This window comes from Zosterops lateralis (genome assembly GCF_965231275.1).
Source record: "Zosterops lateralis genome assembly, chromosome: 3".
Lineage (NCBI taxonomy): Eukaryota > Metazoa > Chordata > Aves > Passeriformes > Zosteropidae > Zosterops > Zosterops lateralis.
Window position 1 is genome coordinate 28,635,722 of NC_139764.1, and position 71,678 is coordinate 28,707,399.

Below are 71,678 nucleotides of genomic sequence, written 5' to 3' on the forward strand. Positions count from 1 at the left end.
GGTGTGAAAGCTCAGGTTAGATGGTGGTATTGCAGCTGCTCCATGCACCACCTTTGAGAAGCGAGGTCTCTTTTCAGCACCTGGAGGCAGGAAAATAGTTCAGAGAGATCCACAGTGCCTGATTCTGCTGGCCAAACACCTTTCACTCTCCCAGCTGATAGCAATGCTATATACGAGAGAGGGGAGAGACTTGTGGTTATTTATTGTTTTAAAATGAACTAGGCATATTGATTGTTTTTCTCCTTTTCTTTCTGAAAACACGATTAAGTTGGTATAACAAACAGCTCCACTAATGGACTGTGTCAGTAACTGATGGCCATCTTTGGCTGAAGTTAAATAAATCCTTCTCTACTTGTTTCACTCCAGTGTTCCTTGCCCCAGCAGTGGTCCCGCTGAAATCCTTGCAGACCCACCACGCACAGTTGTCCTCTTGAAGTGAGGACAACAACCTCATTTTTTTTCTAGGGGGCCAGGGTGCATGAAATGAGCAGATGTAGTTCCTTAATCTGGCCCTGACTCCTTATCCCATCTAAACAACACAGGGCAGCCACCTCCAGCCAGGAGCTCAAGAGAGGGGAGGGCTTCATGCCCTTTCAGAAGTTGTCTGCTGGGGAAGCACAGGAAGGCCACAGCCCTAGACTGCCACCTCTCCCACTCCCACACAGAAAACATGACAGAAGTGGGAGATGCTGCTCACAAAGGTAAAGTGGAAAGAGGATAACTGAGGGCATCCTGTCATGAAGACAGTGCCTCAGCCACTGGCTCTCTGGGACCTGTCCTAGAAAAAAGTCCCTTGGTTCAGAGAGGAGCCTATATAGAGTGAGGATGTCCCAGCAAGGCTCCTGCAGGCAAGGAGTGCCACTCTTTTTTGTGCTGTCAGATCCTTCCAGGACCATGTCCCAGGTTTCTATCACCAAAGCATCACAGTGCCATGACTTTGAGCCCACCTTGGGGGTAGGAGTTGTCAGGCTTCTGCCTGGCCTCAAGATCCCCTCTGCACTTCCAACAATGCTAGAACAGCATTTGTTGTTGGACTGGCTTTGTACAGGCTCAGGCACCACCTCTGCCTGAAGGTCTTTTGTTGGTCCGTAATTCAGGTTTTGGTAGAATCAGCCACATCTGTGAACTGAGCCACAAGTTGGTGGGGCTCTTGCACACCCTAGATTTGGCACAGGATTCAAAGCACCACTGAATCAAGAGTCTGTTAGACATGGGGAGGGCCCCAGCTGAAAGTACTCACCCTGTGCTGTTTCAGGGGAATGAAAGAACCTTGTGCAGAGGGCTGAGGGCATCAGTCATCTCTCAGAAAGGATGGCAGAGAGCAACCTTGCATATAAATAACTGAAACACACAACCCAGGACTTTCTGTCTCTGTCAGACAACCCTTGATAGACAGTTGTGAGAAATACAGCAGCCACGTGGAAATAAAAAACAGGCTTACATTTGTCGCCTCATTGAATCCAGGTATAAAATATGATACACCTTTCTCCAGCAGACAAGGTCTTCTGTATCATCTGCAGGCCAGGTTCAGCTCCCCCGAGGCTCCTGAAGGAAGGTACAGATTACATGCACATGTGTGTACAAGGGAACTTCCATGAGCACCTAACATGGTGAATTGACCACCTTCCTGTAGGGGAAACTCCTGCACAGAGGATTAAATAGCCACCACTTCTGCCTATTTCTTTATACTGCTTCCATGGTGAGAACCGTGAAGGTATACTCAAAGGCAGAGGTTGGCTTGTAAGTCTTCACCTGAAGTGTCTAATAAAGCAAAACCCCTATATTTTCAGACAAGCTGACTGACATGCTTCACTTCTCATCACAGTGACACCTCAGATACTTGCAGAGTACTGGTGTGAAAAAAACTACACTTGTACACAGTGACTGTGCATGGACAGGATACTGCCAGGGAACTTGCAACTGTTGGCAATGCTGAATGTAATGCTGTGCTTTTCTACCAAAAATTTTTCTACCAAATTCTGTGGCAAGTGGGGAAGTTCTTCCAGAACTGCAGCAGGACTGCAGAGCCACAAGAGCATGACTCAATACCCCTACACCATCCACCACTGTCGCTGCCCAAGGAAAACCCTAAAAATGCAAATATTTTCCACAGTATTGGTCCTAAATTCACAAATTATTCTGAAAGCCTAGAAAACATAGATACTTTCCCCAGCTCACCAGAAGAACCTTTCTCCTGCTGTCCTGGAGTCTGCCAGCACTGGGAGTGGCTGCAGTCATGCTTCCTGGGTTGAGTTGCATGGCTAGTTGAACTTCTTTACATCAGTGTGGTGTGTCTCCCTCAGATCATCTCTGGATTATGCTTGAGAACCTCCCCCGTGTGTCTAAAGTTGCTCTCATACAAGTAATGCTTCATTCTGCTACCTCAGTCTGATGGTACCATTCCTCTCAAAAAATACAATGGAGATGTGAAAGTGGTTTGCAGGTGACTGGGCTTCACAGCCCACCTTGCAGGTGGGTACCAGGGCTTCAAAACCTTCAGGTGAACTCTCCATTTGGCAAAACAACTGTTATAGTATGGAAATGGGAGTTTTCTCTTTTTCTGTTTCCTTGTTTCAAAGGCAAAAAGAAGATGGAGAGAAAAGCAACCTAATAAACAACCCACTTCCACTCACAGTCAGGGACAAGTCCTCCACATACTCCCAGCTTGAATGAAACCAAAGCTTATCACTTTCACTTTCATCACATTTTCACAGAAAATATTTTTAATTCATTGACAGTCTATTTTAACCATGTAGTTGCAAATGTAACTACAGAGAATAGATGAAATGACAAGACAGGACTTAAAACCCTCTTTAAATAAAAATCCAAGGCTGTCCAAGAGTGCCTTGAGAATGATAGATTCCATTGCATTCAACATACATTCCCCACACTACCAGGACCCTGAAAGCTCCCTGTGCTGCCAAGTCCTGTGATGGGACATATGAGTTCTGTACCTGAGCCAGGCATCCCCCAAAGGCTCTGCTGGGGAAGGAGAGAAAAGCAGTGCTCTGGGGAAGAGGGGAACCAGCACAGGTCAAGGCCAGGAAGTCAGGTAGTGCCAGGCAAGTATTCCTAGAAATTTTTCTGAAAGTCCAGCTTTCCATTTGAGCAAATATTTGTGTTGGTACTAATCGTAGTTGCCTTTCTCAAGTTCTCCCTGGTAATGCCTTCATTCATATTCCTGTGTAAAATTCTGTTTGTAGTTAAGAGTCTCCACAGACTCCTCTGCACGTACCACTGAAATGGGGTTACTTCATGCTCCGGCAGATAGATGGGATTGTACTGTGTATATTTACATTTTTAAAAAAAGATATTGCTAATGCATTTCAGTAATGATAATTAAAAAAAGTCTTTCTAGCCATTACGGTAATGGCTTTGAGCTAATTGCTTGCATTTGCACTCAAATATGGTTCTCCCCTTTCTGACTCATTTCCATTTTTATGGAAATCAGCTTGGTTGCTACACTTTTAGCTCACAGCTCTTGAGGACCAGCTGTTGCCTGACTTCCTCACTCAGGTAGGAACCTACTGCACTGATTGCAGGAGCACCACTTGTGGAGGAAGATGCTACTTAGCACAGGTAAAATTCCCAGGACCTGACTTACAGTCTGCAGGATGTGCTGGGAGATGCTGTGTGCTTTTTGTACTTGATAAGTTACACCCTGAGGGGTACAGGCAGGCAGAGCCATCTCCCCTCAGAATTAGCTTTCTTGCAGTTCTGCCTGTTGCCTGAAATAGAAATTTAGAAAATAAATAAGGAAGTTCTTGGTGACTCTTTCATGTCATGGGCTGAACAAGCAGCTGCTCCAGAAAGACTTTACACTGTGGCAGTCCCTGTCCCCTCAGCTCCTTTGCTGATCACTGGTACAATCATTTCCATGTTAACAGGTGACAGTTCTCCACAAGGGTTTACGCTGTACTTGGCATCAATCAAAAGGAGGACCAAGGTTTCTTTAAGTTCCTTTGAACTTCCTGTTTGACATGTTATTGGACCCACAGGGAAAGAGAAAGACAACGAGGCTGGAAATTTGCTTTGCCCAGCCTGGAGATAAGAAAACCCATTCCACAGTGTACAAGCTGAGGCCACAGTCCAACAGGATGCACAGTGGCTGAGAATCTTGCTCCAGCTACTACAGGATGGCTTCTCTTGACCACAAGACAAGAGAAATGTGACTTAGATATTCATTTGGAGTCACCTTCAAGCATTTACTGAAGAACACAGTGACTGACTCTGGTCAAGGATTGTTGCACATTTCACAGGAGAGCACAAAACCACCAAAAAATAAAATTTAAATAAATTGTCTGCTTCCTAAATGCTGCTAAACTCTCTCTGCTTGGAGCACACCCAGGCTTGAAACTGAAAACCGTGAGCAACAGCCCTGAACTGATGGGAAGATAACTCCAGCTCTGAAACATGTGTTGGACACTGACTTGCAGACAAAAGGAAGATATTCCACTGCCTTCCTGATGTTCACATGGTCTCTTACCACATGTAATCTGTCCATGCAGAATCAGAGGGTAGGAAGGGAGAGGTGCCAAGAGAGGGATGTGTGCTCTGACAGGGTCCTTTTTATCCAGGGCATCTGAGAGAATCATTAACACTTGCTGAGCACCTTCATTCCATCTTAGCTCAGCACTATGAAATCTTCGTATCCACTGTGGGGAGGACAGCTCTTCTTAAAATACCTGTTTGTGTTGCTGACAGACTCAAGTTTGGGCTTGAATTTCCAGATCTAGATGTACTCAGGTACTGTACTGTACCCAGGTGCAATCCTCCCAAGCCTTTGGTCATGTTAGGGGAATTTGCCCAGGCACCTGTCAGAAGTGTAGGTTCTGGTCATCTTCCCTTTCCATTCAGCAACCCAGCTATTCAGAGGTCCCACAATTTATTCCCTTGATGCCAAAAGCTTTAGCTGTCATGTTTTTCAGATTTTGTGCTGCCTAGGGGTGTAGTTCTGAGCCTCATATCAACTGCTAGTAAGCTCTCTTCACAGAGCAGGTAAACAAAAATCCTTTCCTGATGAAGACCAAGGACAACCATTAAAAGTTTTCAGGCCCAAAAGCATAAACAACAGAGAACTGAAGAGAGAAAACAAGAAGGATGGGACTTCATAATCTGAAGCTGAAATTGGACAATTAAACCCCAACATGCAAATGGACCAAAACTTATAAAAGTGTGAGACCTCATGACTGGTCATCCATTTTGTGACTATTTTAAGTCCACCTTGGGTGTAGTCCTGGCCAGGCTCCTGTCCTGCCCAAGGTGTATCCTTAAAGGCCTTTCAGTAAGTACCTACTTTATTCTCTAGCTCTGTCCAGTGTCTGTTTCACATCAGCCTCCCCAAGGTATCACCCTCATCCCACTTTGCACAGATCCATGTACTCAATGTTTTCCTCATCTCTTTTCATGCTATTTATCTGTTATTTTCTCCTTTTCACTCAAGACTTAAAAAAACCAATCCAGTCTTTCCTCAGGAAAAGGCATCCAAAGGTGTTCCCAGGAACTTTGTCCAAAGAGTGTTCTGTTCACTTCAGTGCTGGACCTAAATTATGCAACTGAACCCCTGAAAACTGCATGAAGTTACTTTATTATTTTGTCCTACTGCATACATGTGGCTCTTTTTCTTCAATCATGAACCAGCTGAGGGAAAAATTAAATGAGTATCTTATAGATTTACATTCCCAACACAGAATTTGTTGCTTTATGTCCCTAAAATCTATCTGTCAGTTTCTATTGCACATTAAGACCCTTGCTGGAACAACGGCTCCACCATTCTTAAATTAGTTTTCCTTGTTGATGTTTAAATGAAAAGAGACATCCAATTTGAGACTGAAAATGTTTGTCACTTCTTAGGGGGATCCAGACACACAAAACACAATTAACATCTCTGAAGAACACTGCATAGAGGTTCAGCAGCAGCTGACAGGGAAAATGAAAACAAATAAAATCAGTTGTTCTAATACCATAACTCGAGTGGCAAGTGTAATCTTCTCCCTTTATCTGAGGTCGGAATTGCTTTCCTGCAACAGCTTTCATTATGAAAATGCGGCACTTCTCAGCACCAGAATATTAAGACAACACATGCCCACGGGGGCCCAGATCATTTTGACGAGGAACAAACAATCCAGAATACAGCTTTTATGGGGTTTTTCTGAGCTAACACCTGCTTTGCAGCAAATGAGCAATGGTAATGGTAAGCACAACAACTCACACATATCTGGGCTGAGATGTGCGTCATCGGCATCTTTTTCTTCTCACCACCTAAAGAAGGGCCCAGTGGCTTTTGGGACTGCCAGAACCTTTGGCCTCTGGCTTGGGACAAGCTCTGTGATTCCTGGAGCTGTTGATCTTATGGGATGGCCCTGACCTGCTCAGGAAACTGTGAGATCAGTCAGGCTACTGAAGGTCTCCCAGTCTATTGAGAAATTTATTGAGGAGTGGATGGAACTTTACTCCTATTTTACTACTGTGGCTCAGGACTCTCAAGACATTTGCTTACAGAGTGAATAAATGACCCAGGCAGAATATAAACAGAAAGTCAGAACCCTGCTTTGTGGCACCTCCCACAAGGGTCCCCAGCTATGCATTTTTTAGATGTCAGGTTGGGTTGGGAGTAGGAAGAGATGGACAAACCAGGAAGCTGCTTACCAGCCTGTAGTTTTCTACAAGTAATTATATCAGATACCTTTCTTAAGGCCTGACATCACCATCCAGAAAAACAAACAAACAAACAAAAAAAAGCCTGTAAGTGTACTAATTCTTAAATCCTGTTTTATTTATTCTCTAAATGAACAGGTATCAGCTGGGTCTGTGAAATTTATGTGCCAGAACACCTACCCAGACCAGACTTGATATCCTGGAGATAAACTCTGCCAAAGTTTACATAGTGGCATATTTCCCACCTTACTGGGAAGATCCTGTGTTTTCTGCCACTGACTCTGACTCTCTGAGAGCAGCTGCCCCAGCTGAGAGAGCTGTTCTAGCTGGTGAAGGCAGGGTGATGCCTGGCTGGCACAGGCAGCCCTGGAGCCAGTGCAGTGCAGCCCTCTGAGTGAGATAAGCCACCTGTCTGGAAGTGACCCATGGGCTAATCAAGGCTATGAGTAGAGCCACTCCATTCTGTGAAATAATTTCAGAATGGTGAAATGTAACCTTGAGATTGAGATCCAAGTGATACAATGGCTAGTGAAAACATTATTAAAAATTATTTTAAAATATCTTTAATTCAGATAGGAAGTTCCAAATAATAGATCTTGGAACTGAGTGCAAAAACGAAAAGTATTAGCTTTGAGAATAATATGACCTGCTTTCAGTTATTTGCCACTGTTGTTTCTCCAAAACTGTTCTATACATCTTGTCCTTGACTTGCTTTATCCATTTTTTTCACTACAGATTGGTTGATGGAAGAGAGATTATGGTTACTAAATTTGCTAGCACTAAGCTGCACGGGGCTGCACGTACAGTGGAGGACAAGGTCAGGACTCAGCATGACCTTAACAGGCTGTAGAAATGGTCTGGGGAAGGAAAGCATTAGAGAAGGGGTATGCATGAGATTTTACACACCTGAATAACCACCAGCACAAACAGGATTTAAAGGCATGGATTAGGTAGGAGTTTTATAGGAAATCAACAACACACCCTACAGTACCCTAACCTGCAGCAGGCTGCTCATTAGAAACACATTTAAAAAGTAATGGAAGCAGCTTGGTCATGTACCAAGACTCTGTGGAGTCTCCCATCACTTGAGGTCTTCAAAGAGAGACATGGACAAATGTCATTCATTAATCATTTCTGTACCAGTGATCCTGAATAAGACAATGGACTACAGGGCCACCTCTTCCACCTCTGTATTTCCAATGAACTCTGAGGCAGACCTGTTGCAAGACAGCTCTGTTTCTGCACAGGGGATTCTGGATGGGGCACAGGAGAATGACTACCCAGTCCATCCAAGAGCTTGACATCAGGAGCACCATTACCCTTGTAACCATGACAGAATCCTTAATGTAGAACAAGCCTGGTAAATTTGCCAGGAACATCTGCAGAGAATCTAAGAGTAACTTGACTTAGGGATTATTCTTCCTCAGGCTTAGGACTGAATCACATTTTCTGGTATGGCCAGTAAGATACTGTTATCACTTAGGGAGTGACTTGCACAGGATTTGCAATGCTGTAAAGCTGAGACACTTGGAAAGTGCTCATTTCCAGAGCAAACTCATGTAACTGAGCAGCCAGCTGTGGCCTAGCTCTGCCTTCCCAGTCCCTAGAGCTTACAGGTGCCATACAGACCTCTTGCCTCAGCTCAGGTTATAAAAGGGGTCATGCTTTTAAGTTCTGGAAGTTCCCCAGTTTGGTCCCTGGTGTTAGCCAGCATAGCAGTCATCCACTCACACACTGCTGTTGCTTTATTTTTGCTCTGTGGATGAAAAGAGGATTAAAGTCTTCAGAGCTGCCAATCCAGATTCTTTTTGTTGCAATCCGCTCATTTATGCAAACAAAACCTGCAAAGCTGGAAGGAGACTGACACATAAGACTTAGAGTGGAGTGTGGAATAGTGATGCCACATTTTGCCAGATAGAAAATCTATGTGCATCTCACTGGGAAACCAAACAAAAACCTTAAAGAAGATGGAGGGGAGCAGAGAGGATGCCACAATTCACCCACACACAATGAAAGTAAAAGGACAAGACCCTCAAGGCCTAGAACTGACAAGATAAAGGGAGAATATAAATAGCTTTGAATGACAACTTGCTTCGAAAACATATGAAAATACTTCTGCACCTTCTGATTACCTCTATTTCCCTTAGGGATTCCACTGTAGTAGGTAGGATGGCAATGAAAGTGACAGAGGACAGAGCACTGTTTTTCTGTTGGCAGAATTTTGGCTTTCCTCCTTCACTTTCCTTGGAACAAAATCATGGTTCTTCCATTCTCCGCAGCCCACTCCATTTCTCCTTTCTCAAATTAAGATTTTCTGGTTATATAAAATAAATAATGGAACCCAATACAGATGCAGGAGTTACAGATGTCAGCTCTGCCACTCCCTTTCTCTTGTTTTCACTAATAGGAGAAGCTCATCACTCCTTTTGGAAAAGGATAAAAAAAAATTCTTTGCAAGACAAAGAATACATTTATACTAGTCCTCAAAGAATTACTGTACAAAACTTATGATCTATTCAGGATTACACACTGAACATCTACACGTAGAGCAGAATTTCCAGGACAATTCAGGATTTCTCTGAAGGGTTCTGAAAGCAAAATTTTAGTTAAAAGATCGACTCTTGCATAAGCTTCATTCAGCCTGCCAAAAAATTGTTAGCTTTGTCTAATCCATCATAAGATATGACACATCAAAAAGCATGACTCAGCTTAAATGAAGGGTGGTATTTTGTAAAAGTATCTGACCTCATGCCAACACCCATCTGCATTCCCACTCTGCTCACGTCCCCGTTTTGTCTCTCTTGTTTACCAGGAGCTGGAGCCTGCCCAGCGCACTCAGCTGCACACACACGGGCATCCACTAGCAGAAAAATATGATGGAAAGCAAACATTTACCAGTGGCTAGCATGCTTTAACTTCTGTGTGGGCAAACTCAGTCCTGACAGAAAATGGTGAGAGTGATAGCCCTGGCTTTTGAAAGCCCCTCTGTAGCGAGACCAGGGAGCATAATGTGAAAGCAGAGGTTGTTATATATTCACAGGCTGTCCCAGTGCTACTCTGTGGGGAAACAGGCCTTTAGCTCCCATTCAGGCTTATCAAGCTCCTCTGAGGGTACAGCCAGGGAGCCAATTAGCACTAACGATGGCAGAGGTGATTTAGTGATATGGACATTTGTGTATAAGAAAACCATGGGTGTTGTCAGATCAGTGGAATAAAATATCATTCCTGGAGGAGCCCAGTCATGCCAGTTAGCTAGAGGCATCAGGTGTCCAAAGAAATGAACTGCAGATCCTGACCTAAATATAGCCTGGTGAGCAGTTTTAGTTGTTTTTTTGTTTCTTTTTTTACTTTTTAATTTTGCTCATTACCCTACTGCACTGCCCTTATTCAGCAAAGCATTGAGGTATAGGCATAATTCAAAGCACATCCACACTCTGTTCTTCATGCACTTAAAATCACAGACGTGCTTATCTGAATTGCTAGATGAAAGACTGGGAGCACTATGTGGTTTTCTCAAGCACCCAAAACTCCTCTGGTCACACATCCCACAAGATGATGACAGAAGTGGCACAGGAACTACTCATAATCCTTGGGAACTGTAAATTATATGATGGCAACATACATATATGGTACAGCCATATATATAACTGCTCTGTGTATCTCTGCTTTAATCAATTCATATGCAAATACCAACTAGTTCAGTATATCCTAAATACATGCCTACGTATATTGCCCTCTCTATCTCTTCAGCTTTCCCTATGCCAGCCTGAATCACCAACATCTCGTGGATGCAAAGGATTCCAGGCAGAGGGAGAAGAAGGAATCAAGACCCGCAATTTTTAACTTTTGCAGTTCCTAGAACAATTTGTTTCATCTTTCTCTCTTTTCTGCCTTTCCTTTCACTTTTAAATCCTTCACTCCTCTATGAATTTTCAGTAGATGCTCCAAGAGCTCATGCTTTCTCCCCATGAGGAGGCTGCACACAGATTTTCTGCACAGACTGTCACTTTCTCTTGTATCCGCCACCCCAAAAAGAAACCAGTTCTTTCACAGTCCCACACTGGCGCTCACAGGTACATCAACTTGCAGCATGACTCTGCAAAATTACCTCTGTACCTCATTAAAATCACTTAGAAACTCCCACAAAGAGCACTGAAGTCTGCATCTGTAGTTTCTGAACCTGAGCTTACAACTGTGGAAGATGTCAGATGCATGAAGAATTTATAAAACAGAAAATGCAGTATCTCTGCAAAAGGGTCTATGGCCAGCCCACAATCTCCTTTCTAGCCCACAATTTCAAGATCAGATATCATTCATTCACACTTGCTTCAGGACCCATCAATCAGTTACTACATTTTCTAGGATGATTCTGTATAATTAAACACCTTACGTGATAGGGATCTCAGAGGGTATCTTATTCAATGCTCTATAGTGAGAACTACATTCATTCATTACAGAAATATGTTTTCCACTCAACCCAAGAAGAACATAATTTATCAAAACTGAGCATGCAAACAGACTGACAAAACACAAAGAACAACAGAAATCACTGCTAAGAGCTGTAGAGCTCTGCTGATCTTTTTGTGAAATGCTGATTTTTTTAAAGACTAGAAATGAGTGTAGGAGGGTCTCTGAGCTTTGGGCTAGAGGAGATGAATACATGCAGGACAGTGTCTCTTCTGTTATTTAATTTCTCTGCTTCTTTTGAAGTCATTGTGAAAGATGTAGTTATACTGAGATGTAGCTGGTTTGCTCACTGTTTCCCACAGAGAAGTCCATTCAGTAGACAAAGAATCGTATTTTATTTTATCCTACTTGCCTGTTTAAAAAGACACTATATTATAGAGCATCTATAGTTAATAGGGCTGTGACATCTCAGCCATATCAGACAAATTTAATTCAGATATCACAATATAAATGCAACTGATTTGCTTTCAATGTGACCATCAAAGAAGCTGGGAAGCAGAGGTGTGGTTTTGTTTCTTTAGGGTACAAGAGGAGGACTCAGATGGTTTTTATATACTAAAGATTTTTAGATTAGAATTGGTTCAGTTAATTTTCTTTAAACATTCAGAGTTATCAGCAATTGGCTTCCTTGTTTCCTTTCTTCACTAGAGAAATCCAGGACTGCTGTACAATAGAAGAGTTTGTATCCACTCAAAAAAAAAAAAAAAAAAAAAAAGGTAAAATTATGGTATTACAAGAGTCAAGAGACTGCCAAAAGGGAAGGATGGAGGGTGTCAAACTGGTCTGGTCACATTCACGTAAGTCTATTCACTACTGGACATTGCAGATGAAAAAGGCTGGTTTTGCTAAACATTCAGTCAGCATCATTGTCTTTGAAGGAGCTGCTGCAGCAGTACCAATGTTACATTCACCAAGCACACTAAAGTTCCTCCAGCAAAATCAGGAACACCAAAACAAACATTGTGGCTGCTCTGTGACTGGAAAATGTAATGAAAGTGGAAAAAGAAAAAAAAAAAGAAAAAGAAAAAAGAGAAGAAAAAGTAATGAAAGTGGAAAAAGAAAAAAAAAAAGAAAAAGAAAAAAGAGAAGAAAAAGTAATGAAAGTGGAAAAAGAAAAAAAAAAAAGAAAAAGAAAAAGGAGAAGAAAAAGGAGAAGAAAAAGAAAAAGAAAAAGAAAAAAAAAAAAGAGAAAAGCCTAGCAACAAGGGAAAAATAGGGTCTTTTGTATTAGTATTGGCAAATCCTATCATTTTCCCAGCCATTCTCCAAATACTCGGAAATTGATACCCAAAAAGACTAAGAAACTGTAGCTCACAAAATCTTTCATGGGGTTACCTTTTAATAAATGCCACTTTTGGCACAGCAGGGTAGCACAGACCCCAGAGCATGTGCCATGCTCAGTCCTGGCTGCAGCAGAGCCCGCTGCTCCATCCTCCTGCTGTACAAATTCTGCCTGCCCCCAACTTCAGCCTGGAAACATCAGGGATGGAGGAGTTTATGCCAAAGCTGGAATCCAGCACACCCCCCTTGCTGGTCAGTTTGTCCAGCAGCAACAAGATGGAATAAGCATCCATGATGAGAAGAGCCATCAGGTTTTACAATTGTTATGTTTACAGCAAGTTCCAACTTCCTTTCCTCCACCAAGAGAAAGAAAAAATTGCCTAAAACTCAGATAAATTATCTTAACAGGTTTTTCACTCAGGGAAAAAAAAGTTGCTTCCTAAGCGTGTTTGCAACTCAAGGTGGGCTTACAATTGCCACAAGAAGCTGGGCAGTGAGGGCTTGGAAATGCTGTCAAGAGGAGAATGAGCAAGGAAGGTCGGGAGGGATGAGACAAACCTGTGTGACAAGGATGAGCAGAGGCTGCAGGACACTTGCATGGGCACAACGCTGACAGTAAGGCACACCTGCAAGGACAGTTTGGGCTCAGATCTGGCAGCCCAGATTGGAGGGTAAAACAAAGTATGGCAGGGCCCTGACAGGCACCAGAAGCAAAGACCCCTCACAACACCCAAGCCTTTCACCCAGCTCACTGCTGCTGCCTATTGCAATGGCAGCCTGCACACACAAAGCAAGGGCACCTGCTGGCCAGGCTCACAAGTGATGCTGCCACGACTTTTGAGCCGATTCCCAAGAGAAAGGGCTGGTCCAGGAGCAGCGGCTGTTTCTGGCCTGATAAGCCCGAAGGGAAAGACCGACAAGCTCTGCAGATCACTGAGGATCCCCGCAAAAGCGGCGACGCCCCTGCCCCAAATCCCGCAGCCCCATTCTCCCCTCCACTGCCGAGCCCGCCCGTCAGGACTTTCCATCCCAACTCATTATGAGGTCGACTTCTCTCACGCAGCGTTTCCATAGCAATAAAGAGGAGATTCTAATCTCCAGTATAAAAGGCGCGGCGAAAATGACACGGTTTGGATTTGGGGGTTTTTAGGGGAGGGGAGGGCAGAGGCTGCAGCCCCCGGCCCCCGCAGCGGCAGCGCCACCCCGCGGCCACCACGGGGAAAAGCCCCTCTGCTGTCCAGGCTCCCGGCACAGCCACCCCGGGATGCTGCAGCAGAGCAATGGGAAAGGGGGAATTGCTCCACCTCCAGGTCGTGGCAGGTGCTGGGAAAGATGGGACAGGAAAGGTTTGTGGATATGATTGCCAGGCAAGAAATGCTGGAGATGTAAAACCTGTGAGGGAAATAGAAATTGAGGCCAGCTTTGAGATGTGATCATGGCAGGCAGGAAGATGGTGATTAGCTGGAGATGGGTAGAAAGACAGAAAACAAAAGGACCCAAGAATGCAGCCCCTCTCCACCCTGCCAAGGTATCAGGGAAAAAGTAGATAAGAAGAGTAGTCTTTAGAGTTTAGAATATAGGATGATATGGTCATATAGTAGTTCTCATAGGCTGCATGCAAAGTTTGTAGGTTTTGTATCTCACGCCGGTTGGTCACTGTAAATTAGAATATTCAACACAAAAGGAGATATAATGTATTGTAACAAGGTGCTCGCTCTCTCTCTTACCCCTCTTACCGCTCTGACCCCTGCTATCTCCCTTACCTCATACCCTCTCTTTCCCTCTCTCTGTGGGACTTTCCTCCAGCCCAGGCTGGTGGCTGAAGGCGAAGCCCTTTTTACCCACGACCCTTGCAATAAAACCACTAGTTCTAGAATGTCTCAGGTCTGCAGAGTTCCTTGTCCCCTCCGTCCACGGATGCCCCTACAGGCAGGGAAGGGGAAAGAACAGCCCCGGACTGGGGACTGGGAAATCAATTCAGCTGTAAAGGCTTGGAAGAACGAGCAGTGTGGGTGGACTGTGCTCAAGCACAAGCCTGATGGGAAGCAAACACTATTCCCTCTCCCCCGGCAAGCGGCACAGGCCAATATCCTAATTCAGGGTGTGCTATTCGCAATTGCTAAGCAGGGCTAGCAAACATCAAACCTTCCTCAGCCTCACACCATGACAGACAGAGCAGAGGGGAAAGCACACTGTGCTTCATTCACTGCAGTCTAAAGTAGTTCCTCAGTTAAAAAAAAAAAAAAAAAAAAAGCACAGAATGTAAAATAGGTAGACCAGCACATAAAACAGCAAAGCACACGGCTTGGAGCAGGGCTTCTAGGTAGTCTGTTAATATAAGTAGTAGCAGTAGATAGAAGTAGTTGCCCCAGAAACAGCACTTGCTTATGCTCTATGAATACCAATAGTAGCACTGTGGCTCTAATATCACTTCAGGGGCTCACTACCACTGGCACCTGTGCAAAATAAGACTTCAATTTTCCGTGGCCACATCCTTGAATAACATTTCTTGTCTTCCTGGCTGTGACATTAACACTGGTATATCATCCCAGTACCTTATTCAAGGTACCTGCAAAAGGTCTCCTCCAGACCCCACATAAGGGTAAACAGAACCCCAAGACCAACTTTTGTGTTCACAGCATCATTCTCCAAAACATACCAACAACACCTTTAGAATTTTTATTTCTGAATAGTTTTATTTATTTTATTTTCTTAAAAATTACAAAGCAACTCTCTCCAGGAGAGCAAGGGAAAAAACCCAACCCTGAAATATTTCCAAGTAATTTTGTTCCATATAAACACAAAGCAAAGTTACATATTTCTTTCACATGCATGTACAAAAACATTTTAAGTAAAACATCCTTCACACATAACATGTGCATTAGTCTCAGAACTGAGCACATAATCAGATTGGCCTCACTTACCCTACCTAATCTTATTTTCCTGTTTTCTTTTTAAATTGCACATTTCTATGCAGGAAACATCTCTTTTTCTGCACAGCATTATGCATATTCAAATTAGCATGGATGGCCTTGGAATTAAATCACTAGGTAGCTAGTCTGACATAAAGCTGTACACATAAGTTGTTACACTGCCATTTTTACAGTGAACTTTACTGGATACCAGGCAAAAGTCTTCAAAAGGAATAAAAAGGAATTGCTAGAGGGAAAAAGGAATATGATACACAGCGCTCTCTCAACTACAATCCTGTATGATTCCTATGCAAAACACTTCAAAAGCCAAGTAATTTACAGATCTTGCTCTCCAAATTGATATCAAAGTTCCTACCAATTTCAATCATGGCAAAATAAATCACTGTAAGACATCAGTGCTACTGGATATGGACATGGTCAATTTCAATATTCCCATTTTTCATCCATCCACTTTTGGAAAGAGAAAGGACAAAGATGAAAGAACTGTAAGAGCTGCAGACTGTTGAAGCAGGTGGGTCAGCAGAGTGCTTCACCAGCCATCAGCAAGAAACAGCAACTGTGAGAGCAGAGTTTCATTCCAACCCACTGCATAATCTCACTGTGATTTAAAATTTGGGGATTACATGGTCAATGAACACACCTCACTAGTTGCCCAAGGCTGCATTAACACCTAGCAAAATCTTATTTGATTCATCAAAAGAGCATATTTTCTGTGTCTGACTTTGTGAGCTCGTTTTTAAATTTCACTATTTCATGCATGATGAACACCACTGTAAATCTAAGAACCAAAAATGCTCAGAGGCAAAGGGCTCACCCAGAAGGTAAAGCCTTCACATGCATAAAAGAAAACGTCAAGCACACAAAAGTCAGCTGCAACCCTTAGCACAGTGGGGGAACAGGAGGTACAGCTATTACTCTGCCTTCATTGTTAAGCGTAAAAGCGATGCTGACGAGTTTCTCACCTCTGCATAAACATGCATCCCCAAGAGAATCAACAGCACTTCTCCCTTACACTGCAACAACACAGCTGACTCAAAAGACAGTATTTAAATACACTTGAAGCACTCAGGCTTGGCTTGTTGCAGAGTGTGTGTTACAGGGTGAAATGGGTGTGGAAAAGGGATGTGAAATTTAAAAAAAAAAAAAAAATCACAAAAGTCACAGAACATCTGCATATGAACAATACAGAGAAAGCACTTTGGCTTAACACTTAGGAGGTTTAACCAAAGCCCTGGAGAACACTAGATTTTCGTTTTTAGCCCACTTGAAATCTTGCAAATGAGCAAGCAAAGCTGGCAGCAGCCACTCTGTCATTTGGCTCCCAAAAATAGTGCAATAGACTTTGTAAGAGCCCTGGCTGCAAGAACACTACTACAAGAACCAGTCTGCAAAGCACCTACAGAGAAAGGCCCAGTGACAGGTGTCAAAGACACAAGAGGCAAATCAGGCTGAGCCTCAAGGCCCCATCCTGGCACATTCTGTGTGTTGTGGGGAATGCTGGTTTAGCTGAGATGGGCAGCCTGCTCTTAGCCCTGTTACTGCCATTTGAACAGCAAGCTCTAGCAAATGTGCTGAGAAGAAAAAGCACTGGCCCAGCAGGAGGAAGTCTCTGATTCCCATCCAGGAAAGGTTTAAGTCATGTCACTGAACTCATACACTGACAGTGTGGATGTCTTCAGCTGAGGTAGTCAAGTTGAACTTACAGGCACACAAAGGAAAAACAGACATTTCTAAAAATGCCATTCATTCAACCTGCTTTATACTTCTACCTCAAGGCCGAAAGGACAGTGACCTAAGAATGATTATTTCTTTTCAACTGCAAGTGTGGCCCAAAGGAACAAGTTTAGATGCAGACACTAAAGCTGAGTGAGAAAAGGAACAAGTTTAGATGCAGACACTAAAGCTGAGTGTGCAGTTACCACCTCAAATGCCTTCCTTGTACCTGGGCAGTTGAACAGCAGAGCTGTGCTGTACTTCTTTGTATCAGCAATTTCACTTAAAATCTTTGTCATCTAGGATATTTCAGTGACCATCTAAGCATTCTCCAGCCAACAACAGTCCAACTGAAGTGGAATAAAAGCTAGCAGCTCTCACAAAACTCTCTGAATGATTACTGGACCTTTTTCTTACAGAGTAACTAAATCTCAAACACACTTCTGAAGGGCAAATATTACTATTCTTTTTTACAGCTGAGAAAACAGGGACATTGCAGCTTGGCTAATGGTGACTCAGGGGAAATCGAAATAAAGATTTCCTGGTATGCTCTTCTACTACTGACTGGGCTAAAAATAGTGAGAATTTACCCCCCAGGAGAGACCTTTAAAACTGTGATGGACAATTTTAACTCTATTGTCCATAAAAGCCCATGGTCACGCATTCTTATTAGACATTGAGGAATTTTATGTTTGGATTCCACTTCTATAAAGTAGAAGAGAAATACAGTTAGGAAAAAAGAATTAAGGCCAGGCATGTTATACAGAAACAAAAATACTATGCCTGAAGCTCATTCTTTCAAAAGATAAACCTGCAATTGTAAAGATAAATGGTAGGTTTGGTAAATTTCCCTCAACCATCCCAAGGGGTTACAGGTATAAAGCCAGTTTAAGTGGCTGTTCATTCTTGATTCATGTTCATTCTAGCTCCTTTGAGAGAGAGACACACTGAATCAAGTTAAAGACCGAGTTGATCAACTGAGGATTGTGCAGAACAAAAAAAATGCCATCAGTCAGCTGAGCCATAAAAGCAAGCAGCAAAATAGATTCTGTTTCAGACTAAGTTGTCAAGATAACAACCTTGAATATGAAAGCTCAGCCAGCCTGAAGTTGCTGCACTCAATCCAATGACAGCAAAGGAAAAGTTTGCATTGCCAGTACAGGCTCACACCAATAGTAAAAGCCATTTCATTCTCTTCAGGAAACCACATCAACTTCCCTGAACAGATGATCAAGTAATCAACTAGAGAGTAAATTCGGCTGGTCTTGCTTCTAACAAGGAAGAGTTAGTGGAGAACATGAATGTATTGGCTGCAAAAGACCTAGAATTGTGGCATTTTAGATCCTGAGAAATGTATACTAGACAGAGTCCTGTACCTTTAGGTCAACATATTTTGGTTTATTCAATGAATGTTTCAGCAGAATTTCACAAGGGAAATTTGTCCTGGCTGCCCAAAGGAACTCAAGTGTGCTGCTTTATCTTCAAAGACAGCTTTCTCAAAGTAAAAAATCAGTCCTTTTTGACAAGCAGAAAGTACAGCAGGCATGACAGAGGGCCAGCACAGATGACTGAGGAACTCCTGACTGATCTCAAACACAGAGAGGTGCACAGAAGTGGAAGTGAGGATGGGCTGGCCAGCAGAGATATAGAGACACAATCCAAGTAGGCAGAAACAATTAGGAAAGCCAAAGCTCAGCTGGAGTTGAAACTGGTAAGAAATAAGAAGAGCTTCTTAAAGTACACTGGAAGCAAAAGGAAGGTTAAAGGAAATATGATTTGCTGTTCAACAATACAAGCAGTATGGTAACAAAGGATGCTTTTTATACTTTCATGTACACCTTTTTTCACCTGTTTCCACTGATAAGTTCTGCTCTAAGGCCTGCCAGGTCCTCGAGCCTTCTAGCGGCATGCAGGAATAAAGCATTGCCTACAGCAGAGGAAGACTGAGTTAGTGAGAACTTAGGCCCATTGAAACCAACAGGCTGAATGTGAAGGCACTGAGGGAGCTGGCTAATGGCACTGTGAGACCACGCTGCAGCATCTTTGATAAAACATCATCATCATCATCAGCGACGCCCCTCCAGCTAAAACACCCTGACTCAGGACTCTCTTGCTGCCCACCAGAGTCAGTGAGCAGGCAGCCAGCACACTGAGGGAAATTATTACTCCTCTTTATTCAGCGATGGCCAGATAGTGTTTGGAGGATGGCATCCATTTTTGTGCTCCCCCTTACAAGGGCACTGCAGCAATTACAGTGGAAGGTCACAGAGCTGGTTTGGGGGCTGTGGTACAGGACGAGTAAGGAGAGCTCAGGCAACAGGGTTTCTCCACACTCAAGAAAAGGCTAAAAAGAGATCTCATTGTATATAATCCCTTAATGACTGGCTTAGAGAAAGCAGTCAGACTCTTCTCAGAGATGAACAATGACAGAACAAGAGGCAGTGAACACATGCTGGAACATGGGCAATTCCAGCTAAATGCAAATATATTCTTTTTCTTACTGTGAGAGTTGCCAAATATGGGGAAAATGTTGCCCAAAGAGATTTGGCATCACCATCATCGTAAACATTCAAAACTCAAATGGACAAAGCCTTTAGTAAACTGCTCTAACTGGCTGAGATCTGAGCAGGAGGCTGGAGTAGAAATGCCATAAGGTCCCTTCAAACCAAACTATTCAATGGTTTTGTAACTTAGAAAATCTCCTCATAACTACTTTTCACCAGCATATTCCTCATTAATCTCGCAAATCAAGCCATGCCACCATCAAATGTAAAGGGTGATCTTCAGTCTCATGAACCAGGAGTGCAGAAGCCAGCAAAGAGGGGAGCTACACATGGAACCTCTCATAGTAATTTTATGCAGGTCTCTCACACACCAGGGCCAGCCCTGTGTTGGAATCATCACAGTACTCTACTGGTTCCTTTCAAGTGTCTGTTGCACATTATCAGGACTAAATAAAAAGACTGTTCCTTTTCACATCTTCTTCATCTTTTTCTTGCAGCGCTGGTTGAAGACAGGTGAGGATCCCATCAGGCTGTCAGCAGAATGAGAACCGTAGCTGCTCTCAGAGCCATTGGGGCTTTGTGGCATCCCAGCTTCACTCATGCCTGACATTGGTTCCTCAAAGACATCACTGCCTAGGACCCCGTGGCCATGCACATTAGCCTCCTCATTTTCCTGTGGCTCCATTTTCACCTGTGCCAGGTTCCACAGTGGGGAAGCGTTCACCTCAGCCCCTAGAGAAGGAAAAAGCACACAGTAGTAACTGAGTAAACAGATAAATCACAAACAGCACACACATACAAAGGACAACAGCAAAGGTAAAGATGGAGCAAAAGCAAAGCCACACGTTAACTATGCTGGGGGAAAACAAACAAAACACATCAAACACTGTGATCAATAAAAAATATCTGCTGACTTATATTTAACTGCCCAGCAATTGCCACTAAAAAAAAAATGATGGTATCCTTTCACTGTTAACCTCCATGTGATTTTCTCCATGAGAAATCACTCTCCAGAAGGAGTGTCCCAGCAGCAACACCAACAGGACATGGACCAGACTCTGCAAAAGCAGGACTTGAGGAAGCCCAGAAGTCATTATGAGGTCCTTGCAACCATCAGACATCCTGGGCTTCTGCAGGGGAGGTGAAGTGAGCAGGCAGAGGAGTAGGTAGATGAACAATCCCAAATCCTACTTTCAGCACTGAAATGCAGGGACATCAAAGCTGCAGTCAGCCACCTGCCTTCCTGCCTCTTACTCAACACTCACAGGTCTCATCCCATCCTTCAGCAGAGCAGAAAGAATTCCTTTTGGCTCAACCTCACAGATGCCCTGCTGAGAAACAGCTCCCCTTGCCTCACTTTTTTATAAAGCATTTCTGGACTAGTGCGCAATCTGAGCAATAATTGAGGATTTTCTGTACAAGATTACCAAACCATATTCCTTGAAAATTGCAAATGTTTTCTCCCCAAGAGAAGTAATTACAGATTGCATTATTTCTGTTTAAGTTTAAAGTGAGACAAAAATCCTATTAAAAATACACTAATTGGTCTCCTTGCTGAGATGGGCATAAACAGACCAGAAGTGAATAAACTGTGAAATCTTCTCTCTCTTGTGTGGGGTTTAAGTTCACGTGGAAAATTAAAAAAAAAAAAAAAAAAAAAAAAAACAAAACAAAACAAACAAGCAAACAAAAAACCACCAAACAAAGACATTTTTAGTAAGTTTTTCAAACTTCATGTCTCAAAGAGCATGGCTGCAGTTTGAAAGCACAACCAAAGCTCTTGTACTGAGCCAAATCTATGACCATTCCCTGTTATCAATATACTAGAAGCAACAGGCTGTTATTAGTAGAAATTAAAAAGAGAACAAATGTTCCAACACATGTTTGTGCCAAGAATTCTCCATTATAAAGAAGTCAGGAATCTTTTCCAGATCAGCTTAGCCAAAATTAAGGTTTATGAGACCTTTCTGATAACATAGCCTACATTAGAGCTCAGTTGCCTTAATGGAAGTCCCTCCTATGTTAATCATTCTATGTTAATGCATCTCTGTCAACAACAACAGACACATCATTAAAATGTTATGGTTCCAGAGTTACAGCTCCAGTCTCCATAATAATCAAAGGTGCTCACTAAACTAAACTGTGTCTTTCCTTCATCAATTGCTCCTCATCGCTCAGCCTTATTCCTTTCAGCTCTGTCACCTGTCACTAAGAGTGTCACTAATGACTAAAAGTACTTAAGCATCAACACAGGATGTTTCATCTTCAAAGCACTTTAACTTCAAAGTACTTCACAAATAAGCTAATCTTCATGTTATCCTGAGAGGCGGAGGAACAAGGAACAATTTTGCCTCCATTTCTCCAACTGCAATGAAAGTAAGCAGCCAGCTCACAACTGCAATGTCAGACATCCACAAAAACACAGGAAGAACATGGAAGGCTGTATTGAGAGTTCTGCCCTCAGATACTGAAGCCTCGTTGCCCTCCCTGCAGGCCTCACACCTGCATTTCGACATGACAGTGTTCTAATTGCAGCAGCTTTTTCTTGCTCCTTAGGATATAACAACTCTCCAGCCTGCCCAGGTCTAGACTGGAACTTCTCACAGATGAGATTTCCAGAGGCTCTTGTAAAGTGAAGAGGGATTTTCAGGGAGGAACAGAGCACTTGTATTCTTAATTAGAAAACATCAATTCTGTATCAGAGAAGCAAGAGGCATTTAATATACAGCTAGCGTGCTAACCTCTGGGTCTCAAGTGGTAGGTGCTAATACAAAGCCTTCCAGATGAATCACTCACAACCCTGGATGGGCCAGAGGAATCTGCTGTTCCTTCTCCCACAAAACTGTAAATACTTCACATTTCAGAGGTGACAGGGAAAACAGTATGAGCTTTCAGAAAAACATTTGATGAATTTATGTTTTTTAAAACTCATCACAATACAAAAAAACTAACGGACTTGGAGGTATACTCTAACCTCATTATATATGCTACTTAGCATGGGGTTAATAGGAGGACAAGCTTCACTGTTTTTTAACCAGATTTTTAAGTGAAGCAGTTTATTATTGCAGGGACTTCCAGAGATCGGATGGTTCTATGCAAAATCAAAACTGCCTCTTTTTCATTCCAAGACGTTCAGCTTCACCAAACAGTGAAAAGAATGAAACCTTTGTATAGATACAGAGCAGGCACGGCCATAGCAGATTCTCCCCAGATTCTCTCTCTCTTGACACCAGTGTGCTTCAATGCCATCAAGGGATGGCACTTTGAAGAAAAGAGTGCAGTCTCCATAACTCCACTAATTCACTCACCATTTCACTTTCCATGGCCTCAGCCAAGTACAGCAGGCTTTGGAGCAGAGATGCTGGGAGGGATTCCCAGGAGCCCGTTTCACATAAGTCACTGACAAGCTTTCATAAAACACTGACTGTCATTACCAGGGTAACTTCTGAATATTGAGGACAGCACCAAGCACCATTCGTATTTCCAGAATTCATTCAGTGCCTAAACTATGTAAGGAGTTTCAAGTTTGCAGGAATATGAATCTCTGGACACAAATCTAAACCTAACCAGGGGAAACAAGATCACATGGAACTGCTGAAGGACTGTTTCCAGCAGAAGGAAGAAACCCCTACCTGAAGTCTGTGGGGAAGCTTCTACTTCCAAGTTGGCAGAGAAGCGCTCACTTTGAGCTCCAAGAACTCCAACAGGCAAAGACTGGTCGCCAGAAGCCAGATCTCCTTCCAGCTCTTCACTTATGGGGAAAGTAATATCACTAACAGGTTCCTCCTTAATCTTCACAGGTTTTGTGTCTTCTGCTGCCTTTTCAGGGTTGACAATCTTCTCATACTCTTCAGAGAGCTGCTTGCTAACCTGTCAAAGATCAGCAGGTGAAAAAGAGGCCAGAGAGGTGAGAGTGACTACAGAGGATCTGATGGCAATTACATTGCAGTGCACTCTGTTCCCTGAACATTATTAACATCTGACCTGAATGAACAAGTAAACAACTTACCAGCTACACAAGAGACTTTTTCCCCTTTAAGTGCACCTTCTGTGCTGTAACAAGGGACTTTAATAAGAGGTTTAATCCACTAACATCTGACTGATAAATATGAGCATTTTCATTTTACAAACAGAGATGATGAGGCTCAGAAATTTAAACAGAGCAGAAAACAAAAGCAGTGTCTCATTGGTTTTACCTAACAAATTCACCCGAGCATTAAAAACCAAGCTCCTCAGATCTTCAACAGCTCTGTAGTCACCACTGGGCAAAGCCTGAGTATATTCTGTGAGATTCTGTGAGCAAAAAACCACAGGAGTTTTTTCCAGTTAGAGTAGTGAAACAAATACAGGAATGAGATTCAGAACTACCCTTTACTTCCAGAAACCTAATAACAGTAAACAATTAAATTGAAACATTTCAGATTTCATCCGCTTCTAACAATTACTTGTTTATACCACCAAACCCCAACAGTCAGTGATCTGTGCTCAGGGAAATTGCAAGACTTTTAAACAGCAGAAGCAAGGAGGAAAAAAGAATAGCAAAGCCTGTTTCCCTCTCCTAGACATAATTCCAAATAAATGGGCTACTTTGGACCTCTGTCCTTCATAAAGAACAATGATTGTTAAGACAACGATCAGCTGCAGGGTGAGAGCGAACTGTAGCAGCAGAATGATGCAGAAACCCCAGATTCCCAAATGACTCAACATCTGAACAAAAATGAACAGAACTGATATTTTGAGCAGGCATGTTTCTAACAAAGACAACTCTGCAAGTTGTTATTTTCATGTAAGAAGAAGGTAGCACCTGTGCGACAACTCAGATTAGCAAAATACTACCCTACACTCCTGAAGCTTAAGGAAGTCACTCCTTGCTTAAGTGAACACAAACCACTCTACAGCCTAGAAATTTATGTCTGCTTATGTTTTCCAAAACGTTAACCAGCCAAATATCCCACTAAAGGAGAAAATTCAGTTCATCAGTCAGCTCTGATTTTACCTCTACTTGATAATTTTGACTGGGTAATTCAAGAGCTGAGGGACTTTTTTTGAATTCGGGCAAGCCATCAGTAGAGCAGCCTTAGTCTCACTATGAAGAAAAATAAGGAGCTCTGTCTTCCAGTCAAAAAATTCCTGTTCTCTTTCCCTTGATGACTCCTCTCCACACTCAGGAGGTTTTCCAGTCAGATTTCCCCTCAGTAAGACTCAGGAGTTGCCCCAGGAATAAGCAACTGTACTTGGGGTACATTTCCTGGTGCCGCCAGGTCCCTAACGCCCTTCTCACCTGCAGCATGTAGCTGTGATAATCCTTAATGCGGTGCTGCCAGAACTTCTGCAGGGAGAGCACGCTGCCAATGCCCACTTCGTGGAAGACCTGCTCCATGACGTCGGGGAAAGGGGTGTGTCCGAGGCGAGCCTCTCTGTCCACGGCGAAGCGCAGCAGCTTGGTGAACTTGAGGCAGTACTCGTGCGCGATGTCCGTCAGCGTCTCCAGGACGCTCTCGTTGGCGCACTCGAAGCCCGTGTGTGCCAGGATGGTGGCCATCGACTGGTACAGCAGCTGCCGGCAGGAGGACCAGCTCAGCTCTGTCACTGGCTCCCCTTTCCCTCTAAAAAACAGCAAAGACAAAAACAGCACACTTTCAAAACCCTGAAGGACTGTATCAGTTGAAGCGATGCTGTCAATAACAAGGCGATGTACAAAGGGAAAGCAGGGGCTTTGGGTTCTCCACAGCTTCTCTGTTACGTATCTACCTAATAGGTGTTTATCTGCTTTTCCTTCTTCCCCTCCCCCTCCAAATCAGCACTTCCAAGTTGCATTTTCCCTTCTAATGCCACAAGATTCTTTGGGTGATTCATGAATGTGGGAGGTAGATCTTCTCAACCCTTACGCATCACCCTTCCCACCCAAGAGCTTTTCTCCTGGAGATGTGAATTAAATGGGTCCTTGACACAAACAAAAAAAGGCATTTTAAAAAAACACAAATGCAAATAACTTCCCCTCTCACTTAATCACATTGCTCTTCCTTATTATCTCTGATGTCACAGGCCTAACAGTCAGACACAAAGGCTTCTGGGATAGACGAGATTGGAATTTCTAAAGCAAAAGACACACATAAAAAAGCAAGAAATGGGACACACATACATTTCATAGAGGTACACTGTAGCCAAAAAGACTGTTTCTCCGTCCTCATTTCCAGCAGTCAGCCACTAAGCATAAACATGCTACCTAAGATGTGAACACGAGGCCCTGGGAGAAGGCCTGGAGAAGCTTGGCCATAAAGCACCATTCCCTGGTCTTGGGTTTAAGACCTCCCTCCTCTGTTGCTAAGCAGGAAGGAGTGACTACACAGAATGGAGGAGAAAGAGAACAACTGATATGAGCACTTTAAACATCATTCACTTATAGCCAGCCAACCAAGTTTTTCATCAACATGAGTTAACAAACAGGTATTCCCCAGAGGAGCAAAGGCAAGGCCTCCAGAAGGGAAACACATATCTACCAGATTTCTCACCTTACAATTAAGTGCATGTAATCTATTTGCCAGTATCACTAACATGGACTTCAAACGCTGATGTCAAAAAATCAAATTCCATTACTGCTAAGTATGACACTCATACACTTTTTTACACTCCATTCAGCACCAGGGGCAGAATTAAGCTAACAATTTCACTCTTCATTTGTTTCTGATCAATTTCTCCCAACATCTTCCACATGGCACCTGGAGATTCTCCTCTCTGTTAACCCTAGATAACCTGTGTATCACACACGCTCTTTCCAGCAGAAGGACCTGATTTAACAGCACACAGACAGTACTGATGGCTTGAGAAAATTCTCACTACTCTGTCTCTCCAACAGTTCAGGAGGAACCCTTCAGTCTCACCGAAAAGCTGGGCCACAGAGCCTCAGCTTCCGCTGATCCTCAGAGCTGACACAGAAAACACAGCAGTAAAACCACTGAAAAACAGCAGTAAAAAAGTGAAGAAGAGTGAAAAGGAAGGTGAAACTTAGAGCTATCAGGATGAAAATTATTCATTTTTAAGAACGCCAGCGCAACACTCTCTGATTATTCAAATAAAGGAGGAATCACACTATATTAGAAGTGGCATATGATCACATTTCTAAGCAGATATTAAGAACAGTATGTGAATCTCAGGTCATGGATTCATCCCAGTTATTAAGTGATGGAAAATGACTAGCATCCCAATTTCCACTCAATTATGTAACTACTTTGCAAAGACAGCAGGCACCCTGACAAGATGAATTAAAAGATTATCAGTTTCTTTATAAACCAAGTGTCACCCATACTATTTTTACATCTCTCTCACTCCTCCCTCCACCTCAGCAGCAGAATTCTGAAGTTCACAAACAGCCATATGTCTCACACAACACCAGGACCAAGAGTTTACAACAGAAATAAACAACCATAAAAAAAATCAACCAGAAAACAATCCTTAAAATTCATGTCTATAAAAAAGAATCTTTTTTTAATATAAAGGACATACCTAGCTGTCCAGCAGCCAGCAGTGGAGATCATCTTACGCCTTCAAAACTGAATGCCACACTACTATTAATACAGAGACATTCACTAAAAACAGCGTGGATAAACTTAAATTACACATATTTTGGCAATCTCAAGCAGGATACTCAGCTACTTGCAAAGCAGAGTGAAACAACCATTCAGTAATACATATCACTGCTCAGAAGCGGCAGAGAATATTGTGCCTCTTTTAAACTCCTAGAGGAAAAGAAACTAATGGTGAGCATTAAAATGCAGCTAGGCCACTATGCTGGAAGGCACATAATCAACTTGAAATCTAATCAATTAAAGACAGAGAGGAAAGACATTTCAGGTACTATACTCAAATCCAAATCTCCATCTTTTGCTCTTGGTGAGGCCAATCAATTTGGTTTTGTTTTTCTTATTTTTCTTATGTTTTCTTCTCTTGTTTTCCTGTTTCTCATAATAAACAACAGAGAAATATGATTAAAAGCCAGAACAAAGAGCAAAAATGGAAATGTTGTAGATGTTAATAGAGACCAACAAAGAAAATAATTTTTCTTCATCTCCTTTAACTTCCAGGTACCCTCTGGTAAGAATGCACATGAATAAAAACAGTCATATAGCCACATTTATGCTGAAAGCAGTTATCTAATGTCAAGCCTTCCCAAAAAGGACAAGCAAACTTCTTCTTTTCCCTGATGATGATAGCTAAAGAGCTTTTGTCTTAGATTCCACCCAGATACTCAGCACAAAAAAAGCACCCATCCAGGTATTATCATTATGCAGATGCCACCCTCTGCAGCACTTAGTTCTTTCCCTGAAAGGCTTGGTCATACATCTACAAGTAAACATGAGAGCTTTCATTCCTGAAGTTTTGTCACCAGAGATTAACAGGACAGGGAATTAGGCCTGTGACGTGGAAGTGATCTCCTCTACTGAATATATGAAATTCATCATAAATACTGGCCAACTTGCCATTCTTCAGTTTTGTATTTCTAACAGAGTGCAATGTATTTTATATATGAGTCACCAACACTAGATGATGTTCCAAATAGAAATCTACATGTCAAGCTACAAATTCATTAGACACAAAGGCCAGCCTTCTCCCACCACTACCAAAAACATGCAGAACTTCACAACAGAAGACATGAAAATAGTGTCCATTTTATACCAACCAGACTTATTTTGTGATTTAGTCAGTTTTCAGAACTCACAAAAGGCCCACTTTCTGTGTCAGTCAGTTAAGTGACAACGAGCCACCCCACAAAGACAGCACAATCCGTTCCTCCAAGCTCCTCTCCAGGAAGGCTGTTTTCCTTAGGGGGAAGGGGAGCTCACAGCTCCTTTCTCATGTAACTACTGTTCAGGGGACAGGCTAAGTCAGCACAAGGATTGGCAGCTGAGGTTCAGTCAACTGCAGGAATGAAGTGCCCTGCTCCCTCCTAGGTGAGCATAAGCCAGCAACAGATGGAGGGAGGGACTGTTTTTCCTATGAACAGGACAATTTGATGAAACATTATGCTGTGAAGTTGAATTTCTACCAAATGAGCAGCAACAAGGCTGCTTTAGAGCCATTTTCCCAAAGCAGTAAAATCAAGGAGAATATAGCAGAAACAAGATACACTAGTCAGAGAGAGCACCAAAGAACACAGCACACTAACTCAAACCAGAAAGATGTTTTCTTTCAGGAAAGAGCCTTTTTACACCTCATCCTGAGTAAGTCTCTTTTTAAACACCTCTGCTGTGTCTACAGAAGGCTGCACAGGTATGAAAAGAAATTGCTCAATAGATAATGCCAAAAATAAATTGGGTTCCAGTGGCATAACCCAGACCTGTCAGCTTAGAAACAGGCTAAGCCAAAGCACTTAGATCATCAGGGGAAGTGTCCTCTGCCCACTTTAATTACCACTGCTCCAAATCCTTCCCTGCATTAAAACTCTATCCCACTGACATGTACTCCTCTACTTCTGTACAGACATTTCTTCACTACAAGTCCTTCTGCCAAGAGCTGTCTTCCCATTGCAAGCTCCCAATTTTGTTTACAGATTACCTTTCAATGCAATCCAACATGGCCAGGAATGCAAATGACCAAATGACTGAGGAATCTGTTAAGAACCCATCCAGGCACACACAAGAAGAGGCACATGAGTAGATCAGGCTTCTCTTGAAGATGGATGCATGCTAATCTGAGAAAGCTGAGCAGAGAAGATAGAAAAGCTAGCAGCTGTTATATGATAAGAGCCTCCTATCAAAATGGAAGTTTTGCGTCTACAGTTCCTTACCCATTCTCCATCAATTACACTTTAAGCTTCTTTTCTATTACTACCTCAAGCAAAACCAAACGTTAATCCCTTATTGCACATCCCAAGAACTGTAACACCACCAGGACCAGATGGTATTTCATGCAAGGATGAAAGAGCTGAATAGCTGTGGTGAGTCACCTCTTGCTTTAAACTGGTTTGGCCCATGAGGACCAGAAGAAAGAAAATGTGAAAACATTTTCCTTTAATACCTTCAGAAGAGATGTGGAAAACTGCAGCTTGGGAAGCATGGATATATTTTGGAGCATCAGGGAAATCCAAAGAACTAAAGAACACACAAGTAAATATGTTATGCTCAGAAAGAACCCAGAGAGCTTTTTTTTAACTGTAAAACCTGCTTCACAAACCTACCAGAGTCCTCCAAATCTATCAACAAGCAAGAGGATCAGAGATTTCCACTCTGGAGTCCAGATCTTTCCTGGGGGATCTGTGCCAAATTCAACATTTTTTTTATCATCTTTATTTAACATATTTATAAACAGTCTGGAAAACTGTAGGAGAGGAATAGTGTAGTGATTATAAAACCATTGTTAGTGCACACTTTGGGGGATTGATAAAACCAAACCAACTCAGAAATAGCTGTAAATTAAGCTCTGCCTCTTCCTCATCATATGAGGAGGCAGGGATTACACCTGCAGGGGCAGGGCAGAGGAAAAACAAAACCAATTCAGGGGATAACAAACTAAAAGACATGGGGAGAGTGTGTTAAAGAATGAAAACGAATAACAGGGAAACAGAAGAGGATAGGCCTACATAACTAAACCTGTGATCTGATTCAGGCTGGCCACTCTTATCTTCCTTTCTTTCTGTATCTAAATGTACCTATATGCTGCTCCTCACACCCAGGCTGCTGACCAAAAAACCAGAATTAAAATATGGATTTATCCAAATGCTGCAATTCTGACAACTCTACTTCAGAAGACAGCATGGATTTAACTACTACCATGTTTTATCAGGGGGAAGAATGTTGTTCCTTCAATTTGATTGTACACACTCAGAAGCGTCAGCAAATCACAGAACTTCATTTTTGCTGCTAGAACAGCACCTATAGAACAGCTGCTATGCTCAATTCACATGTCTCAAAACAGTTAAGAACAAACATGCAACAACAAACTCAAAACCCTCCCCCTGGAAAAGCATAAATGTGTTTGGGTTAGCAAGCACGCAATTAAATTCTAGAATGCACTGCAGCTCATGATAAATCCACTCTGTCAGCCACAAAACATTTCATTTCAAAACTGTCTCTCCAGTTTCCACAACGCAGTCCTTACACTCCCCCACGTGGCTGACCACTAAATAACATTTCTTTACCCGGACCCCAGAAACTCGGAAGAAACAACAAAAAGACAAAGCAGCCCTCAAAACATGGCCCGAGCCATAGAAAACTGAACTTCCAGCTGAAGCCACTGAGGAGGACAGAACAGAACACTTCTCAGCTCTACAAACCACAGGGCCACGGTGCAGGAGTCACAGACCCTGACTACTCTCACACAAGTGTATTTCCCTTCACCAGGCTCTGATAATTACTCTGTATCTTCTGACAGGGATGACGGTGCTCCTCCAGAAACAGCACTAAAGAATCGCTCTACTGTTCAGAGAGACTCTGCTCCCAAATGCAACACCTTTCAACAAAATGCATTTTATACAATCTCAGGCCATTAAAGACCTCAGTGGCATTTAAGTGATAAATTATATTCCGTTGATACCCATTTACCTGTTTTAAAAACTAAAATGTGTTATCCTCTCCCTCAAGATGTTCATTAGTGCACATAGTAGCAAGGATTAATCCCCTACTTTAAATGCATATAACCTACAAAGTATTGTAAGATCTTGTAAGAAATGCAACACCTCCTTGTGAAATTAGTGCCGTCAGAAGGACAGACAGGCAGAGGTGGCAATACTCTTTAATCAAAGGATGGCAGCAGAGGCAAAAGCAGTGCAAATTTTCTTTACACTTTCTCCAGCTGGTGGAGCCAGTAGCAGAGACAAGAATTCCCCTCACTTGCACTCATTTCCAGCTCTGACTGGAAAACCATCAAACTGGGTGGAAAGTGACAGTCACCATGCCACAGGTCCTTGGCCACTGAAATCTTACAAACACATTATCAAATCATCTTTTCAGAACATATAGCTGAACAGCCAAAACCTATCCATGTGTTTTCTGGATTTTCTATCAGAGTAACACAACTTTACTTGTAAGCAATTTAAATAAAAAAGCCTTCACATCCTGTAACTAAACTGTCAAAATACCACTGCCAAACCCATGCACACGCATTCAGTGTAGCACTAACAAGACAGAAATCAGCACCACACATCCACCTTTTACGGACAGGAAGCAAAAGGGATCAAAGTGCATGTTATTCACACAGGAAAAATCCAAGTATTTTCTTTCTGAAGCTTGTTTTATACTTTACATACAACTCCTCGACTCTTCAGCCTAAGGGAATCAACATAACTACATATATATTTTAAAACACTCAGCTTCCCTTCAGCCAAGAACTAACCTAAAGAAACACCAACACACCTGTAGAAATCACTCTCTGGGTCACTGTGCCTCAGCTGAAATGGCATTTTGGGGGTTTTGCTATCCAGAGGAAGCAGGTCATCAGGGAGAGGTGGGGAGGCCGGACACGAGGGCAGGGGTTCGTTCTCTTCGGTTTTTATGCCCTCCGCTTGCTGCTGGTTTTGAGCCTGGGCGGCGGCGATGAGGCTGCGCAGCCGGCGGTTGTGCTGGATGAGCTGGATGGTGTGAATGGTGAGGCTGCAGGGCTCGGAGGGGATGTCCAGCATGGTGGTGGGACGGGGTTTGTTGGCGGAGGGCTGGTGCAGAGGAGGATCCTGCACCTCCACCGTGCGGAACTCGCGCTGCAGCAGGTCAAAGGAGCTGCGGTTGGCCTGGCTGGAGGAAACCGGGATCTCGCCCCAGTACCGCAGCATTGTTACACAGGTCACCTGTCGTGCTCAGAGCACAGAAGGCGGGCACCAAGCGCCGCGGGTACAGAGGACCCTTGTTGCAGGGAACAGCACTCGGGGCGGCAGCAGACACTGGAGCTGGGGCGGCGCTCCGAGCGCCCCAAGGCACGGCGGCCAAGGGGCTGTGGCTCAGCGCCTCGCTGGGCAGCCCGGCGTCCCCGACGGCGTCAGGCTGCCCATCTGGCAGTGTACAGATCGCATCGCGGCTCTTCCTGGGGGAGAGGGGCAGAAACAAACGCACTCGTGAGACGGAAATGGTTTCTGTGTGTAACAAGGGCTGGTGCGGGCCCAGCGGGGCCTCGCTGAGCGGGACCGGCGGCGTGGAGAACTGCCGGGGGCCGCACTGGATTTGCCCGCCACTCGCCCTTTCCCTGCCCGGGCCCGCGGCTGCCCCAAGCCCCGAGCCCCTGGCCCGCCCGCCCCCGCCTACCCTGAGCTCGGCTCCCTCCGCCCGCACCGCCGGAACTGCGTCCGGTCCGCCCCGAGAGCGGCTCCCCCGCACCCGCGCTCCGGCAGCCCGGGGCAGGGAAGCGCCCGCCTCGCCCGCCGCTGCAGCCGCAGCCGCCTCGCCTGCCGCCACCGCCCTCCCTGACTCCCCCCTCACGCTGCCCCGGGCCGCGCTGGGCGGCGGCGGAGCGGCCCCGGCACTGCTCCCTACCCCCGGCACCGCAGCACCGCGGCGCCCGTTCCCGGAGGACTCCGTTTGGGTACGGACCCGGGAAGATGGCGGAGGCGGCGGAGGCGATGGAGGCCGAGCTCGCCGCCTTCAAGCGGCCGAGCCGCCCGCTGCCCGCCGCCCCCGGGCCCGCCGATCCGGGCCCCGGCCCGCCTGGAGCCCCCCGCCCGGCCGCCGCCGCCCCGCCCGCACCGCGCTACGAGGAGCCGCCGTGGGGCAGCCGCCCGCCCGCCGGCTCCGGGTACGGGCTGGAGGTGCTGAAAGGCGGCGTGCTGCTGGGCTCGGTGCGCCTGGAGGACAGCAGCTGGTTCCTGGTGGGGCGGCTGCCCGGCTGCGCGCTGTCCCTGGAGCACCCGTCGGTGTCGCGGCACCACGCCGTGCTGCAGTACCGCGGCGCCTCCCCCGAACAGCCCGGCGCCGCCGATGCCGCCGGGTTCTACGTGTACGACCTGGGCAGCACCCACGGCACTTTCCTCAACAAGGCGCGGGTGCCGCCCCGCACCTACTGCCGGGTGCGGGTGGGCCACGGGCTGCGCTTCGGCGGCAGCTCCCGCCTCTTCCTCTTGCAGGTGGGTTCGGGCTCAGGCGTGTGCGGGGCGATAAAGGATGGCCTGGATCAGCCTCAGGAGTTTTCCCGGCTCCATAGGGTGGCTGCCCGAGGCGTGAGGCTGTCTGGGAACAGCCCAGCGCTGCCGGGGTGGTTTTACTGGGAGGAAAGCTGTGGGTGTCTGCTGCTGGCCCTGCAGTGAGGTGTGCGGGTTTCTGCTGATGTGCAGTGAGTGCAAAAGGCATTTCCCTCCAACAGTGTGATGTATTCGGAATGTCCTTCTGACAGTATGACGCCCCAGTAAATAAAGAACGAATATTTCTTTGTAAACGAGGGGAGTGTTTATTAGTAGGGACTTGGATTGCACATCGTGTGTTGCACTTCAGAAGCTGCTGATTCCTCAGATTCACCCGTGTAGTTCTGACGGGAATTTTTGCCTTTAGCCTTTTAATTACAGTTATATGTGAGATGGTTCTGGCTGCAAGTACACAGTAATGCTTATTTCTCCCTGCCCTGCGTTTGGAAATGCCATTAAAACTAATATATTTTGGAATGCAAACCGTAACAAATAATTCCACTTTTTGAAGAGCAGTGTAATGATGTGTTTATGTTATTATATGTAATCTGCATGCGTGTTGGAAATGCTTGCTTGGTATTTTTTAAAAACACTTCTGCTAATTTTCTGTTCTGACTTAGGGACCCCAAGAGGACCAGGAGTCTGAGTCAGAGCTAACTGTGACTGAACTGAAGGCACTACGCAAGCAGCAACAAGCAAAATTAGAAAAGACAATGTTGGGAGAGGACTCTGATGAGGAAGATGAGAAAGAGGAGAGAAATGAAAGGAGTCAGAACAGTGAAATGAGCTGCTCATGGGGAATGGGTAAGTGATGATGTATCGACTGACTGATATGCATTAGAAGGTCTGTAAGCCTGTTTTCACTGAATATTATGGTTAATGTTCCAACTGGCTGCCAAGAGTCACAATCCAGTCAAAGCTTTTGAGTACAAATTGATCCTTTTGCTGTTAAAAAGAAGAGTGTGTGACAAGCTAACATCTGATGAGCTCCTTTTAAACAGGAGGAGGAAATTTGATTATGCCTATAAAAGGCCTTGAAACTTAGAGATTAATGAATGCTCTTTGGTTTGCTCCTGTGATGATGTCCACACTTTTGCCCAAGAAGTGAAATTTGACTGATTGGGACTTCTGTGCAGTGTAGCTGTCTTTACATTTAAACAGGAAGTCCACATATTAGAGTTAGATTATAATTAATGAGCTTTTTGCAACAAAGCGAGTTGGGGTTTCTTGAGTGAAAATGTATAAGCTGATAAACCTGTGAAAGTACTGAAACTGACACTGATCTACAAAACTGAATCATATGTCGGAATAACTAATAGCAAAAAACCTATTTTTTTGATTGGGTACAGGAATAATAGACATTAAAAGAAGTAATTTTATGATATAGCTGCTACTTCTTTCAAACTAATGGAAGCTGAAATATACTGGTGTTGTCTTTCTGATGTGTCACGGGGTTTTTTTGGACTTTGTATGTCTTCTAGGTGAGGATGCTGAGGAGGATGAGGTTGAAGAGAACCCTATTGCTGTTGATTTTCAGGATGTTCAGGATGCCTTTTATGTGAAAGATCCTAGGAAGGCCTTACAGGGCTTTTTTGATAGAGAAGGTAATCTTTTCTTTTTTTTATTAAATGTGGGGGGTTTTTTTACTTAGCAAAGAGCTATTTTGTTGTTTATTTTTGCAGGGGAATTTAAGGTGTCATGTCAGAGCAAAACTTTTCTGTTACATTGTGGGTGACATTTTTTGTTTCGTTAAGTTTTGGTGGGGATTTGTAGTGTTTTTTTCATTAAAACTTGGTTCACCATTGTATATCTGAGACTTAGTTACTAATTCCTAAACTGCAGTGAGCAGCTTGTATTCCTCCGGTGTGACACTCAAACCTCCCCCACGCTTTGCAGCTACAGGGAAAAATCAAAAACCCTCAATTCCCAGACTGTTTGCTTTGGAGATGGCTGTAATCGTGTATAACTGTAAAATGGGGAAATGTGAAAGAGACAAAAGGCAATAATTAAGTGATCTAGAGTTTAAGTGGTTGCTAGGGAAACTTAAAGAATGTTCACTTACTTGTTAAAGTGAAAAAGCAATCTTCAAGATGAACAGTATCTGTGAATTCAGATTGCAAACTGTTGTTGCTTCAGCATCATGTACTTTATACATACAGAGACAAGATTAGGAACATGTAGTTCGAAGAAAAAAACCAAACAGTCCACTTAGAGATTTTTTGGTCTGAAAAAGCCTTGATTTGGAAAAAAAAACACCAAAAAACCAAATCAGCATAACACCAACCGAAGATCCCATGGCTTTAAAAAAAAAAAGTAAAGCAAAATCATGGTATGCAGCAAGAACTTGTTATCGCTTTTGTTTAGAAGAATGTCCCATGACATTCATCTCTGCTGTAAAGATTATTCCTGCTTATTTCGATTTTGGTCACTACATCAACTTTCCATTTTTCTCTAGGAGAAGAGTTAGAATATGAGTATGATGATCGTGGGCACAACAGCTGGTTATGCAGGATCAAGTAAGTACATCTCCATTCCTTTGGAACATGGAAGTTGACTGTTGAATTTACAAACAAAAGCTGTAGGAATTACCTGTTGTGTCACACTTGGCAAGGAAGCCAGCTAGATTTAGATGTAAGCCCTGATACTGAGACAGAAGTTCAAGGATCAGTGCCTACTTCAGTGTCTGTGCTCCTTTTTTGTTCTGACAGGATTTAGTTTTCCTAGAGGATGAAAATCGGGAAAACAGGAGTCTAGGTTCTTTCAGCTCCCCTTGTTTTGAGCAATATGTGAAATGGAAATACAAGAGAAGAAACTAGGAAACAATATCTTTCAATTCCTATTGAGAAAGATCAAAACAAGCTCAAATTTAATTCTACTGTGTGCCCAATTTCAGTTCCTGTATGGTATAAGACAGTTTTTGAGGGGTTCCTGCTAAAGGTCACTAATGTAATTCTTTTATAAGACAAGAGAAGGTGAGGTGGAAATTAACTCAAGAAGTTTCAACATGGTAATTGCTTGTGCTGCTTAAAAATCCTTTGTTTCATCATGGAAACTATTTGTTACTCATGTTGTATGGATACAAGATACTTGTACTTTAAATGATTCAGGGATTGACATTTAACCTTTTAACTTCTTGTATTTCCAATGGAATAAATAGAGGAAAAATTATTGTTTGGACCAGTGAAATACAAATTGACTTGCATGATTAGGAAATCATGCTTGTGTTTTGATTGGTTCTGTATGAAATGAAAAGTGGAAATATTTAACAGAAAAAAAGATTAAAATGAAGTGGCAATGCCATTGTAAAATATCTGAGTAACATCCCCGAAAAGCTGTTTGGATCTGAGCTGTTCTCTAATCCTTCAAACTGAACAGATTGCCTGTGGATGATGCATCAGGGAAGCAGCTGGTGGCAGAGGTTCTCCATTCAGGAAAAAAGAAGGAAGCAATGATACAATGTGCACTGGAAGCTTGCAGGCTGCTCGATGCTCGAGGAGTACTGAGGCAAGAAGCAGGTGAGTAACTGTGATCATTCTAAATGCCCTAAATTAGGGATTTGAGATTGCTATCTTGTATTTACTTTATTGCTGAGTGGTATGCAAATCATTTTGTTTCTTGCTTTTTCCTGTGCCTTTCTCAGTATCCCGAAAAAGGAAATCAAAGAACTGGGAAGATGAGGATTTTTATGACAGTGATGATGACACCTTCCTCGATCGAACTGGTGCCGTGGAAAAGAAACGACTGAACAGAATGAAGAAAGCTGGTAAAATAGAAGAAAAACCAGAGACTTATGACTCCCTGGTAAGAATAATTATTATGACATGTCAGAGTTACTCTCTCATGCCTGTATTATATTACGACTAAGAAGAAATCTTAGTGGATCATGGCAGTGGATGAAGGAAATGCCAGAACAGGATGCTTTTAAATTAGTTTTAAAACATTGGAAAATAATTCCAAGCTTTTAAGTCCACAGGACACATTCCAAAGAAATCTCTCATTCTGCTTCAAAGAATAAGAATTCTGGATTGACAGGCCTGTGACAACAATAAGTCCTACAAAGACAATAGGGTGTGAGGGATAGGAGGGGTTGGAGGGTTCAGTGGTGGTGTAACACTGCTGCAGAAGAATTATGCATACTGTCATGTTTCAGAAACAGTTTAAATAATTTTCTATGTCAAGAAATGAATAAGTTGTTTAGGAACAATCTAGACTTGTAATTTTTTTCAGCCCAGGAAGTCTGGTCAAAGCTCAGAAGTAGAAAAGTGGAAGTAATTTGATAGAATACTTGAGTAACTGCTAAAATGAGATTTTAACAAGATAAAGTCTTCTAAGCATGTTGTTTTCTCATAGGTCACAAAGCTAAAAGAAGCAGAAAATGAGCTTTCTGAGATAACAGAGAAGCTGAAGGTTTCAGGGAAAGGTAAGGAGTGAAGTTTATTTGATCACAGTGCTTTCCATGAAGAAAAATACAGAGCTGAAAATTATCTTAGGGATTTCTCTTTTCAGAGGTTTGGGGTTTTTTTTATGTCCACTTTTCACAAAGGGATAGGAAGGTTTGCAGGTCACTGAGCTAGCTTGAGAGAATTCTTAGAGTCTTTATCCAGTAGTTCATATACTCTGTTTATAGTCACTTGGTAATGAACTTTTTCCAAAGCAAGCAACGTCTAAGTTGAAGTAAGGTGGCAATTGTACAAGCTCCTGGAGTTCTGAGAGGATGAGTATTATTACTGTTTATCTGCCCATATTGCTGAAGGTGACCCAGTTTGAGGAACACTGTTTTTTCCACTCCCTTAAAAACCATTTATAAGGGAGGAGGAAAAAACTCACAGAAAAAGTAATATATTTTATTTCACTTTTCTCGTTGTAAACATGCTGTATAAAGGAAAGGTGGGAAAGAGAGAAATGTGGAGACAAAGCAGTTGACACTTAACCTGTCTGTTCAGTGAGCATGCCAGTACACAAGGGTGCCATGCAGGTTCTAGGATTATGCCTTTGTTTCTGAAGGCAGAGCCTTTGCAGGCTATTGATGGTATCTGTTAGTGAGTTATGTTTAAAAGCAGACTCTACCAGTGGCTGCATTTTGCTTTCTGTCACTGATGATGTCTCATGGAGTAAAAGGAAGGCAGGAAGGAAATGTGTTTAGGCTATTTGTTCACACAAAAACCTTTTTAACAGAGTTGCCATTAATAAAGCTGCACCATGAGTTTGTCAGCAGTTTCTCTCCAAGAAGCCTAGCAGCAGTGTGACAGCTGAGCTATCTTCTGTGCATTACATGGCTGTGTTTCTTTCTAGTTATTCACTCCACACTAAAACTCATTTATATCAACATTTTTGTGGGTAATTGATTAAACCAGATCCCTGTTCAAAAAGCAGTACCATTCCACCAGGTATTTGAACTGACGTTCAGTGTGTTTGAAGGGATTGTTTTCAGCCTTCTACTTTTGATAAGTAATTAGCAATTGACCAGCAAAAGAAGCTAATGCTTAGATTGTCTGAGAGGAGTAATTCCGAGCTTTCGTATGTTCTGATACCTTTGTTTCTACTGATACCATTTCTCAACAAGACTGTGAATTATATTGTAGTAGAGACTGGGTAAAGGGAGAGTCACTTCATTTTTATACTTCTGCTAACACCATATAATGCTGTAAGCCCCTTCCCCACCAAAACCTGGTCATGCAATTCCAATACATGTGTTTTTGTAAGTTGCAGGTGGTTACACGGCTAGTTTAGAGCCTTGGAAAAAAGTGCAGTCTTGGCACTTAATGAAGTGCCACTTACTTGGCACTTACAGAATCATTCAGTATTGGAATTCCCTAGAACTAGACCTGGGTAAAACACACATAGCAAATACCGCATTAATCAGCTGGTTTGTTTGGGTGTTTTCTAGATCCTTGGGTTTTCTCTTGTTTGAATGCTTTAGGTTAATCACAGATGTTGAGAAAGCCAGGAGCAGGGTTATTGACCATGAACATTCTTACCAATGTCATGGGCTGTCCAGCAAAACTGCTGCATTACATACAGTTCTGAAACCTTAATGCCCTTTTGTTTGCTCTAGAGGATTATTTGGAGCCTAAAGACAAGAGTAGGTGCAGCAGTGAGTGAATGACAGGCTAAATTGCTGACTTCTTACCAAGCACTTGGAGAAATTAAGTAGTTGTCTAAAAAAGTAGAAGTTCACAAATTGTTCCCTGGGGTTCTTCAGAACTAATTACTGGTGGACTGACTTGGTATCTCTCATTCACTGATGCTGCTGAATCAAATATATGGAGCTCTTCAGTCTCATCTTTGGTTGCCTGTTTAGGAAAAATATCAATAAGTTGATGGTGCAGTAAATAGCTCTGTAGCTTTTTGTCACTGGGATATAAAGTATAATAGACATGATTGATTCACCTTCTAGTAATGTCAGATTTTACTTCAGTAGTGTAGAAAACTGCTGCAACAGATCAGGAATGTTAACTGTAACCCTGCAAGCTGAACTAGCTAGTATGAGGCACTGTTGGTGGAATCAAGCAGAGAAACCAATTTGCAAGAGGGGACTCCCTCAGCATCACTCACTGACTGAAGCACCTACACCACTATGCAGTACAGCAGCAAGCTCTGCATTTAATTGGGGAGCTTTAATTGTTCTGAAGAATATGATTACTCACTAAACCACATCTTTGTAATTTGATTTTCAAATCGAATTATCATTCTGCTCAGCTCCTGCCTGCAAGGAGGTTCAGACATTGTTAACAATACTTTTTCATTGCTGGTTTTTATCTTGGTTTATATAAATAGTTGTGATTTTAAAAAAAGAGTATTTTTATCAGAATTTCTTTTATGACATGTTTTGTCATCATTTATACTTGCATGGCAGTGGATGCGACAACTGTTTCTTATCTTTTGAAGCCTATTAATTCTGTATATCTTTGAACAGTTACTGTTGTGGCTTTCATACATCTTCAAATGGTAAATTATGTTTTGTTTTACATCAGAAACATCCTTTTGAATTGAATCCATTTCTAAATGCGAGTCTTATTTGACTTTCCTCTGATTACTTATGTAAAACTGCTCAAATATGTACTCTTTAGAAAACTTAGTCTGTTTTATTTTTATGCATTTAAAATTTCAAGTGCTACTTAATTAGCTAAAGCTGAACTGAAAATAACTCATTGATCAAATAATTGCACTTGTGCATATATACAAAAACACTTATAAGGCAGAAAATACATATTGGATTTGCCACTTTTCATTTAGTATTTAAAGGCAGAAAACTGTCAAAAGACTTGTTAAAGTTCTGGCAAGAACATTTTTTTTTTGTTTGCCTCCAGGTTATTTTTGAATACCATATAACAACTTCTGAAACACTGTTCAAGCCAAAGAAAGGCATTGTTCTGTATCTTGTTTGGTTATTTTAAATCCATATATTACAAGTCTGTATTTCTTTTTCTTAGTCATTAGAGATTTAGTTTTACCTCCTGAGTTTTATTTTAATTAGTCAAATATCCATAATATTGTTAATATTTTGAAATTAGGTGGAGTAGAAACACTGTCATTACTCTTTTTCAAGTTCAAAGCCGTTTTCTTGCAGAAAATCTAGTTAAAACAAAGGCAAGTTCTGTGTGATTGGCCTAATGCAAGAAATTTGGTTTGTATGCACTCTTTCAGGCAATGTTGGTTGATTTTGAACTTCGCAAATGTTATGACATAAACATTCCAGGAAAGTCAAAATTGGATTCCCTGTGGAGTGGCGCAGGTTTTGGTGTGGCTGGGATTATTTTAGTTTGTCACTACAAAAAAATCACTAAGCCACTTTTTTAGGGAGAGCAGATCTAGAAGTGAGATGAACAACCAGGAATAGCACTCACAAAGAAACATTCTGTTTTAAGAGAGGCTTTTTTAGGTAAGTGAATAAAGTTTACTTTCAGGCTTTTGTTAGGCTTCCATCTTTCCAGGCCTAGCAACCTCCATTATTTCACAATTCAATAGGAACTCACAAAGCCGATAGTTGTTCCTACGTACCTTATTCTCTAAAGGCAGGACCTGATGATTATAGTTATCTCCCCACCATAACGTTATATATCTTCCTTTTATCTTGCCTAGTCCAGTCCCATCCAGCAGCTCAAGATTCTTTGGATGAATTCATGACTGAAATAAAGTCAGGATGCACGTTAGACAGCGTGGCACGAAAGAAGCTTCACTTGCGGACGTTTGAACTGAGGAAAGAGCAGCAGAGACTGAAAGGGTTAATAAAGCTTGTCAAGCCTGCAGAACTGCCTGAGCTGAAGCCCCAGTAAGTCTTGGTGAAAATATAGAACAATTACTTTTCCCCTTATTTTTATCCATGGGCAGTTGTGCAAGCCCAGTAAATGGGCAGCTTTCCAATCACAAAGCAGGACAGCCTTCCAAACTACCTGGTCTCTTCATGGAGCTGCTGAGCCCCTGGGCTATTGCAGCATCTATGGCTGAGGGAGATGCACAACCCTGGAGTGAGACCAGCCCAAGCTCAGGCAGGATGACATGGGTAAGGGAGTGGAAACAGAGTGTTAGCTTCTTCAATTTTTTTCCCATTTGCATCCAAAAGGAACTGAACAATTTTACAGATATTATGCACAACATGAAACCCACTTTCACTCTGTGAAATGTATTTGGAAGTCAAATGTAGTGGCTGCTCAACTAATGTCTGGCACCACCACTGCAGAAAGGTGTGCGCTGGGTTCATCTTTTATTAGTGGCAGCTTGATTAGAGAATAATAACTTAATTCATTTAAATTAAGGTTTTGCCTCTAAGTGTGTTTTTATATATAAATATGTGTGTATGTATGCAGTTGAATTTAAGGGAGTCTGTGATGCAGAGGGTTTTTTCCTTGTTTATTTTTTGCTTCCTGTTGTGGCATGTGTCTGAATCCTACAACATATATATAGGATGGTGGAGGCAACTCCTGCAGCATCTTCCTTGGATGCTGCAAGTGGGAGAGAAATAAAAGGATTTTTATATATCCACTTCTCATAGGCAGACCTTTTTTTTTTTTATTTATTTGTATATTTAAGATTTGTTTAATACTTTGTATACTGTTTTCCTTTGTGTCTATTTTTTATTAGGGGTGGGAGTAACAGTCTGAATGCAGAGAACAAGCCTAAAAAGATGAACCTGCCTCTTTTTGGTGCAATGAAAGGGGGGAGCAAATTCAAGCTGAAAACTGGAAGCCTAGGGGTAAGTTGGACCTGTAAGTGTTGCAAGTCAGTGGCTATTTGTGGGACCACCTTCACAGGCTGTGGAGGCTGTAGGTGGCAACTTTATCTTCTCACATGTATGGAAACAACATGGAAGTGCAGCTGTGGCAGTGGAAGGTGCATGGGCAACGAGCAGGGGCTGTTGGATGTCGTTTGCTGCCAGCAGTTGCCATTCTGTGTCTTTGTACAGCCAGTTTCCTGGGGCACAGCTGTGGTCAAAAGGCAGTGGATCGAGAGAGGCAGTCTGGGGACATGAGGCTGAACCTCAGCAGCCAGTCCTTTACTTGTTTTTCTCCATCTTCATAGCCAAGACCATATCCATGATTGACTCAGTTTCCAGTACCCCTCTTATGAAAAGATTGCACTCCTTGTTTATGGACTGGACATGTTTTTTCATCTTCCATCTCTACCAATAACTTTTCCTTAAACGCTAACTATTTGCCATCCTGAGAATGTTTCCTTGCCAGCTGTCTCTGACAGTAGTGCATGTACTTTCTGCTGTAATGAGTATCTGTGACATCTGCCTCTGTCTTGGCACTGATGAATTTCAGCCCTCATGAATTTCTTTGTGAGGCCAGCATGGTTTTTGCTCCACAAAGGTTCATCACACTCTGAGGGTTGCTAACAACCTCCCAGAAATGGCTTAAGAAAAATTAGCAAGGTGGCATGATCAGAGGTGTTTTGAAAAAGCAAAAAGGCTTTAATTAAAGTAAAAATAACAAACAATACAAAACAAAAGAATAAAATCTGTGCACAGTGCAGGGTGGTCCTTTGCACCTGCTGAGACATCCCAAAAATGCCCCGAGAATCTCCGTGCTCTCTCTTAAGTATACAGCGATCTAGGAGGGGTTTTTGGCACGCTCCCCAATAGAAAATGGCTACATTCCTTGAGGAACAGCTCAAGGGTCCAACAGGTGCTTTTGTCCTGGCACAAGGCCAGTTACGGTGAGAGGAGCATAGAAGTTTCTGGTTCATCTTCCCTATAGGTTCAGGGGTGAGGCTTAAACTCTTTTCCTAATAAGGGAACACCTGCTTGGGTGAACACTGCAACAATGCCCAAACCTTTGTCTTGCAGAAGTTGCCTGTTAAGCGTCCAGACATCCCTGAAAGCTTGTTCAAAACAAAAGATGATGGACCAGAGGAGGAGGAGGAAGAGGAGGAGGAAGAAGAAAAAATGGAACAGCAACAAGACGCAGATGCAGTAAACAGCAGAGTGTCAAACATGGAAATGAAAATGACAATAGAGAAAGAAACAGGGAAAGAAACTCCTGCTCCTGATGGCTCTCCTTGCAATAACAAAAATCTAGAATCCCTTCAGGATGGTAAATCATTGTCTCTGATTTTTCCAGTAATGAAGATGAGTCTGTTACTGCTGAATTTTTAAGAGCTATGTGAATCAAATGTTTGAGTCACACATTCTCCAGCCTATATATTTTTCCATAGTTTTTTTGCCATGACTCCAGAGTCTGTGTGGCAGCAGCTGAGTTTCACATGATTTTAGTTGAAACTCTGCTTGGCAGTCAGTTTTGCATGCCTTTTGGTGAAATAGAATAAATCTCCTGGATGTAAGGAAGTCTATTTTGATAAGCCCTGTTTCCATTAAATTGATTGTCCAAATGAAAACAACTGCAATGTTTTGTTGGCAGTAAAAGTGGCAAAATAAGTAAACAAATGTCTGTGCAAAATTTCAGATCCATTTGCAAGGAGGAAAAGCAATTTCAGAAGTGGTAATGGAAAGGTAGCTTTGAGGTATCTCCAATCCCTCCTTTTCTGTATCAGCCTGATGAATTTGAAAACTCAGTAATGATGTTTCTCAGTGAACAATATGTTTGATAACAGAAAGCTACTTCTAGCTTTTTGGCTTAATGCTGGACATGTTGCTGTTGAAAAGTGCTTTAACAGATCACAGAATTTTCTATATTATATTGCACTGGGCTGAGTGGATGAAATAATTTGAAAGACTTTTGAGAGAAGAGTTCTTCCTGAGACAAATGTAGCAAAGAGTTCCCTTTTGTACTTGGTCTCAGAGATGCACTCTGCTCATCAGAGCTACTGCAGTGCCCACTAAGCTCTTCTTTTATTTATGTTACAGGGGTTGATTTTCTGCCTGAGCCAAAGGTACTGAGGAATGAATCTCAGATGGGACCCTCAGAGGAGAAATCCCAAGGTGAACAGTACAATACAGACTATTTTGTAACAGCATGTGGGTTTAGAAACTGACTAAAGGACTTATTATCTTATGTGGGTCAAAGGAAACTGAGCCTAATCTAGAGCCTAAAGAATCTAGAATTGAAATGAAAGATTGTGTTTCACTTGGGAAGTGGTAAGTGTATGGTAAAGACTGGGCACTTCCACTATATTGCAGCTGTCTTTGCTTTTCATAGTTATTAACTGTTTAGAGATCTTTGTTTCAAAGAATCAGCATGAGAAGAAGAATTAATTTAGGAGAATATGATGATGCTTTTTCCTCCGTTATTCTCTTGCACTAGCTCTTAACACTACAACAGGACAAAACTTTCTTTTATAAAGTGACAAATGCTACATAACATTAAGTAATAATTTGCTGGTGACCTAGATAATGCCCCTGCACATATGCACAAAAATCACATCTCCAAAATGAAGAATGTTGGGGGTACATGGAGATTTTTATGACCTTTCCATTTTTTCATAATTCAGACTCCTTAGAATCTGTCCTCATCATCTCACCCATTGAGAGCCATGAGAGTATCAATATTTCAAATATTAAGTGGCAGAAAATCAAGGAATTCTTTTCACCCATCAACTCTAGTTTGGTGTTTGTTTATTTTTTTAAAAAGCAGATTGGTCCTGCATATTTGCCACTCCTTCCTTTCTAAATCAATCACTGCAGTGATTACAGAGAGTGTCTTTTAGAAAATAAACATCTTCCATTAACTAAAGTTAATATTACAGAATCACTAATAGAGGGTCTTATTATCAAACTGCATTAGGTTACATGATTGACAGTGTATTTAACATAAGTTAAATCTAGGGAAAACAGTTTCAGCAGTATTATTCTCAAGTATGAACTGTGGTGCAGTGAGATATCTTGGATTTCCCTATGGATGTATTAATTTTTATGTGAACTTCCTATAAGTTTATATCTGTAGAATTTGTCATTTGTGCTGTGCCATAAAACAATTCTGCTTTCTTCCCAGCATCCAAGGCAGTAAATAAGGAACCTGAAGAGACATCTGAGAAAGTTAAGAAAATCAGTAGCTCAAGCAAGGTAAGTTACAACACCATGACTCCTGCAGCTTAAGAGGAAGTAATTTCTAGGCTCTTTTTTAGTGAAATAGTAACAAGTTGATGGAGTCTAACTTGGTCACAGTAGTGCTTCTCTGCTGAGACCCAAATGTGGAACTATATACTATATACTATATACTGCCATTGAACACAGATTTTGGAATAATAAAAAGGTAAAACACAGCATTTCAGGCATGCCAGAGGCTCTCTGTTCAATCACAAAAGAGGGGGTTTTTAACCTTTTCACTTGGCAGTTAGTAATTGCTGTTTCTCCTGTATCACAGGTGTTGTAGAACAAAGGTGCTCTCCAGGCATTAGAATGTCAATGCAAAGCTTTCCTTGGAGAGTAGCCTGGGAAATACATATTGGCTGGCACAGAACACACTGTACTAAAGCTGCAGTTAGTCTGTGTCAAACCTCATTCTTCCCTGCAAGATGGGAAAGAGATGAGTTTGAGAGATTAATGTATTTAGTGATAACTTCATTGCAAAAGTTGAGTGGTTGTACCAGGTAATGTTTCTCCTGTGCATAAGATTTGTATTAAAATGTAAAGTGTGTGAGCTTTGCACATTTTGGGAGTCAGTCAGTTGTTGCCTTCCTGGAGCTGGGAAGGACCTTCTCTGACAGCCTAATGATTATTGTGAGGCTCTTCCCTTTAGAGGGCATCCCACCCATCTGCTGGCTGCCATCAGAGGAGATGACTGTACTTGGTGGACCATGAGTTCTGACCACTGGGACAGTTTCTTTGTGGGCACCATCTAATTTTAGCCCTGCAGCTCTTAGTGAACCTCAGATCCCTGCATCCTGTGTGTGCTGACTGCTGCTTTGTTAGTCCTGGCAGAGGACCCAGGGGTTGGGTAGGCACAGTCCTCAGAACTGGCTTTTGTTGCTGGCCTTGCTAAAGATGCTAAAGAAATTGAGAGTTTATTTATGCTAGTAAAGCCCAAGTTTGACCACTTTTATGAATATGGGAGGACAAAGCAGTTTTTCATGCTGAGGCAGTCAAGTCAGCACCTCTCATCAGCAGAAAGTTTGCTCTTGCACTGAGCATTCTCCAAATGCCAGATGGCTTAGATGTATTCTTTCTCCCATCACAAATCACTTTTTCCACATGCTGTTTCTGCCTTTGGGCTCAGATCTTGCATGGAAAGTATCGATCAGAAGTCAGCTATTTTCTTTTTCTTTTTAATATTTCAATAACTTTGAATCATGTAAAACTGGAAAAACAATTTTAAAGTGATTGTTCACAGGCCATATTTAAAAGCTGTACAACTCTGCAAATCTAATGTTTTGGAAAACCTTAATCTTCAAAAAAAGCTGTTTTAGGTATTAATTTGGGGATGGAAAGTTATTGAGGGAATGAAAATTTGTTTCAACTGCATAACTTGAGACTGTAATTATGCTACAGAGTAATGCAAATCAGTGCTGAGTAACTTGGCATTATTTTGAGCTCTTAAGACTTGCACTCTACAGTTTTATGACTTTTCAACCTGTATTTGTTGAAAACAGAAGTTGTTGAGAAAATGATGCTGATGTGGCAAAACTTAAAAATCCAGGGGTGAAAAGTACTGCTGTGCCAAGAACTGCACTGCAAGTGACCTGTTGTGGTTTGCTTTAAGATTGCAAGATGCCAGCAAGACCTGAAAGCAATGAGTGTTCTTTTCTTTTTGAAAACTAAGTTATCCTTATGTAACACCAGTTTGAAAGTCACCTTAAACCCAAAGTTTTCAGTGGTACTGTGCATTGAAATCAGTAAAACACCTATTGAAAATCCTACTCTAAAGCTTTTCCCTGTATAAAGAAATCCTCTGTCAAATGACATCACCAAACATTAGGATTAAACTGTCCAGAAGTGGACAGGTTCTGTTTTGAGGGGGAAATTGGACTGGATGACCTCCAGAGGTCCCCTTTTAACAGCATTTTTATTAGTCAATGACTCTAATGGAAATGAACTGGATCTGTTTGAGGGTTTGATCTTTGTTCTGTATTACTGTTTTCATCCCTGACTCTTGTAGAAATAACCCTAACCTCTCATTATCTGTCTCTGAATTAGTGAGAGATTTAGTGGCTGTGGAGGAGTACGGGACCTTAAAAAATCTGTCCTCTCTTTGCAGGTCCAACAACCTTTTTTTTCCTCACAGTACCCAGATGATGACCCAGACTACTGCATATGGATTCCTCCTGCAGGTATTAACTATTTCCTTACTGGTTGTAGTCTCATAACTCAGGAATCTTCCTAATAAGTCATCAAGATGTCCTTGTAAGTCCTTGAGAAAAAGCTAATTGAGGAATACTTTACTCAGAACCTGATGTTTTGTGGCATGTTATGCCCCATGTTTGTTGTATGGCCATGCAATACTGTGAAATACAGAACATAGCTGGAGTAACTTCATGGCAATGGAGAGATACACCTGAAGTTTGTTTTTCAGTTTTGTAACACCTGAGAGAGCTAACTGCATTCACACATGGTGGTGTGATAACCTAGTTGAAAGACGAGCTCAAACCTTCCCTAGGGATAAATGCTCCAGCAACGTTAGTATTCTCACTTTCCACAGAAGTCTGTGAAAATCCAAAAATGCTTCTTTATAGTTTTTTGCAAAAATCATTGGAATACGAACACTGGGTCAGCTGTTTCAGAGAAAAGTCTTGCTGCTTTGGTGAAGGCACTGAATAATTGATGCAACATATGTTAAACTAGAATAATTTTTTAACTTTACTTCCAGGGTGTTTTTAGCTAGATGAAGTTATTTTTAAACAGGGTAATGAATGTTCAGTTCCTCAAAAATAGAAAACTTATTTTAGTGCATTGAGGTTTTCAGAGTAAGTTCAAAGCTTAGCCTTCACTTGTTAGATTCATTACTGTAATTTTTGTAAGGCTGTTGCAAGGTTATGTAAATAAGAATAAATTCCACTGAAGAAAATTGTAATCTGGTGAATCATCCTTCAGTGAAAAGACTGCACATCTCTGACATATGAATCCACAGGAACAGAATACTGGATTCAGTAACTCCAGTCTGATCTAGGATAGTTAAGCAAGCTGTGTCCATAAGAGGGAGCTCTTTATTTTGGCCCTGCCTGACAATAAGTAGTCAAACATTCCTACTAAGCTGGCACTATGAGAACTCCAGAAAAAAACCCAAACAAAATAGCCACAAAAACAGGAGTACCTGATGTAATCTTAACACTGTTTGTAAAATTGAAACGAATTGTAAGTATAAATGAAAAGACACATATTACACTTTTTATCCTCTGTACTTGTATGGTTGGTGCTGCCTAGAGACTATTTCATACAGACATTTCTCTTAGGAATAACACAGCTCTTTCTCTTCATCCATTAGGTCAAAGTGGTGATGGCAAGACTCATCTCAATGAAAAATATGGTTACTAAGCTTCCAGTGCCCCAGAGTATATCTGAGGCTTGAAGGACTGCTCTGTTTTGGACTTTCTCACTACACATTAAGTGACAGATAAGAGACTTGAATTTTCAGATGCTGTTTAAATTCAAGGGCATCAGCAGCTGCTCAGGCTCTTAGCTCTCCCTGTGTGTCCTCTGTTTGTCTTCTAGATACTTTTATAAAGTAAAAGCCCACACATACTTCTGCCTCTTCTTTCATTTTTAACCTTGTTTGTTTGTTTTTAATTTGGCTTGAAACAGTAAGCTCATTTTTCATTTTGTAAATAAAAGTAGACAAAAGTATTAGAAGAATACACCTCTGTATACTTACAGACTTGAAAAAAATTATTCATATTGGGTTTATGCAAATAAAATAAGAAATATTACTGGTTTGTTTCTGTGGCTGCTGTTCAAAAATACTGTCATGGTAAACACAACCTAAAAAAGAGTGACTTACATTTTGAAAAGAGAATTGTTTTCATTTCTCCCTTGTGCAGTTGTTGGAATACCTGGTGTGGAGTGGACAGGAAATGGTGAGTGTACAGTGTTATAAAGGCCTAGAAATGCCAAAGAACTGAAGAGTCTGGCACTGCTTGAGTCGAGGGGTGACAGAAGAAACAGATGGAAGGATATTCTGGAAAAGTCCATAATGGAGCCTGTTCTTCTTGTGTCATAAAACGAGCAAAGTGCCATCTTAATGTGGTTCGAGGCATGCCTGGTAAATAGTCTTTGTCTGGAGGAATCCCCTGAGTAGCTCAGGATTGTTCTAGAGCCTGTGCTGTGGTAAAGGCAAAGTCATGCAGGATGTGAGGGTTTAAATAGCTGTAGGCACAACTATACAGGGGCAAGGAAAACTAGAAATGGTAGTCTTGCAGATCAGGGATACACATACTTCGAGGTGCATCCTCACTGATAAATCAGAGGAGGGCACATCAGAAGCTGGGGTGAAGGGATAACCATACAACTCCTTACTTAACAGGCTCAAGCTACAAAACAGCATCTTTGCCTGTAATCTGTAGCATATGTAGCAGGGTTTTGTCTGCATCTGCACACCAGGCTGGGCAGCCTAAAGCTTCCTGCTTCTGGCAGAGGCATATCTTTATGTAATCCAAGGAAAGGCTGTTGCCTCTCTATTCAAAATGCCAGACCTCATAGGTTTCACAGCTGTAGCCCTTCCCCAGAGTCTTGTTCAGTTCCAGAGTGTACCAGGCAGCTGCAAGGGAGTTCATTCATCAGCAGCAGGCCTGGCAGGTTTCAGACAGAGAAAATAATAATTTGTCATTCATGTTCATGAGAAGCACTGGGGCAAAGAGCCCATGTAAGCATACCTTTATTGTTACCATCCTAAAGTAGGTGGTCTTTGTATCTTTTCATCAGGGGCTGCTTTGTAGTACAGACAAATGGCACTGACCTGCTGCCAGAAAACATCTCTGGGGATAAGGGCCTGGACAGTTTGGTCCTGGCTAAGACCATGAGCTCCCCATCTGTTTCTTTTCATAGCAGCTCACTTGTGCTGCCGTCTGAATCTGAGGGTAAACCCTGCTTTCCATTAGGTCATCCATCTTTTGCTTCACTGTGCAACATGAACACCCAAAGGCCATCCCCACTAGATAGTTCTAGTCATTTTCATGGTGGCACTTGATAAAACCATGGCAAAAGCACCCATTATATTTGAAAGTTGTTGTCCTCCCATCGATGATCACTGTGCCACCCCAGAAGCAGTTTCTCACTTGATACTCAACAGCTGTGTAATGCATGACAGGCTTGAATGTTCTCCTTTTGGGCCAGGTATGTATGTCATTTGTCAAATAATTTTCTCCTCCAATAAAAGCTATAAACCAGTACGTGGATATGGGAGTAGAGGTCACCATATTACACAGAAAGGGATCTACACAGCAATAAAGCCTCACCTTTTCCTCAATTTCTTTTCGTCCACTGTGTGACAGGCCATCACCATAATCTTAGCTCTGTATGATCTGCAGGACTCCATCCAAATTTTTACATCTTGCTGGAAACGTAACTCAGCTCTTCTGCAAGTCAAAGATCTCCTGATGGTCTGTGTACATGTCAAGAATTGCTTTTTTTCCTTAAGCACCACACTGTGCAGCCTATAATAATCCTCTTGTGGAAGAGGGCATGTGTAAATCTGATTTTAAGCTGTGTTGAAAAAAATGGAGGAAATAATTTTTGCAGCCCTTGGTATCCACAACTTAGGGAAGACTGCTTAATTTCATGACTAAAAAATGTAAAAATCTATGAAAATGAAAACTCTGCTTGCACATCAGTTTAACACCCTGGGTAATTAATTGCAGACATGTTTTTTCTTTCAGAAGCTGCCTGACAATGGAGCAGCCCTCATAGCCTGTGGCGTTAGAGAAGCATAGCCCTCAAGCTTGTGTCATTAAGCAGCTGACTAAAGTCCACGTGTCTCCTAAAGCTCCCATTCTCCTTCAATTTTCTTTTGCATTCCTTCATCCCATGGGGCATCTGGCACTCCATGGCAAAAATGTAATTTGGACCATGCATGGTTTCCTGCATATCCCATCTGGAGAGGAGAGCCCTGCCTTGCTCATGGGGTTTTGATCCCAGACATGGAGTGCTGCTGCTGGCTTGTGTTACAGGCCAGTTCCTGGCACAGATTGCACTTCCAGCCTTACCTTTTTGGTGCTTTTCCACATAAAATCAGAGCTCATGCAGCAGTCTGCAGCTGGGGCATCTCCTTGTGGCAGTGTGAAGTGCATGGTCACACAGCAAGCAGAGCTGGCAATAATATTTACAGCCATGGATGTGATTATAGGGTGTATGGCAAATCTCAGAGATGTTTCTTGCTCCAAATTCTTTTCCTGACCTCCCTAACCCCACAATGATGTTCGCTGCATCAGAAGAGGAAGGGGCCCCTGGGATATCTAGAACCATTCTTGGCTTAAGGACCCCCAGCATTTTTTCCATTCAGAGAGGAGGATGATGAGTACATTACCATGCAGCAGGTCCTCGAACAAAGAGATCCCACTCAGCATCACCTTCCTATGCCTGGAACACCCTGGTTTTCCATGGAGCTCTCTTGCTCTGCTCAACAGTTCCACACCACTCCAGCCCCTCACTGCTAGAAGCTCTCTGAGACCTCCAGCACAACAAAAGAACCATCACTGGTGGGTTTTAACCACACAGAACCAATTTTTGTCTGACATTAGAACTGATATAGGCTGTGGGGTCCTGTGTTCCCCACTCCCAACAGCTTTTACTGTCAGAGTAGTGGGCGGAAACCCTGGTCACACCTCAGTTCTCTCTGACTTTGCATAAGCATAATGACTCAGTCTGAAACTTTTTTCAGAATTCCTATTGCTTAAGATAACAGCAGAAGACTGCAGTGGAAGCTGTGGGAAAGATCTGAGCAACACCACTAGGATCAGACATTTGGAATAAGTCATCAGAAACTTGCTCTGTGCGCTCTCAAACAAGTGCTTTGTGAGCTTCATGCATCAGTACCTCATTGAAATCACCAAACCTCTCCTTTTCCACATGCTACCTCACCCTGAACCTCTGGAATGACCATTTCCAGAACTGTGTTTGCTCTGTGGAAGCCACAGATCAGGCTGATGTCTCCTCTACCATCCTCTTTACATTTGAAAGTGGAGGTAAAGGACAGACTTTCAAATACTCACCCTGGGGACTTGTTAGGGCAGCTGCTTCCACCATAAGCAGTCTGACAGGACAGTCTTGGCTGTGTGCTGGGTTTTCTGTCTCATGTTTGATCCACAGAGCAATGGATAAGGAAAATTGCAGCAAAGGCTTCATCTCAGGCATAGCTGTAAGGTCCCCCCTGCCAAGGGCAAGTAGAGCTCATCCCACCACCTGCCAATCTCTGTGTGGCACCTCCACATCAGCACATCAGTTTGCAAAGCTATTTCTTTCCAAATTACTTGGTGACTTAGACCCAGCACTGCTGCATTTTCTCTCCATTTCTTCCAAAAACACAGATTAGAGCAAATCACCTCTAGATGGAGCCCACGATGCACAGACTCACCATACCTGAGGTGTCCTGCGACCCAAGGAGGAATCCCAGCTGTTCTGTGGTTGTGGTCCCTGAAGAATGCTTCCTCTTACTTATCTAAGGAAAACTAAGGCTACATGTAACACTGCACTTTTTGGACCAAAAAGAGCATTCAAAAGGTTATTCAAAGCACTCAAAGGAGCAGAACACCTATTTGATTACCTCCTTGTCAAACTTGTGTTTACCGCATTAAAAAGCTACAGGACACAGAGAGATGTCATTAACAAGCAGCCCATCCTGTAGCAGCTCACAGGCCCTGCTCTAGCATTCCCAAAGTGATTGTTTAAAGCTGCTGTCTCATGCACAGAGGGCACAATTAGCTCATATTTTCTTTGGAACATGTGTTTACCTCATTATCATACCTACTTTCCACTGCTACAAAACTTCCAGTTCTGTACTCACCTAATATATACTCTCAAATTTATGAGGCATCAATGCCCTACGGCCCTTGAGCACCTAATGTTTGGGCAGCTGGCTGCAGTTCTATTCATAAAGAACATATATTTTTGATACCTGTGTAGCATCACATTATGCTGTTCTGAGGTACAGAATACACACAGCATAGCTGTAGACTTGATGAGGGGGGACATTTTCTAGGTTTATTCTTTTACATTCTGAAAATGAAATGCTGTCTTAAGCGCTCTCACTTTCATTTTCAGTGAAGTGAATGTGAGGTAAGTTATTAAAAATGTTTTTTAAGTCAAAAAATCAAAATCTATATATCAGCCTGATTTGCCTAATTGTGCTTTTAAATTGTGGAAGTGTTTTGTTGACTGTGCAGCTGTGTGGATGTATATGCAGGTGCATGCACACTGTCAACCATGAATACATTTCTTTGTTCTTCTGCTTTGACCCATTAAACCACTTGAAACGCAAGTTTATTCTTTTGCTGGATGCAGTCTGCTGAAACTGCAATCTTACAGCATGGCAAGCAGCTCACCTGTTTATGCTGAGTACCTGTTTCTAATCCAGTTTCTTTTAACACCCAGAAAAGAGACATGTAGGCTAAGAACAACACATGATATGAACCCACCTACAGGTGACTGCTCAAGGGAAGTCTAATGGCAATTAAGCTCCTGGAACAGCAGATCAAAATTCATCTGTGCTGGCCCAAGCAATGAGGGTGCTTGGATACACACTAGATGTTGCAGCAGCCCTCTTGTTAGAAGGTAAAAATGAACCAAGGTACAGACTTTTTGTTTATCACAGCATGAAAAGGGTCCTGGTTTATTCCTCTGCACAGCTCAGTTGTCTTAACTCCAACTATTCTCTGACTCAGGCTGCAGCAAGCTCCTACTGTAGGTTTCCTTTCCAGCCTCTGATTGCTGATTATTTCCTGCTGAAATATGACTGCATGTAGTAGTTTGCAGATTCTGACTGCAGACTTTACCTGGCTAGACTCTGACTGCAGGTTCCAAGAGGCTCTAACTGCAGACCCAGACTGACCTCACAGCAATCATTCTCTGTCCCCAGGATCCTTCTTCACAAACCTCTCCTTCATGCTCCTCCAAAATGATCCTCTCCTTACCAGCTCTTTTATCTCGCTCATCCTAACTGGCTATAGCTGTTACTCATCAGGGGCAAGGCTGTATCCTTAATTAACACAGCTGTTACTTGTTAGGAGTGAGGTCACCTGTATTCCTTTCTCCTACAACTTAGAAGGCTCATCAGCTCCCCCAGACCCAAGGCAAAGTGCTTCTCTTGCTGTATGGGTCATGTTTATACCCCTGTATACAAAGGTGTTCTTGCTGAAGCCTTGACTCAGCAAGAGTATGGCCAATAGGCAGCGTGTGCAGTACTTTGGTATAAATGCAGTACGTAGACTCTGACAAAAATTGGTGTTCATGTAAATCAAAAATCCTCATGTATACAGAAGTTTTTAAGAACTGGCATGTGTAATACAAGCAGAGCAGAGTTTGCTCCAAAAAGGCAGTTCCTAAAGGGAAAGATTTATCCAGTGGCTTCTTTGAGTTTCTTCTGTTTGCAAGTGATCATTTTCTCTTCACACAGAAGCCATGGACTAGCAGTCACCTCTTGAAGCCGTCCCTTGACAATAGCTTTCTTGATTTAATTTGATTTTGTGTCTTTTCTCACATTAGACTGTTTTGCTGCTGTTACTGCTTCTCTGTTCCATTGTTGCTTTTCCTGTATATTGAAGTTAGTTCAAGCTTCAGTTCCATGGGACAGGACATTGCTGTGCTGAGCCTCTTCCTTCATCTTCATTCTCGAGCCCAACTCTACTTACCCATAGGGCAAAACACCCCTTTCATACTCTTGTCTTGCTCCTGAGTTGCACAAAAGGGTTCTGCTGGGAGTTTAACTTAACCAGAAACCAGCCTGAACCATGATTTTTTTCCCCATCTATCAAGCAGAAACTGAATCTGAATTTGTATTTCAAAGATTTGAGAGGAGCCTCCAATCCCAGTAGAACCTGAAGCAATTTCTGGTGTTTGTTTTCTTTTGGGAAAGTCGACTGGGGAACCCACACACACCTGTCTCCTAGCTGCTCCTTTTATTTGGATCTGTCACATCTTTCATTTTTTTGGGGGTTCTATCCAGCACAGAACAAAGTGGGCAGTATCAGTGGCTACACAGGGTTTAGCTCCATGCTGTGCCCTTACCTCTGCCAGGAAGGGCTGGCTCCTGCTGTGGCAGCTGTCCTGGGCAGGAGCTGTGTTTGCCATTCAGGCAGAGCTGAGCAGGCTGCTGCATCCTGAGCCAGCAGTATGAAGTGGCACAACACCAAACAACCACTGCCAAATTTCTCCCTTCTTATTCTCCCTCATCAGAGAGGAGTCAGGGAAGAGCTGAGATCTGCTCTTATGAATTTCTTTGGGTAGGAAATGGCAAAGTTGTCAGCTTGTGATGGGGTGGGACAACACTTCTTTGCAAAAAAACAGAGGATTCTTTATCTGAAATCTCATAACTCATTCATTCATACTCCTATTCCCCAACCACAAATAATAACCCCACTCCCATTACACCTCCTCAAACAGCAATTCAGGCTGCTCCATGACAGCAAGGCAGTAGTAGCATCCTAATTGCTCTTACATGTGAGGGTAACTATAATGGGTTCTGTGGTGGAAAGATGATTTATTTTCCAGTGTTGAAAGCACAGCTGTAAGTACACAGACCTTCTCTGTGCTTTCTCCTGAAACAGCTCCCTTGGCTTCTCAGGTGTCTTGCCGCAAGACAGATGAAACCATTTTCTCCCTCCAAATTAGCAGAATTGCCTGAGAACTGTCATCTGCTCTTGCAAAGCAGTCAGACAAGGAGACATGTTGTGAAGCACTGATGCTCTGCATGTTCTCCTCGACTGCTCAAGACACACAAACAAGTATTAAACAGTTTTGGCTCTGGACCAAGCAGAATCAGCTACTGAGATTGCACCCTGACCCACTCCCAGCTTCTGACTTCCTATGGCGTTTAACTCTTGCTGCCTGACACATCCAGCAGTAAAGTGTGGCTAATTTTACAGAAATGCAGCTGCACTCAGTGAGTGCGATCTCCCTGAAAGATACTGGCAGTACATGTAGGACTTTTGTGAAGAGCTTCGTTAGCCAGGTGCAACCAAGTGTCTCCTCCTCGTGGAGATGGGGTTAGTGTTTGGAGTGGGAGGAAGAGAGGGGAGGATGACAAGAGCTCTCTTGTGTAGAAAAGGGCAGAATTTGAGCTGTGTTTGAAATTACTATAAAAAAGCTTTCTATATAATTTCATGGGCCACTGAGAGCAAACAGGCAGAAAATACAATTTTATTATGGCAGAAAAATTATGCTGGTTAGCTGTTGTGGCACTGGAGTAACTAAAATCCTCTTGGAACCAGCCCTGGTTGTTCTCCAAAGACAAATGTGAAGATGTGCTCTTTTTAGAGTAATGGTGAGAGGTCACAGCTCTGACTCTGTGATTGCTTTCATGTCATTAAGTTAGAAAAGCATGAATGAAAAAACTTCTACCATCCATTAGAGAGAAAATTGGCTGGGAGGTCCACGGGTACAGATAGATTAATCTCCATTTACCTCTATCAGAAATAGATTCTGTGCCTGTGAACACTAGCCATGTATTTCCCTCTAATCATCCTTTCACAGGCTAGGTCAAGCCAGCTGTGGTATATTTCGGGGCAGAAAAACTATGAAATCCTGAGCAGCTTTCCCTGTAAGAAGATTGTTTCACAATCAAGCAGCTTCATCATTTTGGCCTCTATGCTGGGAGATAGTTTGGCCTCATTCTTCTTATGGCTCTAAGCCCAAGACATATGCAGCTGTGCCCAAGCAAGTCCTGTGTCCAGCAGGATTTAATGATAGCTCATCTCCAGTCCTACACTGATGATCTGTGGTGGCTACATACAGAAAGAGAGGCAGAATATCTACAAACAATACCGAGTATCTAAAAACAATATTGTTATCTTGTTTAAAAATTATACAAAATCCCCAGCAAATTGGATTGCATTTTTTTTGTATCCTGCCTCCTCTTTATCTAGAAATTACCAAAATGTGTATGACAGTAGGGTTAACCCAAACCAGTTGAACTCTTTTAATAATGGCTCATCTTTGTTTCTAATAGCTGCAAAGACCTGCTTAATGTTCTGCTGTGCTTTTAACAAGCATCCAGCATCAATGGGACTTCATTAAAGAGAGTTGGTGTTTTTACTGTAGTTCTTGCTCCAATTCATGTTTTGTAATAATCATGCTTTAAAAGGAAAGAAATGTCATGTCCCAAGCCATGAGGGGGGCATGTGTCTAAATAATACAAAGGAACTGGAGCTGTGTGACAGCAGGAGAAGGAAGGAAATGCCAGATCCTCCCCACAGTTGCTTGGAGTTTACTAGAAATAGGAATAGCTGCACTGGCCAGAGCAAGACTCCACTTGCTTGTTATCTCTCAGATGCACAAAGGAAGGACAAAAGAAACCTTGTGTGTGTGTCTGTGTGCATATGTGTGTCTGTGCCCAGATATACTCATTTGTGTGTATGTCAGACTGTCCTCTGAGGTGCATGGGGGTAGGACAGAGGCAGCAATCACAAGGTGCAGGAAAGAAAATTCCAATTCAATACCAGGAGAATTTCTTCACATCTGGAAGGGCTTGGCACTCAACTGGACAAGGGCCTGAACAATCAGGTTGGGCTGTCTTTCCAGGAATTAAACATGATCACCTCCAGAGGGGCTTTCTGGCCTGAATTATTCTAATTCATACACATGTATATACATACACATGCACATTCACATATAGAGTTTTAAAGTATATGGAGATAGATATGTGCATGTATGTGGGACATTCCCTCTTCATATTCTCTATGGAAAAGTGTGACTTAACCTGTTGGCTAGTTGCACTGTTGGCTGGTCTTTTCAGAGAAAAGAGAGAAGATCTTTGGGACAGAACCTCCAAACACACATGTTCAGCAGTGCTATTCATGCAAATTACTCCTGAACTGAGTAGGGTTCTTGGCACAGGCCATCCTCGTGAAAAGGTATGAGAGACCTGTTTTAGAACTATAATTTACAGTCAAACCAGAGAAATCATGCTACAGAAGAGATTCCCTGGCTAGGTGACCAGTTAAGATACTGGACCTTTCTCTTCTGAAACTGAGCAAATATTTGACCAATGGATAATTATGGATGCTGTGCAACTGGAAGGTCAGATACTGGGGAACCTGATGGTGACCTTTCTTCTGTAAGGAATGATAGTGGGAAATGAACACTGTGTGTGAGGGAGTGAACGGGCCATTGCGTCTTAAGCTCTGGTTTAATAGGATCCTTTGGATCCTATTACCTTTTGCACAGAAAGTTAGTTTATTTTTACATTCTGCTTCAGCCTAAAGCAATTTATAAGTATTGTTCTTCCCCTTGTGAGTGGGTGGGAAGCTTTTATTTCAGAATCCTTCAAATAACCAGATTCAATTTCACCCTCATAAATTTGATCTCCTGCACACATCCCCTTACTAAATAAGCAAATATTTTTCCTAAAACCAGTTTGGCTTATTCCTAGGTTGACCTTTTGTCAACAAAACATGAAGATATTACCATGATTGGAAAAACTTCTCTCAAGTCTATAAACTGTCAAAGAAAAAGGGGAGAGAGGAGGAAGGAAAGGCTGGAGCATAGAAACTTCATTTCAGTAATGTCAATTGGGCAACCAAATAGCATGAATCATAAAACAGTAAAAGAGGCAAAGAGACAATGTGTGAGCAGTTATTGTAGCAAAAGAGCTGGTAAATCATTGTATATTTAACAATCTGTCCATTAGGCTGGGAAATAATATTTCACTTAGTCCCATGGCACAGCCAGGGGTTTTCCAAGCATCAGGCTGGGTTCAACTGGCACAGACTCTCAGGCCAGCCACAGCAGGAGGGTGGCTTGCAGGGGTCTTTAGTTTGTTTACCATCATGAATGGGTCATTCCAGCTTTGCCAGGGAGTCCCCCAGAGATGCATGGGGTCCCTCCTCCAACCCAAGTGTGGCTGCCAGCCTGGTAGGGGATTTTCATGTGACACAGGTGAGGGGGAAGCTTCTCCTCCTCCCACCTTCTCCCCTGAAGGTGCCTGTCACCTTCCTTTGCCATCAAAATTAAACCTAATGGATGTCTGCTCTTCAGTCTCCCAATAGGAATTATCCTGGTCAGGAGTGCAAGTCCTGCTGCCTTATCCAGAAGTCTTCCAGAGGACCTCCAGACTTCTTCTGCCTCTGCTGATCCCCAGAGGTCCAAGCACATGGTTTGACCCATGCAGTGCCAGGATTCTCCAAAACAACCAAGGGCACAAGCTGGCCTCTGTTTTTCCTTTACTCTTACATCCCCAGGCAAGGGTAAAGTGAGGAGAGTGGTTGGACACAACCTGTTCAAACAAGCTGCTTCATAAACTTAAAGGCTTTTCCAGAAGCTGAGAAATGGTCTTCCCATGACTTTGGGAAAGCTCAGGAGAAATGGAGCAAACTCCAGAGTGACATAATTCCTGCTTGGGATAACTTTCTAGTCGTCAGACAGGACCTCAGAAGCAGCAGGAAGGGATGACCTATCTCAGTGACCTCTCTTGGATGTGGTGTCCCAGCTGATTCAAACCCCTCTCATCACAGCAGCATGGATTAGCAAGTATGTACTGATGGGGAACCAGGAAGGACCCACCTCTTGAAAAGAAGGCCCTTTTCAAGGGATTGAGACGCAGTTGCACTGACAGATTTTTCCTAATCAACCACTGACATCAACATTTTGGATCAACCAGCAGCTGCCTTTCCCTGTGATCCTGACAAGGTACTGTAAACAAAACATGAAGGCTTAGTGGATAGGAAGTTTCTTCCCTGTAACAAAGCATCACAAGGAAGAGGCAGCTGGGCAGCCACGGGGTCAGGCAGAGTGGTGGTTGTTTGAGCTGAAGATGCTCTGACCTTCTCCCATGTTTTCCTCCTTGCCTTAGACAAGCTGCATCCCAAACTGGTCCCTGTGCATCACCACCACCAGTTATGTCATCAGCTTCAAAATGGCACAGGAGAGTTGGTGGAAGAACCAAATGGCACTAGAGGGTCAAGATATCACAAAAAGTACACTCAGGACTGGGTTCAGGACAGACAGTGCCCATTATTGGCTGTGGTCAGTCTGTAAAAGAGGTCTGTCTCTGCTTCGGTGCCCATGTTCCAGCTCGCCATGCTGGGTGTCTCCCTGCCATCATAGAGGGTAGAGAGGAGGGGGACATGAAAACACAGTTCTTAACAGATTTAGGGAAATGCTGAAGCTGTAAATCAAGATCTTCAATGCATTTCATCTCCCTCCCTTTCAGTACTCAGCAAGAAAATAAATGCATACCCAGGAAATAAGGAACAGATGAGCGGGCGCATCTTGGGACACATAAATTAACATGGAAGTAAGCGGGCAGGCGAGAGCAGCAATAAAGGCTAATTAGACCACACAGGCACCACTAGCATGGGACTGCATCTCCAAATATTGCCAACACCCAAAAGGTCCACAGCAAAGTGAACTCTTCCATTTTTTGTGGTTATGGTCCAAGGCCAGGACGTCGACAATGAGAACCTGATGCTTTGATGACTGGATGGGTAGTGATGTTCCCCAAGAAGAAACAATCACTGAGGGAAATGAAATATCAATAAAACAAATGCCCTGGTTCCCTCCTTTTGGGGCAAAGTCCCTCTTCCCACAGCAAATAAGCTGTGAAAAGCAATTAGGGCAGGTATTGGAAAGCCATTGTAACCTGTAGCTGCTCTTGGGTTGGAGTGTGGCCAGCACCGTCATATTCCACCCTGTGCAGAAAGGTATTTTTTTTCTTCTGAATTTATTGAAGTTGAGACTTTTTTTTCTTCTCCCAAGTGCTCCATAAGCCCTTATTCAGCAGTGTCCCAGAGCATCAGCCTGCAATGCTGTGCAGAACACAATCCTACAGTGCCCCCAGAAAGGAGTACAGCTTTGACAAACTCCTCAAAGGACAGCAGCAGTCCTTAGGTCCCCCTGAACCTTGAATGGAAGAGCAGAGTTTGACTCTGAGCACCTGGGACACCTCAGGACCATGTGCTTACCATGCTCCTATCTTGCTCTCCAGGTTTCTGCCTTGAAAACATTAGACCATCATCTTGTTTATGCTCTACTCAAAGGTCTGCTAAGCCTTTCCTGAACAAACTGGAGGCATCCCATGGCACAATCACCACAGTGATCTGTACTTAGGCCCAGGTAAAAGTGAATCTCAGCTGTGAGTGCCTGTTTATTCCTTTACATTCCCCAGGTTTGATTGCATGCACTGGACTGCAAATGCAGGAAGGTCATGGTTTGTATTGCACTTTGTACATTTGCTGAGCACTGCTGGATGCCTGGGAACTGCATGGGCTGCAGGCTGGCAAGGACTGTGCTGTGTCAGAGCACAGAGACATGGCTGCCCTGGCTTAAGGACACCTGAGGTGCTCCCACTGTCAGGAAACAGGAAAAAACAGTGACACACACACAGCAGTACCTGCACAGCACTTCTGTTGGAAGGGTAGCTCTGCTCATTAAGCACCATGGGATAGCTGACCCTCTCAGGTGACCATAGCCCTCCAGAGTTCCCAAAATGTCCTCACTGCTCTACTGGGCTATGGGTTTCCTCCATACTCTGCCATCAAGACTCCTTCTTTCCTGCCATGCTTCAGGACTGAGAGGACATTTCTTTATCCAGAACCACGTGCACAGTTTCCCCCAAGTGCTGTTTGACATGGGCTTTTGCCCAAGGCCTCACTTGCTCCAGATAAGTGCAAGCTGCTTTCCAGTGAGACCAAGGCATTTGCTTAATATCTGAGCTAATTCCTATGTTCCCCAGACAGGGCAAAGATCAGGCACTTGGAATAAACTATCTATGCAAGACCTCCCTCCCAAATTACAAATGACAGAAGCATGGTCTTTCTTTTACCCCTTCCCTCCAACCACAATACATATTGCTCCTCCTTTGTCTGTCATTTACCTCCCATGGACCTTGTTTTTTCAAGTCTTACCGGCATTCTCCTCTCCTCTCCATTGCACAGATCATTTGCACACACAGGCAGGAGCTGGGTTTCATCAGGCCTCTAGAGTTACCATGCTGTTTCACAAGCTGCCTGGAGAAGATTCTGGGAGGGCATTGTAGGCCATCCTTCAGTGGACAAGTGGTTTGGTGGGGTGTTGGTATGAAAGCCTTTGCAAGTCAGCAGGAGAAGTCTAAAAGTAGCATCAAATCATAGAAGTTTTGGGTTGGCAGGGACCTTTAAACATCATCGAGTCCACCCCCCCGCAGTAGCAGGGACATCTCCAGCAAGCTCAGGTTGCTCAGAGCTTGACTTGGTGCTGAGCCTGATGGCCTGATGCTGGCCATCTTCAGCACAGCACAGCATGTAGGAAGGACAGATGTGGTGATTTCCATTGTCAGAAGAGCATTTTCCTCCATGTCCTCCAGCCTTCTGCTGGAGGAAATATTTTTTGTTTCCTCAAGGTCTCCAGATCAAAAGGACTATTTCCCCTCCTGCCAAACAGGCCATCTTAATGCACATGCATGTGGTCTCAAAAGTCACTTCCTTGAGCAGCCTGTGAGTGGTGAGTCTGGTAAGTCTTCCCCTTTCATCACAGGGCAATGAGAACAGAAGAGACCTGGGCTGTATCTAGTCCTTTGCTGTCACAGGCAAAGGCCAGAACTTGTCCATAAAGTCCTCTGCAGAGACTCAGCTCCGTGGAGCTGTTTCGGGGGATGTTTGGTTCACAAGAGTAATATTTACGTTAAGCATGAGTGAGAATCAAACATCAAACACAGGTTTCAGTTCTGGTTTGGCATTTCCTGAGCAAAAGCCCAACAACATATGAAATCTTTAAACCTTCAGGTTTGCATTTCACACTCTCTCTCATGTGTCTGCCTCTAGCCAGGCTATCTTGGTATTCTGCAGCGTGGCAATAACGAGCTTGCATTTAGCTGAAAGACCCTGCTCCCCTGTATCACTCACTGAGTGGGTCCCAAGGTGCATGACAGGCTATGGAAAGGTTTCTAGGAATCACTTGGGGTCCTGCTGAGAAGCAGCCACCTCTGAACATATTGCAGCACTCACTGAATGGCTTCCAACAATGTGAGAGCTTCACAAGCTTTGTGAGACTCCAAAGGAAATTGCATCCAGTTGTCATTGCAAAAGAGAGAATTTAAGGCATGCACAATGTAATTATTCCCACTGGGAACTGCCAAAAAAAACAGGGTGGCACCCCATTGCTGGGGAGGGAGGGGGGCAGAGGAGCAGGGGGGAGAAGCTGAAGAGTATCTCCTGCTGTGTGTGGCCAGGACTTTGATGTCCTATCTCCACTGAGCACAAGCCCATCCCCACAGCATCTCAGGCCCTCCTGTGCCACAGGAGAGCACCAACAGGGCTGGAGGCAGAGGTGAGTGCCACCAAGAAGCCACAAGCTCTTTGGCTGCCTCGTGTGGGAGCAGGGACCTGTACTCTGCCAGAAACAGACACCTCAGGGTAAAGCCACCAGCAAACAGTTTGGAAGGTCAAAATTTCATTTACAACCCGTTATCAGCAAATCACCTAGATCCAAGTAGGCATTTAGGTACTGAGTTCTCAATTTAACAGGAAATTGGATATCTAAACACTTTTGAGGATCTGTATGTAATATGAGAATAACAGCACCTCAGCTTTTAAGGAAGGTATTTCTGACAGAAACTCCTCTTGGTGGGCAGCACTGCAGACAGGGAGGGGCACTGCTCCCCCCAGCCAGGGGACTCTGTGCCACCACTGCTGCTGCCCTGCCACCCAGAGCACTTCTGTCAGTGCCACAAGGCCTCTGCCTCGGGTAGCTCGCTGCTTTTGCAGAGCTCCTGATGCAATGAGCCCCAGACAGCCACTGCTGGGTTGTCAGGCTGGAAAGGCCAGGGAAGGCAGATATCTGTAAGCTGTCCCAAGCTTCCCCACCACCCTCTGGGCTCTGCAAAACATCTTCAATTATCACCACAGTTTAAAAGACCCAGGAAGCAACACCCGGATCAAATCTAGGCTTCATTAACCTGTAAAATGTCCTTTTTTCTCTACCCAAGCTCTTCTCTTCCCAACGTACAAAGCAAAACATAGCAAAGAGCTCTGGGGGAGGCTGAGTCTGGAAGAGGCTCAAAAGAACCTAATCTCATTCCTCTGTGTATGTTTTTGCTTTGTAAAGACTTTTGTATACGTTGTTGCTCCAGATGTCAGCAGCAGAAGGGAGCAGTCAAGCTGCAGGCGACAGAGCAGCTGTGGGAGAGGGATGTCATGGACACACAGCCCAGGCAGGGGACATCCTGGCAAAGGTGGCATTGCCCTCCTGTCCCAGCAACAGCACCCAGCTCTGCTGGCACTCACAAGCCTGTTCCCTGTGCTGATCCTGCTGGTATGAAAGACAGCCTGGCCACTGTTGTTAAGAGCAGCTATGTCCCAGCTGCTCTCCCTGAGGAGGACAGCTCAAGGGAAACCCCTGGATGGGCCTGAGCAATGGCTGGAGCTGGATGTCATGGGCGTGACATCGTCCTACCAGCTGTCAAAATGCAGGAAGAGTCCCACAAATAATGGCTTGTGCAGTGAAATGGCCAAAGCCCACTGATTAATCTCCAGCATGGGCTCTAGATTTCAGTAGTTGTTTTGATCTGTGTGCTAAATAATACCAGTGCCTTACTGAAAGTACATGTGCTGAGGTTTAACAGCAATTAAATTCATATGTATCTCTTGCATGGGAGCTAAACTTCACTGAATATGGTTTCAATAATCAAGTGGTATTTTGTTTACATGCTGTAATTATGATATTAAAATCTATACTTAAACCTCACTGGAGACAGAGATTCTCTAATGTCTGGCAGCCTTTGCAATGGACAGCACAATGCAGAGGTAAAAAGTGACAAGATGGATGTGGGGTGAGCACTCATAAGGTTACCCAACCCCACAAACAAGCTGGGTGGGGTTCCTGGCATCCAGCAAGATGGCCACAGTTTCCAGCTCTTCAGCTGAAAGCTACTGGATGGCTAGCTGGAATCCTGGAGAGATAGGCATTAGCAGGGGACTTATGTGGGATGCTCTGTCTCCCAACAGGGCCACAAGATGGATGAAGTATTTCTCCTTATAGCTGTGGCTGTAAGATCCACACAGCTAGGGCCCACACTTAGCATGAAGGTAATGCTCCCCTCTAGCGATAGGATGTAGGATCTCAAACCTTAGCCCTTCCAGGCCTGCTAGGGAGGGCTCAGAGTTGCACAGGGGGATTAACCATTTGGAGTAAAGCTTTCTGGAGAACCAGAACCATAAATCAAACACAAGGTACTCAATACCATCTCTGGCTCAAAAGCCTCCAGCACTTTCCCTCTCTGGATTTGTATCTCCCTCCTTGTGGCTGTGTTCTCAACCTACAGTGTAAGCTTTTGGAGAAAGGTGCTCTGTTGTTACGGAATGCTTGATACCCAGAGATTTGCCTAACAGGCCTTAGCCAGTGTGCCAGTGAGGACATATCCAGCAAATTTAGCCCAAAAGATAATCAATAAGAGCTGGTGAGGAGAAGTATCTGAGATCTTATATTTTCTCTCAGTTGTGAATGTGGACAACCCTGCCCCATTCTATGGCAAAGTCAGATCATGATGGTGTGAACAAACCTCCATCAGCCCTCTGGGACTAGGAGAAAGAGTTCAATGCAGGGAAGTAAAGGTGAAAATAAGTTGTGTTTTTATGCTTTTCATCTCTCCACCTCACAGCACATGCTTTTCCCTGCTGCCTCCCACCATCACTCCAACTGCACTACAGAAAGGAGTGTCTGGAGACTGGTTTGGTGGGGAAGGTCAGTATGTAAGTAGTAAGTGAAGGCAGAAGCTCTGGACAAGCCCCTGCATGGGCCCAGGCAGTGTAGGTGCATTCCATGCCTGCCCACAGCACCATCACAGCCGGTGCCTGGTCAGATCCTGCCAGGGACGTGCCAACCTTGCTGTTCCAGTAAGCTGGACACCATGGCCCAGGCTATCTGGGCTGCCTTACATGACCAGCTGAGCAGGAGCCAAATGACTGCTCTTCTCTTTAAAATCCATGACCACAAAGGAGAGCTAATTTGTTTGTCATGTGTTGAGCTGATGACTTTTCTCCAAGCAGAGGAGCTGTGGGAAGAGAAACAGTCAGGGGCTGAGATTAAACGGTACCTCTACTACTAAAAGCAAAGCAAATTTGCCTGTATTGAGTTTTCCTTTCCAAAAGCCATGCCTGGATAATCTCAGTTTCTACCTAAGAGATAGCAGAGCTGTCAGGACATACTGCACACGGCCACACAAGAAAACACAGACATGACCCCTTGGCTCTTAGGAACAAATGTAAGGGGGAGGGGAGAAAAGAATTAGCGGGGGAAGAAAGCAACAAAACCCAAATTCATACAGCAAACGAATGTGAGAGTTTCTATTTTTACTCAGTAATCTACATGCCTGGCCCCCTTCCTATTTCTTCCATTTTTAATCTACAGCAAATATCTCTGAACTGTGCTGAGACAATAAATCTAGGGCCCTTTGAAGACTTTGGGCGGCAGTGCAACAACAATACACTTCATAAACTAAACATTTTAGAGATTCATTTTCCCTTTGATCTGCAGCATGGTACCCCCACTGCACACATGTGCACGTCCTGCTGGACCCACCATGCCATGGGAGGTTGTTCCCCACCACTGGTGATGGACATGAGAGGGGTCATGGATGGCTGTAACATGCAACGTGCAGCCACTCAGGGATGCACACGTGAGCAAAGCTCTTTTGGTAAAAGGACACCGTCAAGAGATGTGACCACTCCAACACTGGTAAACAGCAGAATTTAAGGTCACAGTGGCAGAATCAATTGTTCAATGGTAGGGGCAGGAAGTGGTTATAAGCAATAGGGTTTGTTTATTTTTAAAGTGCAGTGAGAGAAGATGAAAGGAACTTTATTGCATGATATCTTTCTTGTACCCACAGGAACCTCAGCAGGGTCACATCCATGAGATCTACTATGCAGCCTTCAGCTCTGAACTAGCAGAGTAAGTGAAGGCAATAGCTATTTGTCATCCTTTGTGTAAGCCTGCTCTGGACACTTTGCCTGTGGGGTTCACAGACAATTGTTGACAGTAGAAAAATAATGAGGCAGTGATCACTTCACCACTCTAGTGGCTGTATAGCTGAGTCCACTATGGCCTCCCACAGCTATTGACCTGAAAAGATGCAGAGCATTTATGAACTGCACATTACTCACCAGTGCATCACACACTTAATTACCAAATACAGCTCCCCTGGGCCAGCAAAATTGCTGTAGATTAGCAAGCAAATGGGATCTCTAAGCACAGTAATTTGAGGCGAGAAATAAAAAAAAAAAAAATCCACAGCTCAAAGAAAGAGAGTGAAAACTGGCTGTGAGAGCCATGAGTGGCCCAGGGTCATATTTCCTGGTCACAGAAATGTGAAGGCTCTGTTTCATCAGCTCAGTCTCCAGGAGTCAATACCCACAGAGCTCTGTCACAGTAGGCTACAGAGATCAATCCTACTGAGCCAGAAAAGAGTTAGTCTTGTCTGGAGACACCCTGGCCTCTTCTCCAAGGACTCTCAGCCAAGGGCCAACCTGGATCAAAGCTCTTTGACTTACCTGAACTGACAGGATCACGGCAGGAGTGAGGAGATCCATGGGCATGTCACCCACACTGCAAACAGATCAGCTCCAGCACTTGCTGTGTGATGCCTGTGTTGGAGATGTTACCTCCTGAGGGACAGACAGAAGCTTGCTGCCTGACATTCTTACTCATTTTCTAGAAAATCCAGCCACTTTGCTACCCTGCCATTGTGCAAGCATCAGTTCAAAATCCAGGATACCAACTTCTACTGCTTTTTTGGACTCATTCCTCTACTATTATCAAAATGGTTGAGCTGTTACCAGGAGGTTCTCCCTCACTTAGTTGATTCTGGGGAAGAGCTGCCCCAGGCACACACAGCTGTGGGGGCCAGAAGAGCGGGGCAGTAGCTGCAGCATTTTGAATCAACAGCATCCTCCAGCACCTGCCCTCCAGAAACCAAAGGGAGGACAAAAGCCAATCGTTTGACACAAATTAATTTCCTGTGAAGGCTTCAGAGTGAGTTGAAAGCACACACGCAGAGCCCAGAGCCTGAAAGCTGACCCGGTGCAAGCTGCAGGGAGGCAGCCGGACATGGAGGGAACCGGGAAGCTCCCCATCCCTGCGGGAGACAGATGCAAGTCTGTGTCATAGGCAGAAGGGCTGAGCAAAACGCTGATCTTCCCCTGCCCACTGTGGATCCCTCCAGAATAATTTTCCAGGCTCCTTTTAGTCATCTTAGAAGGGCTTGTCTCCAGCTGCTTCTCAGCTCCCTCTCACACTAGGTCTTCTAACCACGAGGATTGTCAAAGCCAAGCTTCAGGCAATTCTTCAAACCAAAATCAGAGGATCCTTCTTAAAATGTAAGATTTCTTTTCAAAAGATTGAGGTCTTCTGTTTGCTTTCTTGCTGTGAAGGATACACACCAGCTTTCCTCTCCCCTCAGGAGCCCTGTTGTCATTGCTGTGAGGATGTAAGAGATGAGAGCTACGTCTAAGCACAGCCCTCTAGGAGTTGGAGCTTCAAGAGTATTCAAAGAGCAAACCCCGAGGAGAGGAGGATAAGTTTATCTCTGGTGTCTCAGGTCACACACAGAGGCTGGTTGTAGAGTGTCTGGGAGCAGCTGGGGGTGGCTGGGATGTTCCCTCAAACAATTCATTCTGCTTTCAGACAGTGGACATGGAGAATAAGTAGGGGATTACAGCACTGGCTACATGTGCTATACAGCATAGAATTTAGGGGTCAGAGGAGCTCAGAAACTAGGAAAAGACTACAGGAGGTTGTTTAGTCCATCACTGGTCCCAAGAGTGCATCAGCTATCCCTGCAGTGCTTTGGACATGTTTTTCCAACCTCTCCTTTGAGACACATCCACCAATGGATTTCCACCACTCTTTTATCCATTGGCAGGGGATGTTTAGGATGTTTAGGACATGTTTAACAACTTAGGCAAGGAACAGAAAAAGTAAACACTGGAGTGGCTTTACTTTCCAGGATGAGAGAAGAGAAGAAAGTCAAACAGAAATAAGGAGGTGGATGGGAAAGCTGAGAAGAGCTACACAAGACTGCCAAGATTTGGAATTTTGTCTCCTTCCACCCTCCAAGAGCTACGCAAAGCCCAATCCTCCTCTCACCACATCTGGGGGCCCAAAAGGCTTCCAGATGGTCGGCAAAAGAAGAGTCAGAGCACCCTATGAGGTCACATCACTGCTGGGAGGTGATGCATGAGACCGTGACTGTGAACCTCTCATCTTGGTCACAAGCCAGCGCTGAGCCCAGCAGCGAGGTCGTGCTGGGGAGGACACATCCCTGGTAAGTGGCACTGCTCTCTCCCATCCAAAGGCTCTCCCAGCCTCTTCAGGTTGTCAGGAGTTGGTGGTGCCCATGCCAGGCCCTCACTGCTGCAGCAGCTCTCCAGCAGTTGGCTCATTCTGTGCAAGGTTCCAAGCCTGTTACAGCCCTGTAATAGCAGAGAAACTCCACTCGGTACAATTCAGCATTGCCACTGCTGTTGATCTTGGCGTATTATTTATCCATCTTCTGAGCCATAAATTTCCTTCCTGGACTCCGTGACTTACTTTATAACCGCACTCTTTGTGCTGAGACTGCAAAGCCCTGGGGACAAGACCTTTGCCTCCACACTTTCTATTTAGGGCCATGCAGCTTTATGACAGTAACAGAAAGAGTAACTTCCCAGATGACTTTGCAGCCATCACAGAAGTTTTTTTAAATGCTACTTTTTTGGCTACTCAGAAGGTCACTGATAAGAGCAGGGATAAGCCTCAAGCCCAAGCTGCTACCACAAGGAGATGAGGAGATCCTGGTAGTTCACTTGCAAATATGACCTACAACAAAGTATAAACTCTTTCCCCTGTTCTCCCAAATGGATCAGCATTAAATTCCCCCACCAGAGTCTCATTACTTGGCCTCAGTTTCTCAAGTCTGAAGCTTTTAAGGAGGTGAGCAGCCCCACCACACTGTCACTGGAGGCTCATCTGCCTGCACAATCTCTGTCTGCACCAAGCTTTGGGAGCTCAAGCGAGAGCAGGGTTTGCACTGCACGCATTCATGTTTGATTCTCAGAGAGGCCCAGAGCTCACCATCCTCCCACCTTGTGCATCAGGACCAGCAGCAGTTGACTCATGCTCCAGTCCCCATTCCAAAATCAATTGTCCCCACCAGCCTTCTTGCTCTGGACCTCTGCAAGGGTCACTTTTCATTGGGGTGAGGGAACCTCAGCAATGCTTTCCATCTCTGCCTGCCTCAACTTGGAAGGGTCCCTTGAGTGCACCATGAAAGGAGAGGCACATCTGGGCTGGTTTACAGGGTGGTGCAGTGGCTTTTACAGCTACAGATTCCTGCATATGTTTCTGAGCAGGACATACATGCTCAGATCAAGATGCACAGAGCCCTCAGGGTTGAGGACCCTCATTTATATAAGTCATCCTAGGTTGCCCCCTCTTTAGAGGGCTCAGCTGTGGACACCTGGACAGGCTGGGGGCAGTGGGAGGAGATGCTCTGGCCGATGCTGTGGCTGATGCTTTCCCACTGGGCACAGAGAATTGCTTTCTTT

At 43.5% G+C, this 71,678-nt stretch overlaps 2 protein-coding genes across 2 annotated transcripts; one reads left to right on the top strand and one right to left on the bottom strand.

The window, feature by feature from the left end:
• Positions 1-15,096: 15,096 nt before the first annotated feature.
• Positions 15,097-32,424, bottom strand: SUPT7L (SPT7 like, STAGA complex subunit gamma). The gene is made up of 4 exons (XM_083857250.1): positions 31,903-32,424; positions 24,837-25,161; positions 23,188-23,425; positions 15,097-20,287 (listed from the first exon to the last, which is right to left on the bottom strand). The coding sequence occupies exons 1-4, from the start codon at positions 32,313-32,315 to the stop codon at positions 20,025-20,027; spliced, it is 1,239 nt and encodes a 412-aa protein (XP_083713376.1). The 5' UTR covers positions 32,316-32,424; the 3' UTR covers positions 15,097-20,024.
• A 635-nt stretch (positions 32,425-33,059) lies between these two features.
• SLC4A1AP (solute carrier family 4 member 1 adaptor protein) lies at positions 33,060-49,720 on the top strand. The gene is made up of 14 exons (XM_083856171.1): positions 33,060-33,596; positions 34,271-34,454; positions 35,132-35,254; positions 36,106-36,166; positions 37,026-37,165; positions 37,291-37,451; positions 38,001-38,070; positions 41,733-41,922; positions 42,732-42,843; positions 43,939-44,185; positions 44,956-45,030; positions 46,040-46,110; positions 48,242-48,314; positions 49,466-49,720. Exons 1-14 carry the CDS (start codon positions 33,075-33,077, stop codon positions 49,513-49,515), a joined length of 2,079 nt encoding a protein of 692 aa, XP_083712297.1. The 5' UTR covers positions 33,060-33,074; the 3' UTR covers positions 49,516-49,720.
• Positions 49,721-71,678: the final 21,958 nt, after the last annotated feature.

Bases quoted from the DNA above. Each gene is read 5' to 3' on its own strand.
- SLC4A1AP (XM_083856171.1), top strand. From the start codon at position 33,075: ATGGCGGAGGCGGCGGAGGCGATGGAGGCCGAGCTCGCCGCCTTCAAG. The intron at 37,166-37,290 runs GTGAGTAACTGT...TGCCTTTCTCAG, and splicing joins AGTACTGAGGCAAGAAGCAG to TATCCCGAAAAAGGAAATCA. The intron at 42,844-43,938 runs GTAAGTTGGACC...TTTGTCTTGCAG, and splicing joins TGAAAACTGGAAGCCTAGGG to AAGTTGCCTGTTAAGCGTCC.
- SUPT7L (XM_083857250.1), bottom strand. From the start codon at position 32,315: ATGCTGCGGTACTGGGGCGAGATCCCGGTTTCCTCCAGCCAGGCCAAC. The intron at 25,162-31,902 runs GTGTGTTGGTGT...GCTGTTTTTTAG, and splicing joins CCAGAGAGTGATTTCTACAG to AGGGAAAGGGGAGCCAGTGA. The intron at 20,288-23,187 runs GTAGGGGTTTCT...TTCCTTCTCTAG, and splicing joins AGCTTCCCCACAGACTTCAG to GGGCTGAGGTGAACGCTTCC.